The 72,089-nt window shown below is 40.2% G+C and overlaps 1 pseudogene across 1 annotated transcript; it reads right to left on the reverse strand.

Moving 5' to 3' along the window:
* Positions 1-13,194: 13,194 nt before the first annotated feature.
* Positions 13,195-35,998, reverse strand: LOC309826931 (taste receptor type 2 member 39-like; annotated as a pseudogene). The gene is made up of 2 exons: positions 35,956-35,998; positions 13,195-14,147 (listed from the first exon to the last, which is right to left on the reverse strand). The product of its transcript is annotated as a taste receptor type 2 member 39-like (transcript).
* Between the last annotated feature and the right edge of the window lie 36,091 nt (positions 35,999-72,089).

Here is a 72,089-nt window from a genome sequence, read left to right on the forward strand (position 1 = left end):
AGGAATTTCAGGGAGCAAGATTAGAGAAAATGGAGAGGAAGCAATTATTTTTTAAAAATAGAAGAAAATTTCTGAGTGCTGATGAAAGACATGGTCTTTTGATTGATAAGCCCTGAATTAGTCTTACGTAAGTTTCATCAAATGGAACATTTGAGACTACCTACCTAAGCCATGATCATTCTCCCCTCTTTCGCATTATAAGTACCTGCTTTTCTTAAGAGTACAAGCACACACGATGAAAAATAATTTCCTCTGCAGATTTCCTTGCAGGGGTGTCCCTATACCCAGTTTTGCACGTGATGTAGAGGTGATACCTCAGTGTGTCACAGCCATCCTTGTGGCCATGAACAGGAGGTTCAGAAACATGATAAGTGGATTGCATAAGAAGCTAGAAGGATCCAAGCTCTTTAATAACTTCCTGGAGCATTTTGTCCAGCCTCTAGACTTTAAATTACATTAAAAATATTAGGCATGGGCTTCCCTGGTGGCGCAGTGGTTGAGAGTCCGCCTGCCAATGCAGGGGACACGGGTTCGTGCCTTGGTCCAGGAAGATCCCACATGCCGCGGAGCGGCTGGGCCCGTGAGCCAGGGCCGCTGAGCCTGTGCGTCCGGAGCCTGTGCTCCGTAATGGGAGAGGCCACAACAGTGAGAGGCCCGCATACCGAAAAAAAAAAAAAATTAGGCATTATATGGTTACTGTAGTTACATCCAGATGAAGTGTAATGCTGTGAGCCACTAAGGACAAAAAGAAGATCCTGAAACCTAGAGAAAGAAAATACAAAAACCAACAAAGGACAGAGGTTCATGTTGCATTCTGATTTCTGATTAGTAACAATGAATGCTCAAAGATAATGAAATTTCTTCGAAGTACTTAAGGGAAATAATTTTAGACCTAGAATTAACCAAACTACCAATCAAGAGTGAGGGCAAGAAAGAAACAACAAACAAACCCCAAATCCTTTCCATACATTCAAGGACTGAGAGAATTTACTTTTTTATGGTAACCTTTCTGAGCAAGTGACTTGAGAATATATTCTAATAAGAAAGGTAGGAAATAAGAAAAGGTTAAAATAGTGGCTACCAGGAGATTGGGGGTTGGGGGGATTGAACAGATGTTGTTTAAGGGTACAGACGTATAAGGGGTCGTAAATAAATCCTAGCGATCTAATGCATAGTGTAGTGAATATAGACAACAGTACTGTATCATAATCATTAATCTTGCAAAGAGACTAGAACTTAATGATTCCAACCACTAAAAAAGGGATAATTCTGTAACATGATAGAGGTGCTAATTATCACTACAATAGCAATCATATTACAATATATAAATGTATTAAGTTAACAGCTATATCTTCACTTTACACAATATGTCAAATATATTTCAATTAAAAAAAGAGTAAGACATGAGATCTAGGAAACAGTTGATGGATATAACCGAGACATTCAGTGAAGGAATTTCCAGTGGGACATGCAGTGAAGGAATTTCCAGTAGTGATGAATATGAGTCAGGGTTAGGAGCTATTTGTCAAGAATGGAATAGGAGGATGAAGGGCTTTGAGAAAGCTGCTTCTGGGGAAAAAAAGTGGATTACATCTAACTGATAGTAACATGGTCAAAAATCTGAATTCCTTTGAGGAAATGGTAAAGTGTATACTTATCATTTTTTGGAGTATGTATGATCTAAACAACATAAAGGAAGACAATTGAGCAGAATTACAAACCCAAACTAGACTTTGCCTGCTGTTGAGTCAATGATGAAGTGTAAGAAAATAAAATGCATTCGATTTTTATGTTGGAAACAATCTCCTTTTATCTGGGTCTATTGACTGTGTCACTGAACTTAACGGAAAGCTCTTTTTGGTCCTAAGTCCAATAATACTTTTAATAACGACATTAGCAATGCTGCTTGTTGGTTTTCCACATTTAAAATAAATTCATAGATAAAGCATAGAAGACTGAACTATAGTTACAGAACAGCATATTCCAGTGCAAAAGGAGCATGTTGCTTTCAGAAGTTAGAAAGTAGAAAATGGGAGAAGTCATTGGAAGTCAAGGGGAGCTAATATAGTCTTTTTGTATCATGTGGAGTTGATAGTCATTAACTATAAATAGTAGAACAAGAAATTGCAACTTAAAATCATTCAATAATTTTGAGGCAACAAGAATAAGGAATACAAGTAGTAATATAACTCTTAAAATTTGGGAGGAGGAGAGGGGGAATTTGAGGGCAACGGAAGTGATGTTTCAGTCCTCATCTTTTACGGTGATGGGTCAATGGATATTGTTTACAGATGGATAAAGCAATGTATGTGTGCATGTATTGGGTACATGCACTTGGACCTATGACAGTAACCACCCCAAAACTAAAGCCAGAAATCAACAAAAACATAGCTTCTGGGAGGTGGAAATTGAGGTGAGGAGGGAGACTGACTGATGGTTTTCACAAAACACCTTTTCAGCATTTGATTTTTTTTTTGACCAAAAGCTGGTATTACTTTGATAATAATAATTTTTAAAAAGTGAAACAACTTTAATTTCATTTCTGTAATTTTTGGGGGGGAGATTTATAAATGAGGAACATTGTTATGTTTTTATAAGTATTGGTAATCTAATTAAAAAAAAGCCATACCTGAGAATTTGAGTTATGAGGCTTTTAATAGCTTTCTAGCAATCAGGCTATTTCACAAGAAAGTAAAACCTCACAATATTACCAGAAAACAGTGACAAACAATCGTGACATGTGACATGTACTTCCCCAATCATCTATTACTTGCTTTGGGGAGCTGCTTGATGAAGAATCTAATTGTTTCCATAAATATTTTCTCACAGGTGATGGCTTTTTTTTTTTTTTTTTTGGCCGTGCTGTGAGGCATGTGGGATCTTAGCTCCCCGGCCAGAGATGGAACCCGTGCCCCCTGCAGTGGAAGCCCGGAGTCTCAACCACTGTACCGCCAGGGAAGTCCCTCACCTATTTCCAGCTGCCCATAGCTATGTTTTGATATTTATTGACTTAATGTCTTCATTAAGACATTAAGAATAATAAGATGGGAAAAGGTGTTGACAAAATTGGCCTACCAGTTTTCTCGGCATCCAGTATGTTATTCAGAATTCATTTGCTAAGGTGAAAAAATACCATGCCATCATTTTGGATATCAAGTACTTAAAAAAAATAACAGAATCTTTAGGAGGGATCAAATCACAAATAAAGATGAGATGTTTCACACCTGAAACAGTAATGTTCCTTCCTGGACAGCTTTCATGGTGTCAACAAAAAGTCATATTATTTGTTGGTAGTTTTTAAGGACGGTACATGAGGAATGCTGTCTAGTGCAGCTAAGTCTTTGGCCCAGTGAGGACTCCACCCAAGGTGTCCATGTTTATCCATTGTCCTATAGACTGGTTATGAAATGGGGAAGGGCAGTTCACCCTTTTTTTGTCTCAGGACGGTGGCCCTTTCCACTCCAGGTCATGAGCAATGACTCCATCTAAAGTCCAGACCTGCTCTGAATAGATTCAAGTGATCTATAGGATCTCTTTAACGCTTGAGAGTTTCAAGGTCTTTATTGATTTTGCTCTTTGCCTATATTTTTCCCTTCTTACAAGTCCATGGACGTTGAAGTTCAGAAAATGGGACCTTTAGGACAAGCTTCTGCTTCTTCCTGATAAGAAAAAGAAATAGTGCTTCAATTTCAGAAGGAATTTAACCTAATTCTTTGCAGATAGGAAGAGAAGGAGGAATAAGTTTTATTTGGTGAATTTATTATAGATTAAGCTCTGGAGATTGGTGATTCAACTTTAGTTGCTACCCTTATATGGCTTCATAAAAAAAATAACGAAATGGCCATCTTGTATCATTCATTTACCACGTATAAATTATCTTAACTATTGTTCTGGACTCCCTTGTGACATCAGCATTATTACCCCTCTCACTTTTAGATGATGAAGTTAAAATTTGGAAAGTGTAGTTGTTTGCTCAAGGATAAACAGGTTATTCTTACCATTCCTTGCACTTCCCACACTTGTGGTTATTTTGTTGTCATTGTTGCTACTATTGTTGTTAAATAATTCCGTTTTTTAAAAGATTCAGCCCAGTTTTCTTCTCTGAGCCTTCCCGTAACTACTGGTTCCTCAGATTTTGTTTTCAGTTGATTTTTAGTCTCTAGTTCTTTACATCTCTTTCTGGCCTTCTCAAGTTGACTGTAGGTAACGTTACCCTTGCTCTAGGGCTGAGTGAGTGAAAGAAATTCTTTCGTTAAAAAAGTCAGCAGATGATATGGGGGATGCTCCTTTATCACTAATGTACTAGAACTTAGAGAGGCGGCTTTCTAGGGCTTGTCATACCAATAGTGATGGTAAATTAGAAACAATTTTTTCGTGTATAGAAAATAAAGGACTCAATTGGAGAGATGTTTTACATTTTAGATTTATACATGTTGACCGAAAAACATGCACAACCTAAAAGTTGAGAGTTATGTTCTATTCGGCAGACAAAACTGAGGCCTTAAGCCCGGGGCGCAGCATCTCAGCTAACTCTGAGAGACTGCTCCGAATAGGTAAAGGGGGTGGGGGGAAGCCAGGATATAGGAGTTTTTGCAACAAAGACCACCTAGTCGGAACATCAAAAGATTACTATCAATTAAAGCAAACCAGATATCTCAAGTTAAGGAATTTAGCACTTTTCTATGTATGGGAAGATGCAAGAATCTGGGCTCACTGAAGTCATTCCTTTGATGTGCACTGCAGCTGTTGGGGTCAGTAGCCTGTGCTTTCTCATCCTGGGTTTCCTCAGACTGCACCGTCAGGGGGTGCCTGCAGTATCTGATGGTTTGATGGCGGGCATTCTGTTTCCATCCTGAATTCCCTCAGGGCTCCCCATCTGGGTGGCTGTAATGCGATGGCTCGATGGCTGCAACATCCTTTGTTTACTGATGACGGCAGGTAATATTTTTTATTCACGTAAGCAAACACTATTAAGCAGACAAAGATTTTACGTTGGTAGAAATCTCACTGAACATTCTTCAGTATGAAAAAAATTTATTTCTAGTTTAAGAAAAGGAAGGAAATCTAAAAAAAACCAATTCAACAAAGCAGACTTAAACCACTTTATAAATGTAAGCATAATGAAGAAAGCATAGGAGATCGGAAAGCTCAAAAGGGAGGGATGTCAATAACAAAATTGATTTATACATCTAGCGACGAACAATCCCGTTCAAAACGCACAAAATAGGAACTCATTCTAAAACTTCCAAATGGAGGTTCTCAGTGCATCTTGGCAAATTAAAGGCTCTGAGGAGAGCTGTGGTGATAAGCCTGTTTGCTATGGTTAATACAGCATTTCTTAAATTTATTGGACCAGAGACACATGCCCTCATAACCCAAGTTGACACACATTGAGAATATTCCTGGCCTTCAGGGAATGGCCATCACGTATCATATGCTAGTTCTGGATAACTTGAGAAAAAAGTCTTTTTTGCCACTTGTGACTGAAACAGACCAAAGATGGGGAAACACACGAGTGGCAGTGGCCTTTATAGTAAGCATTTTTTTTTGCGGTACGCGGGCCTCTCACTGCTGTGGCCTCTCCTGTTGCGGAGCACAGGCTCCAGATGCGCAGGCTCAGCGGCCATGGCTCACGGGCCCAGCCGCTCCACGGCATGTGGGATCCTCCTGGACCGGGGCATGAACCCGTGTCCCCTGCATCGGCAGGCGGACTCTCAACCACTGCGCCACCAGGGAAGCCCTATAGTAAACATTTTATAGGAAGCCTGGTGTGCGTTATACAGTAAGCATGACTTCATTCTCAACATTTAGTAACACATATCACAAAACACCTCTGATTTTATTTTTATTCATTTCTTGAATAGATTATATGTTTATACCGTTGAAAATTCAGAAGATACAAAGATGTATACAGCAAAAAATTCCCCTTCTCCTCTTGTCTCCTAGCCACACAATTAACTTCTTTGAAAGAAAATAATGTTATTAATTTCTTATTAAATCTTCCAGAGAGAATTTATATAGGAAAGCAAACATACGCTCAAGTATTTTTAAAAAACCCTTTTAAATACAAATGATAGTATAGTAAAGGCACTGCTTTTTATTTTTTAAATTTATTTTTATATATTTTTTTGCGGTACGCGGGCCTCTCACTGTTGTGGCCTCTCCCGTTGCGGAGCACAGGCTCCGGACGTGCAGGCTCAGCAGCCATGGCTCACGGGCCCAGCCGCTCCGCGGCATGTGGGATCCTCCCGGACCGGGGCACGAACCCGTGTCCCCTGCATCGGCAGGCGGACTCTCTCTCAACCACTGCGCCACCAGGGAAGCCCAAGGCACTGCTTTTTAAACTTGTTTTTTGGCCCTAATGATACATTTGGAAGCTGTTCCCTATCCACATATAAGCACATTTGTGTCTTTCTTTCTTTTCTCTTCTCCTCCTTGCCCTCTATTCTTTCTCCTTTGTATGGATGGCTGTTAATGGATGTTTTGATTTTACTGTTTTTTCTATTATAAAGAATATTGCAACAAATGTCACTTTTTGTGTATTCAAGTATATTTGTAAAATAAATCCCCCAAATAAAATTGCTAAGTAAATGTATGTACCTCCATAATTTTTTTAGCATTTCCTTTTTCTTTTTGTAAATTGAAGTATATTTGCCATATAGTGTAAATTTAAGGTGTGCAACATGTTTATTTGAAACATTTATAAACTGTGATATGATTGCCATTGCAGCAATAATTAATACCTTTGTCACATTACATAATGATCCTTTCTCTTTAGTGGTTGCAATCATTAACTTCTAGTCTTTTAGCAAGTTTGATGATTACAATACAGAATTGTTAGCTATCTTCACTACTGTGCATTAGATCTCTAGAGCTTACTTACTACTCCTTGCAAATTTGTATCCTAAACAATTTCTGTCTTAACCTCCTACCCCGCATCCTCTGGTAACTACCATTTTACTCTCTGTTTTTACAAGTTTAGCTTTTTTTTGATTCCATATACAAGTGATATCATAACAGTACTTCTCTTTCTCTGCCTGACTCATCTCTCTTAATGTAATGTCTTCAGGGTCCATCCATGTCGTTGCAAATGGCAGGATGTCTTTCTTTCTCATGACTGATATACCTTCATAATTTTCATAGGTCTTACTAAACTGCATTTGAGGAAGTAGCAATTAACACTCCATCAGTTTGTGAGATTGCGTGGTCCCTGTAATCGCCAGCACAGTGTGTGACCAAACTTTTTGATCTTTGCTAATCTGATGACTGAAAATTAGAGTAGTCTTAATTTTTCACTTGTTATAAGTTATGCTTATGGCTGAACATTTTTAACTTTTTTTGTTTTTTAGGTTTTGGAAAGCAATTTCATAAAATTGGAAATAAACATCAAGATGTTAAGTAAAAACAAAATGTCACAGAAATTTATATTCAGAGCCCAATTTTCTTCAACCACACATACGCACATTTAAAAAATATTAGCAAAAGCTGTCTCTGGGTTGAAGGATAATGGGTGATTTACAATTTTTATTTCTGTATACCTTTTTGCATTTTGTAAGCTTTTAATTTTAAAAAGCCATCTTCATTTTCTGTAACTTCCAGATCATATTCTTTGCCAATGTTTAAATTTAGTAATTGGTCTTATTGATTTATATGAGCCCTTTATATATTAGCAAAATTAGGGAGTCCCCTGGTTGCCTAGTGGTTAGGGTTTCGGGCTTTCACTGCTGTAGTCCAGGTTCAATCCCTGGTCGGGGAAGTGAGATCCTGCAAGCCCCATGGCGTGGCCAAAAAACCCGAAAAACAACGCCCCCAAAAAACTAAGGATCCTTAATAAAAAAAAAAAATTAGCAAAATTAGCCTCTATCCAGGATGTGAGCAACAGATACTATTTCTCAGTTTTTTATTTGTCTTTGCTTGTGGTAGTTTTTGCCATATGGAATCTTTATTTTATGTAATCAGGTTTAATAAACTTTTATGTTTTTTTCTTGTTTTATTTTTAGAAAGGTCTTCCCCAACTCCAAAGATAATTTTGAAGTCTCCAAGTTTTCTTCTAGCATTTAATTTTTGTAACATTAAGTCTTTGATCCATTTGGAATTTATCCTGGTATAAGATGTGGGAGATGCATTCCAATTTGTCTTTTTCCAGAAGGCTGTCTAACTGTTCTAGCACCATTTATTTGAATAGTCCATCATTTCCTTACTGTTTTGCTATACTACTTTTATCATATACTAAATTCTCATATTTCTGGACTTTCTACTTGGTTTCATTGGCTGTTTATTGTCCTGTATCACACTAGTTTGATTATGTTAGCTTCATAACATGTTTATCTCATGGGATTAATCCTCCCTCATTTTTTTTGATTTGTATTCAGAATGTTTCTAGATATGCTTACTTTATTTTTCCACATGATGTTTGTAATCAGTTGGTATAGAAAAATTTTGGCATTTGTGTATATCACACTGAATTTTGATTCATTTATGGAAATGTTACATTTAATGACATTGATTCTTTCCACTCAATGACATGGTAGCTGTTCTGCTTCTTCAAATTTCCTGTTGTGTACCTCTGGGGCATTTTATAGTAGTCTTCATGTAGATCTTGCTTATTTTTTGTTAACTTTATTGCTAATATTTTATCTTTTTTTTGCTCTTATAAGGGTTTTTTTTCCCTTTCATATTTCATGCTATTATTATTTGTAATAATTTTTTCAGTTGTTTGAGTTTTTATTTATACCATTATATATTCTACATATAATACTTCAGTCTTTTCCCTTCTAATTTTTAAAAATCCTTTCAAATTATTTCTCTTTTATAATTGCATTGGGTAGTATCTTGGGACAACATTAATTAATAGGGTGAAAGTGAACATCTTTGTCTTTTTCCTGAATTTAATATAAATAATAGTGTTCCCTCCTTAATGATGCTAACTGTCAGGTTAGGGTAGATATATTTTATCATATTAAGAAATTATCCATCTATTATTTTATTAATATTTTAAAAATAGGAATTGATGTTGAATTTTGCTCGTTTTTAAAGTATTTATAAAAATTATGATTTTTCTCCTAAGTGTTAATACGTTAAATTGCATTGACACATTTTCTAATATTAAACCATCTTACTTTTATGGAATAAACTTGTATATTGGATCTCTTTGAGTTTTATTTAGCATTTTTGCCTAAATATTGGTAAGTGAGGTTAGTTTGTAGTTTTCTGGGAGACAGTTTTTTTTGTGTTTTGATATCAAAATTATATTGATTTTATAAAACAAATTTGGAAGCTTCTCTTAATTTTTATTCTGTGAAAGAATTTACATAGGCTTGAAATTATCTGCTTTTAAAAAGTCCTTGTAGGGCTTATCTGGTGGCGCAGTGGTTGAGAGTCCGCCTGCCGATGCAGGGGACACGGGTTCGTGCCCTGGTCCGGGAGGATCCCACATGCCGTGGAGCGGCTGGGCCCGTGAGCCATGGCCGCTGAGCCTGCGCGTCCGGAGCCTGTGCTCCGCAGCGGGAGAGGCCACAGCAGTGAGAGGCCCGCGTATCGAAAAGAAAAAAAAAAAAAAAAGTCCTTGTAATTCCCTTGTGAAGACATTTATTCTTAGCACTTTGGGGGTGTGGTTCTTGACAACTTTCTCTAGTTCAACTACAATGACTAATTCTGTTGGAGTCAATTTTAGTAAACTACATCTTTTCTAGAAACATATATCTTATCTTGGTTTTCAAACTCTTATTATAGTTCAACAAAATAGATTCTTAAGAATATTGTAATTTTTCCAGTTTGTGGTAAGTTTTCCTTTTTCAAAAATTTTGTGTATTCCTTTGTCTTTCTTTCTCAATTATATAAGTTAACACTACTAATTTTGTCTTTTTGCAATGAACCAATTCTTATATTCATTTTTAATTCTCTACCTTTTGATATTTCATGAAATGAATATTTAATGAATTATGTTTATAAATCGTGTTTTCCTTATGATTTCCTTAGATTTATTTTGTAATTATTTTTCTAAATTCTTGATTTGCGTTTATCATATTTAAAATTATTTCTTTTTTTTTTTTGCGGTACGCGGGCCTCTCACTGTTGTGGCCTCTCCCGTTGCGGAGCACAGGCTCCGGACGCGCAGGCTCAGCGGCCATGGCTCACGGGCCCAGCCGCTCCGCGGCATGTGGGATCTTCCCGGACCGGGGCACGAACCGGTGTCCCCTGCATTGGCAGGCGGACTCTCAACCACTGCGCCACCAGGGAAGCCCTGTTTAGGATTTTTAAAACCTTTTAATTGAAGTATTTATACACAAATACATATATACATGTATAGCCACTTAATTTTTTAAACTCTTCATTGAAGTTATATAACTCATCAATTTTCACAAACTAAAAATAAGTAACTTGCATCCAGATCATGAAACAAAATATTACCATGGTACCAGTGCCCCAGAAGTCCCCCTTTGCTCCTTTCTAGACAGTAGTCACCCCACATATCCTGTCTTAAAATTGCAGAGAGCAGTTTCGGTAATGCTTATATTAAAAATGGTACCGTAATATCCATCCTCTCTTATATCCGTGTTTATGAGATTTCATTTTTGTGATTTATCTGAATCTGTTCTAGTACTATGTAGTATTTCACTGTGTATGAAAATACAGTGAACTTTATTGGAAAGCAGTTTGGGAGCATCTATAAAAGCTGAAGATACACACATTCTGTAACTGTGAAATCCCGCTACTAATTATATATTGACCAGAAATGTACACGTGTTCAACATGTATATCTTGAAATTGGACATTGAAAAATAGCTCTTAGAATTTTGAGTAACACATTCAAATTCACGATTATGATCTGTTTGTAATATCTCCTTTTGCCTAGATTTATTTATTTAAAAATTTTAAATTTTATTTGAACTTAAAAATAAAACCAGTCTACCTATTTTTCTCATCCCTCTCACCCCCACCTCTTACAACCACCAATTTGTTCTCTGTATCTATGTTCATAGAAGGGCACTCTTTCTATTGAAACATTAGAAATGTAGGAGAAAATTAGTGGTTTTATAGATTCGCTAATGGGAAGGTGAAGGAATGACCTCCTAATGACTTCCTTCTATCAAAAAAGAAAATGTAAGGGCAACTTCATCAGTTGAAAATAAGGCAGAGAGATGATAGACTGGAGGTTTAGGACTGAGGAAGAGATATGAGATAGTCATCATGGGTAGTTAATGAATGACTTCTTTAGGGAAATACAGTATAGAAATGCCCAGTGATGTTACTCATTTGGGGCTGAAGAGCATGAATCTCTAGGAACATAACTTCAGTTGTGAAAGATCTCAAGCAACACCAGGCTGCTTAGAAATAAATGTGGGGGGCTTCCCTGGTGGCGCAGGGGTTGAGAGTCCGCCTGCCGATGCAGGGGACACGGGTTCGTGCCCCGGTCCGGGAAGATCCCACATGCCGCGGAGCGGCTGGGCCCGTGAGCCATGGCCGCTGAGCCTGCGCGTCCGGAGCCTGTGCTCCGCAACGGGAGAGGCCACAACAGTGAGAGGCCCGCGTACCGCCAAAAAAAATTTTTTTTTAAAAAGAAATAAATGTGGGGTGTTAAATAGTTGGGTTCATCTAGATGTGCAGTTATTCCACATGATGGGGATGATGGGAAACAGGGACCAGGAAATGAAAGTGTTTTATAATTCATTTATATAAAAAATATATTAGGGAAAATTTCAAACATACCCTGAAATAGACTAGTATAAAGAACCGCCATGTACCTGAGACCTTGTTTGAAAAAAATCATCAACATGAGACTCATCAAAACCTCTCTACCCCTTTGCCCTGCTGAATTATCTCAACGCAAATCTCAGACATCATCTCACTTCATCTGTATATGCTGAAAACCTTTTTAAGGGTGTGGGTATGATTAACCAGTATTCCAAACTGCTATGAAGGAAAGTGAAGAGGGGTTGATAGAGGGACAGAGAATCTAGACATGTCAGTGGATTGAAAGCTGGCGATTTTCCACGGCAGCCCTTGAGCTAATAAAATGAAAAATACAAGGTAGTGATAGAAGTGGAAATGTTTAACTTAGGATTTTGAAGGTTTGCATTTTCATAAAAAGCGATGGTTTCAATCAACTCATTAAGATACACGGTTCTTTCCCTCAAACGTTGCTCACTTACCTAGTTTTCTTTGTAATTAAAAAAAACTATAAATGTTTTAAAATTTTGAAATTAGTGCATACATGTTCTAAATGGTTCAAACGCAAAAAGCTATAAAATTAAGTGTAAATGTTTCATTTATCCCCAGAGACCTGATGCCACTATTCAGAAGTCCTATATTAAATCATTTTTGGTACATCCTTCTAGAAACATTATATATACATATATATACACAAGAAGCATTTATATTGCATTAAAAACATAAATGGAATCACAGAATATCTGCTTGCATTTTGTACTTAACAACATATTGGCGATCTTTTCATTTCAGGACACATGCATCCGTCTCACTTTAAAAATGTTTGCATAAGTTTCCATTTCAGATATGAGTTCCCTCATTAATGAATAGTCCTGCAGTGAACATCGTCATGCCCATATTTTTTTCTATATATATATATATATAAACCATATCTTATCTATGGGAAAAGTTCTTAGTAATTTTTAGGTTGAAAGATATTTTATGTACTGTTAATTTTGATAAATATTCCAAATTATTCAGATTATGTCTTTGGAGGATGGAGATAAAATGCATTTCCAGCTGTTACTCAGAAAGCTTCCCGAATAATCTGAATCTGTTTAAAAGACATGTGGATGGGGAAAGAGAGGAGTTGCCAGAAGTTCAAGTTGCAAAGCCTTCCTTTATTTTGGTGGCTACATCAACTCTGGCTACACATCAGGATCACCTTGAGAACTGAACAAATTATCCAAGTTCAAACACCAGAAATCCTGGCTTCACTGATCTGGGGTCAGGCCTGGACATGGGTGTTTTTTAAAAAAAATTTCCCCTAGAGATTCTAATGTATAGCCAGCGTCCAGAACCACTGCTTTAGATAGAGAAAGGGGAGGTAGAAATGGAAAACTCAGGTGAAGCATATGTCAAGCATCACTAAGATTGTGCCCATGAAGCAAAAGGGGAATGAAGGTCCAATTCCAGTACAAAAAACACATCGAGTGAAAGGATCAGATCAGGTTTGGGGAAGAAAGGAGGCAGGAAGAGAGAGATCTAGGTGAGGGAAAGGCAGAGCTGGTTGGGGTAGGTGCTTTGGGTGTGGATCATAGAGTCCACTCTTAAGTAGAGGTGAACTCCGCTTCCAGGCTGAAGCCGCTTCCAGGCTCTTCTCAACCCAGGGTTGTCCTGTATCAGTAGAATGGGGTGACCAGCAGGATAGGCAGCCATGATGATTTTGCACAAAGTATTCTAGGAACTATTGATATCAAAGATGTCGGACATGGAAAGAAATAGAGCATCTGCATTGAAAATTTAGAAAATGAGAAAATAGCTGATAGCTTTGAGGGTCCCCACATGAGCCTCCATGCTGGGGTCCCTGGAACCAGTGGCATTGCTTTCCATGTGCAGGGTGTGTCTCTTTAGAGAGATGATCAGCAGGGTGGCAGGCAGGATGAACGTGATCAGAGGAACGAAGATTCCCATGTTAAAGAAAAGAACCAGGCTGATCACGTTGGTCTCAGTGAAGTAATTTTTCTTAGTGGAGTTGAAGGAGGGGCTAGAAAAAGGATGGTTGCAATGCATAGTGTAGATGTTTTTGAGGAAGAACACACTGTGGCCCAAGGAAACAAACACTGATGGTCACAGAAACCAGGGCATCCATCCAGAAATTCTCTACTTCAGCTTGAGGACAAGGGGGTAGGAGAAATCCGCCGTCTTCACGAAGTGGACGAATCTAAGCCAGGCAGCAAACCAGAGGCTACAGTCATTTAAGACCATGAAACTTCTTTGAACGCATCATATACGAGGAATGTCGTGATCATACACGTGCGGGGATGTTGAACTGAAGGTGAGTTCTAGCATCTTGAAGCTTTGTAGCACTCTTCCGGATACGCTCAGGAGAAGCAGGATCTTGCCACTTGTGGAAACTGCCTTGTTGTGACTCCATCCTGCTGTATTTATAGCCACAATGAACCCATTTGCAGTGATACCAGGGACGCATTCGGTGCCTGTAACGATTCACATCAAAATGATGCGAGATGGTGACAGTTGATTTTCTGGGGGATTGCAGGTTTCAGTCATCCTGAGTTGTTGCTTCTCTTTGGTGTCTGGAGGAAAATGTCTCCCTAGCATGTGATGGGCAGATCTCCCACTATTCACGACAAAAGAAGAAGCAGTGGATGCCTCGTTTCCAAATCTACTCCATTTGTTTATTTTAGGACTCTTAGTTCTAAATCTGGAGATGCAAATGATGGAAGGAGTTGTTTTCTAATCCTCTCCCGTGTGTCCTTTGGACGCACTTGTGTGTGAGTTCAATCCTGGGGCCCAGGGAGGAACTTGAGTAGACGCTCCTTTATAAATCACTAACATAGTGTTGAGAGCTGTGTTCTTTAATAGCTCTAGTTAAGTCAGCCATCTGTCCACTAAGTCACCATATAACTGCGTTTCATGTGTGACCTCAGGGAACTGATTGAAAGTAATAATAACTTCAGATATTTATAGCTATGGGCTAGGCCCTGTCCAAACACTTTATACCTATCATGAAATTTAAGCCTTACAACAACCCTCTGAAGAAGGTACTTTTATTATCTCCATTTTGCAGGGGAGGAAACTGAGGCTAAATAACTTGTCCAAAGTCAAAGAGGGAGAGGGAGACGGAGAAGGAGAGAGAGAGAGCTGGGATTCAAACCTGAGTCCCATGGTCCCAGAGTCCTTGTTCTACCCACTATGTTACACTACTTACCCCTGTGGATCCTGTTGTGTGCACCAAAGACTGAAGGCAGGGTTGGCTTAACTGTAACTTTTTATCCTGATGGTCTTTTGCGATGCCCTCAGGGCTTAAGGGAAGAATAATTGAGTTGGAAAAAAAACCCACCTGTGAGATTTTTTTTTTCACTGCTCACACAGAACACTTTCCTTTGGATACTTCTGGTCATTAAACACGTGTGGTTTTTTTTCCCCACAGCAAGCAATTCTGCAACGCTGTCTCGGTGCCCTACAATTGAACTCAATTCTGATACTATCTACCTGGAGATGACATCAGATCCACAGGTTAAGGGCTCAGTCCCGCCAGACTGCCCTCCATTTCAGATGCCAGTCCCAAGTCTAGGTTGTCACCTAGACTTATTGGCTATAAGTTAGAGTTATGACCCTCTTTTTGGTTTCAGTTAATTTGCTGGAGTGGCTCACAGAACTGAAGAAAACAGCTTATTTACATTTACCGATTTATTATAATAGGTTATGATCATAGATGAACACCCAGACGGAAGAGATGCATAGAGCAAGGTTGTGGGAAGGGACATGGAGCTTCCACGCCCCCTTTGGGGTGCCACACCCGGAGCACCTCATGTGTTCACCAGTCTGAAAGCTCTTTGGACCCAGTCCTTTTGGGTTTTAATGGAGGCTTTGTTAAATGGGTGCAGTTGATAAAATCATTGGCCATTGGTTATTGTTTGAACCTCCAGCCTCTCCCCACTTCCTGGAAACCTGGGGGTGGGACTGAAAGTTCCAACCTTGTATTCACAGTTGGTTTTCCTGGCAATCAGTCCCCCTCCTTAGGTGTGTTCCAAAAGTCACCTTGTTAACATAACAAAGGCATTTTTGTTGATCTCACTGAGGAAATTCCAAGGGTTTTAGGAGCTCTGTGCCAGAAAAGGGGGCAAAGACCAAATGTATTTCTTATTATAAATCACAATATCACAATAGTAAAGCAAGAAGACAGTGATTTTCTGAGACAAGCCTCTTTTACAAAACAAATTGAGAGATAATAAATCTCTATATAAAAATGATTGTACACACACACACTTGTGGGCACACAAACACACATTTACCATTCATTTTAAACAAATCACTGGGAAAATAAGGGTTGAAGGAAAAGTTCCTTGTTCCTTTACAAGGTAGGCAAATCAACATAGGGTAAAAATAATACCCCAAGTCACCTAGTCTATTTTGGAATATTAAAACCAAAAGAGATGAAGAATCAGTTTTATCTTGGGGAAGTTGTTTCTGATTTTAAAATGTAAGCACAATACACATGATGATAAAATGGACTTCTCAACTCAGAGTAAAGTAACTTTTATGAGTGAACATAACTCTAAAGTAATGATAATGAAGTAATTCTAATAAAGGGAAGGTTGGTGTGTGAGATGTCTCCAAAATGTTTCATAATATTTGGTTTTCCCTTTACTTAGGACTTCTTTTAAACAAGGTGAAAACTTAAGGTTTTCTGGCCTGTTTTGGACAAGTTGTTATGATATTTACCATCTCATCTTTAAATCTCTATTCTTGAACTCCAAATGTTTCCCTCGAATACAGTGTACAATAATAAACAACTGCTCCTCTCTGCTTGTTCCCACCCACTTGTACAAGTCAGTCTGTAGTGTTTCAGGACCTCTGATTTGGTTTTCAAGAGGCTTTTCCTTGCCACTGGCTCTCTTCCATTTCTGCTGACCCAGGCTTCCAAGAGTGTGAGGGATCATGGGATACACTCTCTGAAGAGTTCGATGCCTCTGTTTTTCTTTGTTTTGCTCATCACTGTATTAAAAAAATACAATTCTAACTGAGTAAATTTGAAGATCGCATTGGCTTTATTCAATGATTTATGAATTGGACAGCATCCCATCGAGGAAGTAGAAAGGAGCTCGGAGGAGCTGTAAAAAATGGAAGAACTTTACAGGCAGGAGGGGGCAGAAAAGGGAAGTTTCTTCCTAAGAGTGGATTGTTTCAGGCAGGGTCACCTTCCTTTTGGGGGGGGAAGGTGGGGGTCACCCCTCTAGTGCTGACCAGGTAATTCCAGATCTGTTGGTTAAAGGTCACATTCCTGAGAGAGGCTGAAACTGCAATTAGGTTAGATATTAAGTCTTGGTTTGCTGATGTGGGACTTAGCACAAGTGACTCCGTTTGGGGTTTGTTGTTTCTTTATTAACAACTGTAGCTCATTCCTAGCTCTTAACCCCAGTACCTAGATACTTGCTGGTGAATGAATGACCAGACCAGTGAATTCAAAATTTCAGAGAAGTTCTTTATAATGAGAGACAGGCAGAGAAATGGCAGTTCCACCACCCAGTAAGTGTTGAACTCTTGCAGGTCTGATGCCCAAATCAAGTGTGGGAACGTGAACAGTGAGACTGCATGAAAACACAGCAGTTCTTTGTGTTTCTGTTAGAGAAACACTGGTGGGAGACAGAGGACAAAGGAAGGAGACACAGGACTGGAGTAACCTCAGCTGGGGGCCGGGTTTCACAGCATTGGTTGCTGCAGAGAGGTAGTCAGCAGGAGCACGGGCTGTGTACATCATCAAAGGCATCTTTTTAATTTTATTTTTTTTATTGACGTATAGTTGATTTACAATCCTGTGCCAATCTGCTGTATGGCAAAGTGACTCAGTTATACACATATAGACATTCTTTTTTTATGTTCTTTTCCATTACAGTTTATCACAGGATATTGCCTATAGTTCCCTCTGCTATAGAGTAGGACCTTGTTGTTTATCCCTCCTATATATAATAGTTTACATCTGCTAATGCCTTACTCCCAGCCCTTCCCTCTCGCACCCCCTTCCTCCTTGGCAACCACAAGTCTGTTCTCTATGTCTGTGAGTCTGTTTCTGTTTCATAGATAGGTTCATTTGTGCCATACTTTAGATTCCACATGTAAGTGGTATCACATGGTATTTGTCTTTCTCTTTCTGACTTACTTCACTTAGTATGATAATCTCTAGTTGCATCCATGTTGCTGCAATCATCAAAGGCATTTTAGAAGAGGCTGTGCTTGCCATAGCTGCTGGCAGTGTTGCTTCCTGCAATGGAAAGAAGAATGTTGTTGATGGGAATTCCCAAAGTTAGGCTAAAGTGGGGGGGAAGTAACGTTTCTAGGCGAAGAGGTGATCTTTTAAAGTAAAACTGGTGGACCAATACCTAAATGGCATATCCAGTTTGCTAAATATATCCTGATGTATTCAAGTGTATTTCTAACCAAGGAAAACTCATGAAGAAAGCTGTACCGTTAAGGACAGAAAGAATGGCTTTAAAAAGTCCAGTTTATTTGGTTATATTTTTAACTTATGATTTTGAAGTTGTTTTTGACGCAGAGATGCGTTGTAAAGACAGTACAGAGAATTCCCATATACCCTTCTCCCAGCTTCCGCATATGCTCACATCTTACGTAAATAACTATGGGACAATGATCAAAGCTAATAAATTAGCCTAGTTACAATACTCTTAGTGAAACTGTAGGCTTGATCTGGATCTTCCAGTTTTCAACTAGTGTCCTCTTCCAAGATCTAAATTAAATTGTCAGTGTTTTCTTTGTTTTTAAGTCATTTTAAAAAATGTATAGTGGTATTTCATTGTGATTTTAAGTGGCGTTTCCCTAATGACTAGTGATGTTGAACATCTGTTCATATGCCAGTTGGACATAAGTATATCTTCTTTGGTCAAGTGTTTACAGATTTTTGCCTGTTTTTTAAAAATTGAGTTGCTTGCTTATTGTTGAATTTTTAAAATTCTTTATATATTCTAGTTATAAGATCTTTAACACCTTGTGCTTTGCAAATGTTCAAACCTGAGTCCATGGTTTAGCTTTTCATTCTCTTAATAATGTGTTTCACAGAATGAAAGTTTTCAATTTTGATAAGTTTCAATTTATTAATTTTTATACCATGAATTATGCTTTTGGTGTTATATTGAAAAACTCTTTGCCAGTCCCAAGGCAACAAAAAGTTTTCCCCTTGGTTATCTTTGAGAAGTTTTATAATTTACCTTTTATGTTTAGGTTGATGATCCATTTTGACTTAACTTTTGTATAGAGTGTGAGGAATGTGTGGAGGGTTTTGTTCTGTCTTGTTTTTTTGTTTTGTTTTGTTTTGTTTTTGCGGTACGCAGGCCTCTCACTGTGGTGGCCTCTCCCGTTGCGGAGCACAGGCTCCGGACACGCAGGCTCAGTAGCCATGGCTCACGGGCCCAGCCGCTCCACGGCATGTGGGATCTTCCCAGACCGGGGCACGAACCCATGTCCCCTGCATCAGCAGGCGGACTCTCAACCACTGCGCCACCAGGGAAGCCCTCTGTCTTGTTTTTGTTTTGCTTTTTGCACATGGATAGCCAACTGTTCCAGAACCATTTGTTGACAAAAGTATTCTTTTTTCATTGAGTTGCCTTGGCACCCTTGTCAAAAATCAGTTGTTTACTGAGATTTTAGAGTTAATGTATTGCCATAGTGTGACCAAAACTGTATTGACTAATACAATGATTATTTATTAAATCTCACATCAGTGAGAAAGAAGAAACTAGGTAAGGAAAAGAAAGTGTTGAAAAATTTAGAGTAAAATGGAGTTAGCCTTCCTTCATATAATACAAAAATAAACTCCTGATGAAATTGTTAAAATAAAAACAACTCAGTTGTCTATATTTGTGTGGGTCTGCTTCTCAACTATTTGTTCTGTTGATCTATGTGCTTATCCTTTTGTAAATAACACACTATTATAATAAGTTTTATAACTTTATGATAAGTTTTGAAATTGGATAGTGTGAATCTTCCAAATTTATTCAAGCTTTGCAGAGTGATTTTGCTGTGAGTAGCGGCTCTGGAAAAAAAGTTTGAGCAGATTCTTTTCAGCAGTAAAACCACCATAGCATTTCAGAGGAGCATTTTCTTCCTGTGGTTTCTGTTTCCTGCCACAGAAACTGCCACATCTTTCAGCCGTCTTTTGTACTGAAGTAAAAAGCAGAGGGACATTCTCTTCTTTCTTTCTTTCTATTTTTATCATACTAGATACAGAGGCAAGTGGTAATCTAGACTGATTATTACAAGATCATCAGGATTTACATTTCAAATTTATTACACTCTAGAGATCCCCATGGTTGATTTTGTTAAGATTTTTGTTTCCTTCATGTCACCATGACCATTTCATCATGTAATAAGCTCTGTGTTTCTTTTCCCCCCAGTGTGCATGCTATAACTCTGCTTACTTGAGATTCCATGAAAATATACTATGTGGTCAATTATAGTTTTTATATTAATAATGATTTTTATATGAAAAATATAGAACATTTTAAATAAAAAGGACTCATAATTCCATGACTCAGCAATGACCACTGTACTCAGTATTTTTATATATCTAATTTCTACATATGTTGTTTTAAAATTTTTTGTAAAAGCAAAGAAGGAATCGTAAACATTTTGCACCAAATAAAAGCCCTTTAGTTGTATTTTATAATTGGTTCAGATATGCTATTAAAGAAAACCTTTTTTGACATTTTACAGTTCTTAATGGTAATTATCTAAAGTCATTGGTTACATAATAACAATGACAGCAATAACAAGCAGTGCTTAAACAAGATAGAGCTTTAGTCTCTATTATATTAAAGTCTGGTCCGCGATGATGAAGTGGTCCATGATGACGGTAACTTTGCTTCACCAAGTCCTCAGGGACAATGCTTCTTTCAGGTCATTGCTCCTCCATCTCTAGGGTGTGGCCTTCAGCCTCAGATTCAAGACGGTGGCATCTGCAGTCAGGGTGGTAGTGTAGAAGAAGGGCAAAGAAGAAGAGACGAGAGAGGTTGACATGACCCTGAAGTAAGACTCCCATACGCTACAGAGTAGCAGTTCTTGCATACCACTGGCTGGCTTTAGTCATATTGCAACATTTGTCTGCAAAGGAGGCTTAGACATGCAATCTGTTTGTAGGTAGTTATGTGTCTGGTTGAAACTTCTTTTACATTGGATAGAGGAAAGTGAATATTGAGGAAAAACTAGCAGTGTTTGCTAGAATCATAATATATTAAAAATATACTGATGAATTCAATTCATTAATATTCTATTTAAATTCTTGCATCTACTACCTCAAATTTATTTTTAACTTTGTTTTCTTGTACTGCCATTGTTTAGGACATAATTATTTCATAAAATGAGTTGGGTAGCTTTCTCTCTTAGTCTCTGAAACTATTTATTTATTTAATAATGTTTATTTATTTTTACTTGTTGACAGTTTTGCTTTATTTATTTATTTATGGCTGTGTTGGGTCTTCGTTTCTGTGCGAGGGCTTTCTCCAGTTGTGGCAAGCAGGGGCCACTCTTCATCGCAGTGCGCGGGCCTCTCAATATCGCGACCTCTCTTGTTGTGGAGCACGGGCTCCAGACACGCAGGCTCAGTAATTGTGGCTCACGGGCCCAGCCGCTCCGCGGCATGTGGGATCCTCCCAGACCAGGGCTCGAACCCGTGTCCTCTGCATCGGCAGGCAGACTCTCAACCACTGCGCCACCAGGGAAGCCCTGAAACTATTTATTTAAAGTAAGGATTATCTTTTCCTTGAAGATTTGGAAACCTCACCTAGTAAATCTCTGCTGTACTATAGTTATTCCATCCTTTTTTTTTTCTCATATTGTCTGTGTCTTTTCTTGTTGCTTTCTGTGTAGAGGTTTGCTTGTTTAAGTAGATATACGACCCTTATCCTGAACATTCAGTTTTGGGTTTTGCATATCATCCATTGTTTCCTTGATTCCTGTTGCATTAATTTCTTCAATATCTTTTTTTAAAATTAATTTATTTTATTTATTTATTTTTGGCTTCACTGGGTCTTCGTTGCTGTGCACGGGCTTTCTCTAGTTGCGGTGAGCAGGAGCTACTCTTTGTTGTGGTGCGCGGGCTTCTCATTGCGGTGGCTTCTCTTGTTGCGGAGCACGTGCTCTAGGTGCGTGGGCTTCAGTAGTTGTAGCACATGGGCTCAGTAGTTGTGGCTCGCGGGCTCTAGAGCGCAGGCTCAGTAGGTGTGGCGCATGGGCTTAGTTGCTCGGCAGCATGTGGGATCTTCCTGGACCAGGGCTCGAACCCGTGTCACCTGCATTGGCAGGCGGGTTCTTAACCACTGCGCCACCCTTCTTCAATTATCTTTAATATAATTTTCCATCTTCCTTTAGTTTTATTTTGTCACCTCTTTAAAGTTTCTTGAATTGAACACCTAACAAACTGATTTTCAGTTTTTCTTATTTTTTTCAACAAAGAAGTGTATCATTTACTGCTAAGTACCATGTTACATGAACCCTGTATAATTTGATGTGTAGTACATTGTCACGTGATTCTAAATATTTTGTAACTTTATGATTTCCTCTTTGAGAATGTTTTTGCGTAGGTAGAATACGCACACATTGATACATTTTTGGGCGCGTGCTGTATTCCAGGCACGTGGGATACAGAAATGAAACACAGGGGCCCTACCTTCGAGAAGATCAGTGTTTATAGCTATCACAGGCATAAAAGGTGTTTCCTCTTAATGGCATGGTATGTTTTTTCATGTTAAGTAGGCCTCTGACTGAGTCAGCCTGTATGTTTACTGATCAAGTTGCCTACAGTGGTTGGGTAGAGGGCCCTGGCCGGATGAGGCCAAGATTAATGTATAGTATGTATGACCATAAATCAGCCTCTCTTTGTTCCTGGTACAGCTAATCTCATTTAGTGATCTTGTAAACAGTTACCTTGACACAGGAAAAAATAATGTAATTAGGTCACGTTTTTTAGTTTAGTTTTTTTTTTTTTTTTTTTTTGCGGTACACGTGCCTCTCACCGCTGCGGCCTCTCCCGTTGTGGAGCACAGGCTCCGGACGCGCAGGCTCAGCGGCCATGGCCCACGGGCCCAGCCGCCCCGCGGCACGGGGGATCTTCCCGGACCGGGGCACGAACCCGTGTCCCCTGCATCGGCAGGCGGACTCTCAACCACTGCGCCACCAGGGAAGCCCTAGTTTAGTTTTTCTCAATGTACACATAGTTTAAAGAATCATATTTCTACATGGTTTTTCATTTACAAAAAACCCCGTTTTCCCTCACCATCTCATTTCCCCTACTCAGAGGAAGCCATTTTCATCTCTTTTATGAATTTTTTAAAAAAACTTATTTATTTATTTTTGGCTGTGTTGGGTCTTCGTTGCTGTGCGCGGGCTTTCTCTAGTTGCAGCGAGTGGGGGCTACTCGTCATTGCGGTGCGCAGGTTTCTCATTGCGGTGGCTTCTCTTGTTGCAGAGCACGTGCTCTAGGTGTGCGGGCTTCAGTAGTTGTGGCACGTGGGCTCAGTAGTTGTGACATGTGGGCTCAGTAGTTGTGGCTTGTGGGCTCTAGAGCGCAGGCTCAGTAGTTGTGGCTCATGGGCTTAGTTTCTCTGTGGCATGTGGGATCTTCCCGGACCAGGGCTCAAATCTGTGTCCCTTGCATTGGCAGGCGGATTCTTAACCACTGCGCCACCAGGGAAGTCCCATCCTTTATTTTATTTGATATTTTTGTCCGTGTCTCTAAATAACTTAGTTATTCTGCTACCTCTTGATTTTTTTCCCCCAGTTTTGGGCATTTTTTTTGACTTCCAGTTTGGAAGTTGAGGATTTATCTCTATTTCATTCTCCACACCCCAGCTTAGTATACACACACACACACACACACACACACTCTCTCTCTCTCTCTCTCTCTCTCTCTCTCTCTCTCTCACAGATACTTCCTAACCTTCATGCTGCCCATACATTTATAACATTGGTTAAAATGATATTCAATTTTTACATTATTATGACAATGCAAATACAGTTTGTAGTTGAGCCATGTGATACCCTGTGATTACTTTTTGTTTCACATGCATATTTTTGTTCTCCTTAGGACAATGAAAAGGGACTTTGTTTCTTAGTTTTTTATGTATTTGTCACCATCTCATTCCAGATTTGACCCTAAACTTCCACATGGTTTTCAATATGCTCAGTTATATCAGGTGTTTTATATTTTGTAGACACATCTCCTTGGTCCTTTCTACCTGCTCCAATCTGGACTGGTTCTCTCTAGGCTTGCTCACACCTGCCGTTTTAGACTCTCCCCTACTCATTATCTTGATTCTCTTTGCCTCTGTCTTACGGTGAATTCTCTTTCCTGGTTCCCATGTTTTCTTCTTTCTTGGTTTACTCCCTTATTTTGGCAGAGCACATACTCCAATAGCTTCCTGAGAAAGGGTTGTAAAAATTAATGAAGAGAAACCTCAATTAAAATAGAGTCAGGAGGCCAGAAGGGGGCGCTCGCATACCCCATGATGATAGCAGAGCCCAACAGGAAGAAGAAAGACTTCCTCTTCTTTCCTGGCAAGAGCTTAGTCAATGAGAGGCAGTCACAACTCAGCCAATGAAAACCCAAGGACTCTCTGTTTACTACAGCCCTCCTAACTTCCTCCCCCCTCCCCCTCCCCCCCCCCCCCCCCCCCGCTATAAAAGAGTTATCCTCTCCATTTTTGTGGGGGGCTTACACGTGGCTCACCATGGTTGTAGACGTTGAATTATAATTCTTTGGTAATCCTGAATACTGTAAATTCATTTTTGCTGGAGAAATAACTGGCTATTTGTATTAGGTCACCAGTTTGCATGGGAGATCCTTTTTTTTTTCTTTTTTCAAATTTGCATGTTAAAAATATCTTTATTCTAACTTCCTGATTAATGGTAGGGCTGTGAATAGGACTCTAAGTTGGGATACGTTTTCCCTTGGAATTTCTTCCAGCTTCCACGGTTACTGTTGAGGAGTCTAACCCCAATCTCGTTCCTTTGTGTTTAATTTACATTTCTTTCTCTGGAATTATGAAATACCTTCTCTTTGTCCATAGTGTCCTGAATTTTCGTTTCATGATATTCTTTGCTGCATGCCTGTTTTACCCACTGGATTGGGATTTTAATCTGGAAAAGTACATCTTCCACTTTGGGCAATCTATTGATCATTTATTTAATGATTCTTTTTACTTTGTTTTCTCTCTCTTCTGAATTCCTAATGTTCAATGTTGGCCTTTAAAATTTTTTTATCTCTCTAGCGTTGTGTTCTCATTTCTGGAGATATCCTTGACTTTGTCTTCCAACCATTCCATTGAGTGTTTTCATTTTCACTATAATATTTTAAAATTCCTTGTGTCGTTTTCTCCCCTCTGAATGCTCCTTTATAGTAATGTCCATCTCTTGCTATATACATGAAGTTACTATTGTCTCTTCGAGTTTCCATCTTCCATACTGTCTATTTCCTGTAAGTTCATGCCTCTCTGATTTGGTGTTTATATGTTTTGGTAAAGATTTTCAGCAGCTATCTATTAATCTTCAGATGACTGTTCCTGCATGAGTAGGGTTCTCTTGGTTTTTGTATGTCTGAATATATTTTTATTTTGCTCTTATTTTAATGAGAATTTGATTAGGTAAAAGAGACACCTGTTTTCCCTTAGCACTTTAAATATTTGGATTTGTCAGTCTCTTGTTTCTGGTATTATTGTTGATGAGAAATACACTGTCATTCATTAGTAGTTATCCTTTTTTATTGTGTCTTTGGTAAGTTTTACGATGATCTCTGTTTCTTTGGTTTACTGAATTTTTTTCTACTATGTGTCTAGTTTGGACTATAATTATTTTTAAAATTTGTCCTGCTTGACATTCAGAAAGGGCTCTAGATATGATATTTTATATATTTTTAAAAACTGGAAAACTTTCAGCAATAATATCTTTAAAACTGTCTCGCAGACTTTTTAAAGAATTAATTAGTTTATATTTTGGCTGCATTGGGTCTTTATTGCTGCGCGCGGGCTTTCTCTAGTTCCAGCGAGTGGGGGCTACTCTTCATTGTGGTGCACGGGCTTCTCGTTGTGGTGGCTCATTGTGTTGCGGAGCACAGGCTCTAGGTGCGCAGGTTTCAGTAGTTGTGGCTCGCGGGCTAAGCGCTCAGGCTCAGTAGTTGTGGCGCACGGGCTTAGTGGCTCCATGGCATGTGGGATCTTCCTGGACCAGGCCTCAAACCCGTGTCCCCTGCCTTGGCAGGCGGATTCTTAAGCACTGTGCCACCAGGGAAGTCCCAAAAAGTGTTTTAAAAAAGTCTTTCTAAAAACTACCTATCCTTGATCTCTAAAGCAAAATAAAAACTACTTCCTTGTATTGATTCACTGAACATTAAAAATAACATAAACAATTTTCCTGTTGTATATTCATGTACTTTAATGAACTTATTAGTCATATATATTTCTAATACTATGTCACTGGTATTTTTCTGAATAATATATATTTCAGTATCTTTTTATCTCTCTTATCTTCATAAAATTGCCTGCAATATTATTTGAAGTTGCATTTTATGGCTAATACATTTGAAATTGTTGACACCTTCAATTGGTTTTCCTCTGAATATTAAGAAAATAGTCTTTATAGATGCTGAGCATTAGCAAATTCTGTTAAAGGGAGGATATTCTCAATTCCAACTTTTTTGGTAGTGAATTATGTAAATATTTTATCTTCCATTCAGAAAGGTTTTCTTCAAAATATTTTATAAGACAAAACTCAAATACTCTTTTTTTCTGTCCATAATTCTTTGAATATTCCACAAAATGCAAATTCTGCATGATTCCATTTCTTAATTTTATTTCACTGAGGGTATTTATTTTATTTCATTGGGTGAATATACATTTACCCAATCAAAAATATTAACTCTATTAAAATATTCTTTTTAGAAGTTGAGATACTCTAAAGAATAATTTTTAAGTTTGGAAATTAAATCTTCTGTACTATTGAGTACACGTGGTTTAGTTTTTAGGTTTTTTCCCTTAGTTTTGTAGGGTTAAATGACAGTGTTTTCGTATTTTTAAGTTGCATTTCAATCATTGTAATTTACTAAAACCTTTATAGGCTGAAACATTTTTTTGCGCCATTTGTTTAATCTTTTGATTATACAGTGTATATTTTCCACAAAAGTAATCAAAATTTACAGAAACTGCTTACCAGAACATTCAGCATAATTGTAGGCAACTTAGGTTCATTTATTAAGTAGTTCATCAAAGATTCAAACATATCGGCGGGGGAGAGCCGGCGGAGGAGGTCCAGCCTCTGACCGACGACGTGTCAGGGGGGAATTTGATTCAATGCATCCTGGAGAGGAGGAGGGAGACGCCAGCAGGGAGGATGGAGAGGAATTCCCCTACGACAGCTTAGATCAGGGAAACGTTAGTTTTGAAGAAGAGGAAGCCAGACAGCCGGAGCTGCTGGATTAAGATGAAGCAAAAGCCTGAGTGGTAGGAGGTTGAGTCTTAAAGATGCTTCTGTTACCAGGCCTCTGCTTCCAGTTCTTTAAAAGTTACCTGGTTGGGGCTTCCCTGGTGGCACAGTGTAAAGAATCCGCCTGCCAATGCAGGGGACATGGGTTTGAGCCCTTGTCCAGGAAGATCCCACATGCTGCCGAGCAACTAAGCCTGTGCACCACAACTACTGAGCCTGCGTGCCACAATTAATGAAGCCCGCGCGCTTAGAGCCCGTGCTCCGCAACGAGAGAAGCCACCAGCCCCTGCTAGCCGCAACTAGAGAAAGGCCGTGTGCAGCAATGAAGACCCAACGCAGCCAAAAAAAAAAAAAAGTGACCAGGTTATTTTGCCATGATTTTTTTAGTGCTGTTTTCTCCTAGGAGAAAGAAAAACATCATATGACTGTTAACTCTGCTGAAGATGGTTAATGGAAATGGATTCTGGCTAAGTTAGCTGAGTGACTAGATAGTGAAGTCCTTCTCTCAAATTACCCTCAAGCGAGCCAGGAAAACACCTAGAAAATAAGAATTCCTGTGTGCAATGCTCATAAAACACAACGTAAAAAAAAAAAAAAAAGATTCAAACATATCTAAAGTATGACTGATGAGAAGGAGCAAAAGGAGAAATTGGGCTTCCCTGGTGGCGCAGTGGTTGAGAGTCCGCCTGCTGATGCAGGGAACATGGGCTCGTGCCCCGGTCTGGGAGGATCGCACATGCCGTGGAGCGGCTGGGCCCGTGAGCCATGGCCGCTGAGCCTGCGCGTCCGGAGCCTGTGCTCCGCAACGGGAGAGGCCACAACAGTGAGAGGCCCGCGTACCACACACACACACACACACACACACACACACACACACACACACACACACACACACACACACACACACACACACACACACAAAGTCAAATAATAAATAAGTACTCATAGATGTATACTGGACAGAAAAATGACACAAGTACCATAGCAGGAGCATTCAGACGCCTCTCTACTTGCTCCATGGCAGAGCTGCTCAGCTTCTGTTTCCTGTACACTTTGCACCTAAGCTATAATTTCTCATTGCCCCCCTACTGTTCTCACCAACTGGTGGCCTGAAGCCCGCTTGCAAATCTCATGCCGCAGCATGAGCCATGCTCTGCCCGGTGGAGATGGCAAGAGCAGCAGCGTTGTTTTCTTTCCTACTGCCACTCAAGGCTGGAAGGAGCCGGTGATCCCAAGCCACTCATTTATGAGTACACTTTGTTTTCGAAGTAAGTTCCCTGGATATTGTCCTTTAAAAAGAGGTATTAGTCCTGCTATTTCTGGAAACTGTAGGGAATAGCCAGCTGGGTTTTCAGTGGAACATCTCACATTCTACTGTGACTTATGCCCAGAAGACCTTGGCAGAAGTCAGAATACAAAGTGAAAGTACTCAGCCCATCCTGGCATGTTTTAATGCAAATAGTCAAAAAATTAAAATATGGGACAAACGCTAAATTGGACAGGGTCCTGGAGCAAAAGGCATAAATTGATACAGAGCTCTTCTGTAGCACTAGATGAATTCTTCAACACTGTCTTTTAATTTACAAATATTTAATTTATTGAGGCAACTTCACAGTTCCTTTGCACTTTGAAAACTTCGGTGAGTACATATATGTATTTGCAAGGTTTCTCATTGGTTATTTTTCCTGTTTAGCACTTATTGTTTCGCTTCCGCCTCTTTAGAAAACTCTGCCTCTTTCAAGATAGTTCTGTTAGTTTAATAATAGGTTGGCATTTGATTTCTTTTTTAAAAAGAATTAATTTTATTGTGGCAAGAATGCTTGAGATGTACCCTCTTAACAAATGTTTACGTGTACAGTGTAGTATCGTTGACTATAGATATAATTTGAACAGGAAGTCTGTAGAGTTTATTCATCTCGCTTAACTGACACTGTATGCCCGATGATGAGGGTTTTTGTTTTGTTTTGTTTTTTGTTTTTATTTTGGCTACACCCTGTGGCTTGCAGGATCTCAGTTCCCCCACCAGGGATTGAACCCAGTGAAAGGGCTGAGTCCTAACCACTAGACCACCAGGGAACTCCCTGATGATTAGTTCCTATATGTGTTTCACAGTTTGGGTTTGGAGTTTCATCTTGATCCCGGGAGTCTCTCCCCCCTCAGTAGTCACCTGTCCCTGTCTAGCAGTTTTATAGCATTTACGTCACTCGTTTCCTGGACCCCTGGCTTCCCGGTCCAGAACTAGAATTCTTGCGTGGTTCTGATATTGTTGGGTGTTGCAGGTATTTCGTTTCTGTGATTTGTGGCCCTTTTCATGTGTACATTTTGGGTAACACTTTGGCTCCAGGTTTTACATCGTTTTTCTTCAAAATGATTTCTCCTCTTAACCCTCACCCCACTTCTGACCCTAATAAATGACTAAACTTTTAGTGTTTTATTTTTGTTTTGTTGTTAGGTCCCATAAAAATGTGACCTTAGCTCCAGCGGCTACACCGAAAGAGTCATGTCAAAATGTTTTGGAACCATTTTATGGCGGAACTGTCTGATGTGATGCAACAGTTTTCTTTCTCTTCCCTTCCTTCCTAGGAGTTGTTGTTGGTCTTCTAGTCATCTGTCCTCATCCATCACTGTTCTTTAACACAGTGAAATGTTTACCTTAGTTTATGTTCCCCCACGGGCGGACTTTGAGATGAAGATTTGAATGGAAGTATTTTTTAGCTTTCTGGAAAATTTAGGGAACATAGGCAAGGGAGTGTGGTTATTAATAGAGTCAGAGGAATGTAATAAAGGGTCATTATGAAGCCAGTTACCACTGTGGAAGACAGACGCTTAATCCTGAGGGCGGGCGCTCATAATTATGACCCCCCAGAGAGGCTTAAGAGCACAGGTGATCTGTGTCAGTTTCCATCGGTCACTGGTTGAAGGTTGCTCCTCGGGGTCGTTAGAGTTCGCATTCCCACCCAGCGCTTCCAGGCTGCCGTGTGTGTGGGCGGAGTGGTCTTCTGTATTTCTGGAAAAAACCTACCAGCACAGAGATACAGATTGTACTGTGGTTTAGAAGAAAAATATATTTGGTCATTTAGATGAAAATGCATTTCTCATATATAATATATTATATAATTATATAATATATTTGGTCCTCCGTGGTTCTTGCCCTTTCAGTCCCACCTGCCATGACCTCTGGAGAGGGGAGAGGGGTTGGAAGTTGAATCAATAGCCAATAGCCAATGATTCAATCAATTGTGCCCGTGTAATGATGCCACCATGAAAACCCACAATGATAGGGTCTGGAGAGCTTTCAGGTGGGTGGTCACTTGAGGTGCTGGGGGAGTGGTCCCTGGAGACGGCTCTGCACCCCTCTCCACATACCTTGCTCTGCACATCTCTTGCATCTGAATGTTCATCTGTATCCTTTATCATATCCTTTTATAATAAACCAGTAAACAAGTAAACTGTTTTCCTAAGTTCTGTGAGCTGCTCTAGCAAATTAATTGAACCTCTGATTGATAGAAGATCAGTCAGAAGCACAGGTGGCAACATGGGCTTGTGATTGGCATCTGAAGTTGGGGTGGGAGAATCTGGTGGAACTGATCCCTTAACCTGTGAGATGGGATTCTATCTCTGAGTAGATGGTGTCAGTATTAAGTTGAATTGTAGGACACCCAGCTGGTGTCACAGAGAATTGCTTGGTGTGGGGAAACCCCCGCATGTTTGGTGACAGAAGCGTTCTGTGTGAGTGTGATAGTAGTGTAAAAATAAAGGAGACACACAGGAGAAAAACAGAGGAGGAAACGTCTGGATTTTTCCCTACACAGGTGAAAAACTGAGTTTCCCCTATGTATACAGATAATGGTGGATGGAATTGTTCAGCACAGTCAGAAATGGTAGGATCCGAGGGATATGGACAAGACACTGGCAGTAACTCTAAGGCTTCTTGCTGCAGATACCTGCAACTTGACCCTTGGAGGATCTCTTGGAATGCAGGGGCACAGTGTGCCTGGGAGTTAATGCTCTGGGAAAATAGCTATCAGCCAACAGTGGAGGGGAGCCAATGGAAAAAGACCCCAACTCTTTGTCCTTCAAGTGGGACAACTTCAATGATTGGAGCATACTTGGGTTCCAGTTGTCCACAGTTGAAACCTATTCATCAGCTCACTCTGTATTTTCTTCCTCCTATTTCATATCTCAGTTCCTCACTTAAGGTGAGATTCCAGAGTTGTATCAATCCACCTGCTATAGGGCAACAAGAACTCCACTGTCAGTATTAAATGAGATGAAGATAGTTCCTGGCCTACTGTAGCATTAAAATATTTGGACTTTAACTTTTGGGAGGTTGGGATGCTGTATAGGCAGTGTTTGAATAATATGTGGATGAGGGTAATTGTAAGGGTGTGGCATTGGATGCCTGTAGTTATTATTTTTTTAAATATTTATTTGGCTGCGTTGGGTCTTAGTTGTGGCACGCGGGGCTCTTCATTGTGGCGCACAGGCTTCTCTCTAGTTGTGGTGCACGGGCTCCAGAGCACGCGGGCTCAGTAGTTGCGGCACACGGGTTCTCTAGTTGTGGCATGCGGGCTCTAGAGAATGTGGGTTTGGTTGCCCCGCGGCATGTGGGATCCTAGTTCCACGACCAGGGATCGAACCTGCGTCCCCTGCATTGGAAGGCATTTTTAACCACTGGACCACCAGGGAAGTCCTGGCCTGTAGTTACTAATCATAGGAACCTAGAGGAAGTGACAGGGTCAAGAAAGTTGATGATTAATTCAGCATATGATTTCAAAGTCAGAAAGTGTTCACAGCAGTTTAAAGAGATCCTCATCTCTTGCAATTTTCAGTACACCTAATGAAAATCAGGTATACTGAAAATCAGGCCCAAGATTTTATTGTCATGGTTGCAGATTTTAAAAGAACTGGATTCACAACCCTAGCAAGATTCCTATGATAAAGTCAGGATACTCACAAGGAGTGAATGGATTCTAAGACTTGGGATGGAGAGATTTGGGTAGATGCAAATGAGAACATTTACCCCAAGATAACCCTGAACCTCTGAACGTTGCTAGAAAAGAGCAGACTCCTTTTGCCTAGAGGCTATGCACCTGAGATGGATGTTTTCGCCTTGTTCCTCTTGAAATCTACCTCTACATCTCTTCATTGCTTTTAGCCAATAACTATAGAGTCAGTATCAGCTTGGCCCAAGCAAAGAAGGACTGTCTCTGTTCTGGGAAGGAAGGATTACTCATCAAAGCGCTGACAGTGTCTATCAGCAGGAATGAGGAGAACATGTGTGGAAATGCTTTTAACTGTCTTGTACCACAGAAGACAGAGTATAAGGTTAGAGTTTGTTGACATAGAGGGTGTGTTATCTATTGCTGCATTACAAATGACCACACATGTCATGGCTTTAAAACACACACACATTTATTATCTCACAGTTTCTGTGGGTCAGGAATCCTGGGCACAGCGTAGGTAGGTCCTCTGCTTTAGGATCTTTCATAGGCTGCAATCAAAGTGTCAGTCAGGACTCAGTTCTCGTCAGAAGGCTCAATTATGGGAATATCTGTTTTCAAGCATGTGTAGTTGATGGCAGGATTCAGTTCCTTGTGAGTTGTTGGACAGAGGGCCTTAGTTCCTTCCAGGCTATTGGTTAGAGGTTATGCTCAGTTCCTTGCCATGTGGGCCTTTCCATAATGGCAGCTTGCTTCGTCAACTCAGCAAGGGAGAGAGTCTATTAGCAAGGTTTAAATCACTATCTTATGTGACCTTTGTTGATAACTGACATCTCATCACCTTTGCTATGTTCTACTAGTTAGAAGCAAGACATAGTTCCTGCCCACTCTCAAGTGAAGGGGATTACACAAAGGCATGAATACCACGAGGCAGGGATCATTGGGGATCTTGGAAGCTGCCTACCATAGAGGCCTTCTGGCAAAGGATACTTGTAAGCAGTTTGAAACTCTGCTGGTATGGTTCCTTGAAGTCTGGAGATGTGGTGACTTAAAGATTATGTGGATACGGTCAAACTGTCTGGCCAGAGTATCTGGGAAGGATTCAGAAGACTCCGGGAGGGGCTTCCCTGGTGGTGCAGTGGTTAAGAATCCGCCTGCCAATGCAGGGGACACGGGTTCGAGCCCTGGTCTGGGCAGATCCCACATGCAGCGGAGCAACTAAGCCCGTGCGCCGCCAACTACTGAGCCTGTGCTCTAGAGCCCGCGAGCCACAACTACTGAGCCCGTGTGCCACAGCTACTGAGCCTGGGCTCTAGAGCCTGTGCTGCGCAACAAGAGAAACCACCCCAATGAGAAACTCGCGCACCGCAACAAAGAGTAGCCCCCGCTCACTGCAACTAGAGAAAGCCCGCGTGCAGCAGTGAAGACCCAATGTGGCCAAAAAAAAAAAAAAAGACTCCGGGAGGTGGACATGTCAGAATGGATATATCATATAAGGCCAGAGAATCAGGAGACATGGTTGCTTGAGAAAGCCCAGAAGACATACCCTTCAGTAAAACAGTTAAAAAAAAAAATGTGCTAGCGGGAAGGTGGCTGCAGGGCAGGAAGAGAGCCCTCACTAGAACCTGGTCATGCCGGCACCCTGATCTCAGACTTCTAGCCTCCAGAACTGTGAGAAAATAAATTTCTGTCGTTTAACCCACTCAGTCTATGGTATTTTGTTATGGCCGCCCGAGCTAATATAAATCCTTTATTTTGGCCATACTGCTTGGTAGAACCTGTGGTGCTAGAGAGATCCGTGGTAGATTAAGGACCCTGAGTGTAGTCTCTGCTAAGCCTGAGGAGGAGAGTTGCAGAGCAGACCGATAGCATTCTGGAGCAAACCTGTACTCTCTGCAGCAGAAAACTAATTATTTGAAAAGCTGCACTTGGGCATTATAGAGACCCAATACCTGATCAGGAAACACCAAGAAACCAGAGTTCCCTCTTGTGACTTAGGCATTGGGAGGCCCACAAATGATATACTTGAGTCGGTACAGCAGCAATCCTTCATACAACGGAAATAGCACAGTTGAAATTGGACCCAACTGGCTCCAGAGGGCTTATGGTACAGAAACACGTGGTTCATACCCCATGTCAACTACTTTGGCTGCACTTAACCCCCCCCCTTCAGATTGGACCTACAGCCTCACGGGTGGGGGAGTTCCTATATCTAGGTTTCGGAGGAAATAAACCCAGGTGTGCTTCACAGATTAGTTGGCTCGGTTTGTTTTTGTGAGCTAAAGGTAGACGGTTGGCACGCCTGAACTTCACTCAGGGGTACTCTAGGAAAACAGCTGGGGGAGAATATTCTCAGTGGGCAAAGCTACAAGCAGTATACCCGGTCATCAATTTTGTATGGAAGGAAAAGTGACTTGAAGTAAAGATACACCATGGGCTCTTGAGCAGTGGTAAATCTCTTGGCTGGTTGGTCCAGGGCCTGGGAGGAACAAGGTTAGAATATCTGACCCAGCAGGTCTGGAGGAGAGCCATCGAAAGAACCAGTGGATGTGAACACAGAATGCTTGGTTCTTGGTGTCTCACGTTAGTGCTTGTAACAAAGGATCTGACACAGAGCAGACGCTGAACAATTAGAGGGTAGGATGACCTGTTCTATGGATGTCAGCCAGCTCCTGTCCTCTGCTGCTCCAGTGCTTGTGTGCTGGCTAATGAGGTGGGGATTTTTACTAAATAAGCACTTCCTATCACTGCCATTGACATTGACATTGACTCATGCCCTGAGATGTTAAAGTATATGCTAAAATCACACAGGGAACTATCCTCAATATTATGTAATAACCTGTAAAGGAAAAGAATCTGAAAAAGAATAGATATAACTGAATCTCTGTGCTGTACACCCGAAACCTACATGATACTGTAAATCAACTATACTTTAATAAAAAATAAAGTATAGGGCTTCCCTGGTGGCGCAGTGGTTGAGAGTCCTCCTGCCGACGCAGGGGACACGGGTTCGTGCCACGGTCCGGGAAGATCCCACATGCCGCGGAGCGGCTGGGCCCGTGAGCCATGGCCGCTGAGCCAGCGCGTCCGGAGCCTGTGCTCCACAACGGGAGAGGCCACAACAGTGAGAGGCCCGCGGACAGAAAAAAAATAAAAATAAAAAAAAAATAAAGTATATGCTAAAATTAAAAAAAATACACTTCCTACCATAAGTGATTTAAATGTTGCAGCTGCCGACCTTTCAAAAGCAGACTGAATACTGAGACCGTTAATTGAGTACCGTCTCTCAAGGAGACCATTTGATAGAATAATGATTACACTGGATCCTTTTGACTCTTGAGCGGGCAGTGTCTTGTGTTTACTGAGAATGATACATATTCTAGATACGGATCTCTTTCCTGCCAGCAGTGTCTTAGCCAGCATCACTGTCTGAGAGCTCACAGAGTATCTGATTTCTAGACCCATCTAATATCTCTTAGATCAATGGAATCAATTTTTAAATGAAAGTTGCCGCAAGGGACACATGATCAAGGTATGTACTGATTTCTCAAATTAATTGCATTATCAGGAAACTACTGGCCCTATGGCATGCCAGGAAAAAAATCTCATAAATGAGCCGCTAAGGAAATGACTTGGCAGTCATATTCTTTAGGGGTATGGTGATGTCCTTCAAGATGTGGCATGTGTTTGGAAACAACGGCCATTCAATGTTACTTTGTCTTTGATAGCTAGAATAGATTGGCCCAGGGATCAAAATGGTCTCTCTTACCATCACTTCTGGTTGTGGAAGTGCTGGGTCAGAAGGTATGTACATAATTAATGTCAGGTGGTTCTCCAGATAGCTGCACCTATTTACGCACTCCCACTAGCAGCGCCGAATGGTCCTCATAACCCCTCATTGCCCGCTAACAATTGGTATCACCTTGCTTTCTGAGTTTTGTCTTATTGTGAGGAAAGAGCATGGGCACAGGGAAGGGACATCATGGTTAGGAGCCTAGCAAACCTGAACTTCTGTGAGTCTTTTCCCTGCCACCAGTTGAAGAGGAATAAGATGTGATAATTTTAGGACTTCAGATGAGTTGAACTTTCAGATAACTGAGAGGGGCAGCAGGATATAACTGGACTGAAACAGGAGGGAAACTTAGAACCGTTGCTCAGTTCTACCCTTAATTTTAGCCCTAGGGACAGTTCTCTCTCTCTGGACATTTCCCCTCCTATGTTAAATGGTGAGAATACTTCCTGTCTTCTCTTTCTCCTCATTTGCTAGGGAGTGAATGCTCATGTGTTATATCTGAGAAGGTTTCTTGAAATTCCAGTGCCTTAGAACCCTGGGGTGTCTAAGCAGATACAGGACTAAGTTTTGGGGAAAGAGCACAGGTAGGACAGTGCGAAGTCAGTAGGAAGTTTATTTTACTGTCCACACACATGCCTACAAACGCAGGGATAGCAGACTTTCCAGATCAGAGTATGATGACAATGCGTGTGACACAAACTTCATAACCAGTGGAGGGGTACGATTCCGCGTCAGAAGGGCATATATTCTCCTTTGACACAACTTGAGCCTTCCCTGGTATGATCGTATTTTCTGGAGAGAAGAAGCAAAGCTATGTCAGGCAACCGGACTCCACTTCTGGTCTTCTCACTTGGGCTCCACCCACAAACCCTCCTATCCTGCCTTTTTTTGGGGTGTGTGTGTGTGTGTGTGTGTGTGTGTGTGTGTGTGTGTGTACAAATGCTTACTTTTCTTTTTAAAGTTAATTTATTTTTGGCTGTGTTGGGTCTTTGTTGCTGTGCGCGGGCTTTCTCTAGTTGCGGCAAGTGGGGGCTACTCTTCATTGCGGTGCGTGGGCTTCTCATTGCGGTGGCTTGTTGCGGAGCACGGGCTCTAGGCAGGTGGGCTTCAGTAGTTGTGGCTCGTGGCCTCTAGAACTCAGGCTCAGTAGTTGTGGCGCAGGGGATTAGTTGCTCCGCGACATGTGGGATCTTCCCAGACCAGGGCTCAAACCCGTGTCCTCTTCATTGGCAGGTGGAATCTTAACCACTGTGCCACCAGGGAAGTCCCTGAATATATCTTTATTCATTGCTCTGCCTGCTTATTCTACCCCTTCATTTCCCTTTTCATTCCTTTGCACCTGACATTATTCATGTCATTCCTCACTTATAACTTCAACTATTATTGTGATCACATGCTTTCTTCTTTGTTTCCTTTCCATGTACTCAAGAACAATGCTTTCATTCCACCTCGCCCTGGTCACAATGGCCCTCCTTCATAAACATTCTCCAGTGTTGTAATTTTCTTTACACCTGCTTCTTCTCTTATTTACTTGAATAATTTTCATCAGAGGGACATGCTAGCTGAGATCAGTGAAGTAAGGCAAAAGAATCTAGGAAGTGTCCATGTGGGAAAATCCAGGAAGAGCTCCTTGCTGCGGTTTAACTCCCTTTGAAGGACTAGCCACATCCTTGAGGACACACCTCTAGCATATTCTCAAGGCAGTGCTCCAAAAGGTGCAGCTGACAATGGGTTGAGAGAATCTATTGAATCTATGTTCTCCCATAGGGCGGCAGGGAACTGCAGTTTTCAGAACCTTCAGTGCACATGACAAATCTTATGTATCGTGCAGGTCACGGCTAATTTGATGAATTATTTTGTATGTCAACTTGGCTAGACCATGGTACCTAGTTTTGGGTTAAGTACCAGTCTAGATGTCACTGTGAGCTATTTTTAAATCAATAGACATTGAGTAAAGCGGATTACCCTCCTTAATGTGGGTGGGTCTCATCCACTCAGGTGAAAGCCTTTAGAGAAACGACTAAGGTCCCCAACGAAGAGGAAATTCTGCCTCCAGAATGCCGTCAGACTTGACCTGCAACACCAGCTCTTCCCTGGGTCTTCAGTGTGCTGGCCTGCCCTGTAGATTTCAAACTGGCCAGTCTCTACAATTACCTGATTCAGTTCCTTAGAAAAATCTCTCTTTTTATATATACACACCCTGTTGGTTTTGTTTCTTTTTTGAGAACCCTAATACAGCTGGTGTTTGGAAAGGGATGATATATGTTGAAAGGGTTGGAATTCATATTGGTGAATTGGTATATTTGAAACCTTGCGTTGAAATCGGTTTCTAAACACATGATGTAGCAGACATTTCACCTGGGAAGGGCTGATGAAGAGTGGAGAAAATATACCACTTAGGCACCTTGGGCTGAATTCTCAGTGCTATTTCTCTGGGCTTCAGGATGTTTCAGTGTTACTTTATGATGCGGTAAAGTCCTGGGATGTAAGACAGATTATTGCCTATTGAGCATAATTTTGAAAGGCACTACATAATGATATTTACCTCTATTTTAGTTTAAAAATTATTATTTTTTAAATGAAACAGTGTAGGGGGAGGGGCTATCATTTTTTTTAAAATTAATTAATTAATTTTTGGCTGCGTTGGGTCTTCGTTTCTGTGCGAGGGCTTTCTTTAGTTGCGGCAAGTGGGGGCCACTCTTCATCACGTTGCGCGGGCCTCTCACTGTCGTGGCCTCTTGTTGCGGAGCACAGGCTCCAGACGCGCAGGCTCAGTAGTTGTGACTCATGGGCCTAGTTGCTCCGCGGCATGTGGGATCTTCCCAGACCAGGGCTCAAACCCATGTCCCCTGCATTGGCAGGCAGATTCTCAACCACTGCGCCACCAGGGAAGCCCTAAAAATTATTATTTTTTTAAAGTGATGGGGTCGCGTATTGGTCAAGGACATCATAGAAATTGATGGTCATGGAATAATGGAACATGGTGAGGATGACTTAAGGACCAGTATGAATGACCATCATTTGTCTTTCATTCCATCACATATGTTTGATTATAGGACTCCTGGGTATGTTAGCCTGATGTGAACGTTTTCAGACATTGGTTAAATAATTCTGATGTAAGCAGCAATGGATATCTGTTCTGGAAAGTGATGTGGTTTGAGAGCCATTAAGCCCATTAATCATTACAGCATAGTTTCCTCAACTGCTACCCAAACTGCATAGAAGATCTGGATGGAGGACTTCCCTGGTGGCACGGTGGTTAAGAATCCACCTGCCAATGCAGGGGACATGGGTCCGAGCCCTGGTCCGGAAAGATCCCACATGCTGCAGAGCAACCAAGCCCATGCACCACAGCTACTGAGCCTGTACTCTAGACCCGTGAGCCACAACTGCTGAAGCCTGCACTCTTAAAGCCTGTGCTCTGCAACAAGAGAAGCCTCCACAACGAGAAGCCCGCACGCCGCAACGAAGAGTAGCCCTCACTCGCCGCAACTAGAGAAAGCCCGCAAGCAGCAACAAAGACCCAACTCCGCCAAAAATAAATAAATAAATAAATGTATATACAAAAAAACTTCCTTTAAAAGAAAAGATCTGGATGGAGATGAAGAATATCAGGTAAACCTTGCAACACCATGTTTTCTTTTACGTTTTCACTGGGTTTAGCTTAAAATCAGGAACTAGGCAAATACATGAGGCAAAAATCTATGTGTCCCAAGTCGGTTCCACAGTTGACACAGAGGTGTCAATATTCATGGGGCTACATATATCTGAAAAGATCAATATTTCAGGGGCAAGATAGAATCTAATTAGCGGCCACAGTTCTGTAGATGGTATGTACGAGTGTTTTCAAAATGTTATGACAAAAGTTTGGGGATACTAAAAATAGAACTACCATACGACCCAGCAATCCCACTACTGGGCATATACCCTGAGAAAACCATAATTCAAAAAGAGTCAAGTACCACAATGTTCATTGCAGCTCTGTTTACAATAGCCAGGACCTGGAAGCAACCTAAGTGTCCATCGACAGATGAATGGATAAAGAAGATGTGGCACATATATACAATGGAATCTTAGCCATAAAAAGAAATGAAATTGAGTCATTTGTAGTGAGGTGGATGGACCTAGAGACTGTCATACAGAGTGAAATTAGTCAGAAAGAGAAAAACAGATACCATATGCTAACACATATATATGAAATCTTAAAAAAAAAAGAAAAAGTTCTGAAGAACCTAATGGCAGGACAGGAATAAAGATGCAGACCTACTAGAGAATGGACTTGAGGACATGGGGAGGGGGAAGGGTAAGCTGGGACGAAGTGAGAGAGCGGCATGGACATATATACACTACCAAATGGAAAATAGATAGTTAGTGGGAAGCAGCCGCATAGCACAGGGAGATCAGCTTGGTACTTTATGACCACCTAGAGGGGTGGGATAGGGAGGGTGAGAGGGAGACGGAAGAGGGAGGAGATATGGGGATGTATGTGTACGTATCGCTGATTCACTTTGTTATAAAGCAGAAACTAACACACCATTGTAAAGCAATTATACTCCAATAAAGATGTTAAAAAAAAAAAGTTTGAGGATAATGCCATCTTCTTCTCCATGTTATTGTTCAGAAAGCCAAGCTAAAAGATGGCTCCTAAAGGGAAAAAAGGAAACCAAAATTGTCATGTCTTTTAAGTAATGAACAAGTATAGTAGTTTAAGAAACCGAATAGAGGCTGATGAAATCAGATTGAAAACCACTCCGGAGGCTCACAGTGAAAATGTGCTCAAGTGCAAGGGGGAGGGATTAAGGATTAGGGACAGGTTTGCCACAGGCTAAATTTGCAAAGAGAAAGGTGATCCTGGACCTGGCAGCGCTGAAAGAAGGAAGAGGAAGTTGAGATGACCAATGAAAGAGGAAGAAAGAGGGCTTCCCTGGTGGCGCAGTGGTTGAGAGTCCGCCTGCCGATGCAGGGGACACGGGTTCGTGCCCCAGTCCAGGAGGATCCCACATGCCGCGGAGCGGCTGGGCCCGTGAGCCATGGCCGCTGAGCCTGCGCGTCCCGCAACGGGAGAGGCCGCAACAGTGAGAGGCCCGCGGACAGAAAAAAAAAAAAAAAAAAAGGAAGTTAAGACCAAAAAAGGGAGTTATAGAAGCCAACAACGCATTCAGCAAGTACTGTGTGCATGACATTGTGCTAAGTATCTCACATATACTAACTCACTTAGTCTTCATAACAACCCCATAAAGTAGGTTTCCAGTTGTATCCCGTTTTACAGGTGGGGAGTGGAGGCACATAGCAGGTAAATATATTGAGCCCAGGTCCCGTAGCCAGTACCTGGTAGAGCCAATTTTGGATCCAGGTTTTGTGGAATCTGGAAGTTTTGTTTTATAGTATCGGGAACCTCTTTCAGAAGCAGAGTACAGGCTTACACATATGAAATACAGATACAGGACCTTGGAAGAGGCTGTAAGCGAGGGGCCCTGAGTCTTCACATCATTAACTTTACTGTGAATACATCTTTTGATGGAGCCAGAATTTGAACACAGGCCTTCTGGTTCTAGAACCTGAGCTTTTAGTGATTCCACTGCCTACTGGTAAGGACAGGGCCCCAGTGAGCCCTCCCAAACGGAGTGTCCCAGAGCGGGTAGATACAAGGCCCACTCTAAGCACACGTTTTCCCTTCCATGGCCAACCATTCTAGGGTGTTTCCCCATAAAGTTGATGTGAACAATCTCAGCATTTATCCTTTCTTCTATCTATCCGTCTCTCCACCCATCATCGTCCCAATCCCTTCAGATAATCCATTCTACAAATATTGGTTAAGTACCTATCATTACAGAGAGGCTTTAGATGATGGGCATGCAGAGATGAATATGGCAAAGTGTAGTGGGGGAGAAGAGTCAAAATAACAAATTTAGTAGGTCATGATCAGCACTAATAATAGTTTCTGTTTATTGAGGACTACTAAGTCTTTTGCAGGGTTAACCTAAATGGAACTGACAGCCTTGGAACCTGTTTCTATATGTCTATATATATATATATAATTTTTTTTTTTTTTGCGGTACGCGGGCCTCTCACTATTGTGGCCTCTCCCGTTGCGGAGCACAGGCTCCGGACACGCAGGCCCAGCAGCCGTGGCTCACGGGCCCAGCCACTCCGCAGCACGTGGGATCCTCCCGGACCGGGGCACGAACCTGTGTCCCCTGCATCGGCAGGCGGACTCTCAACCACCGCACCACCAGGGAAGCCCTATATGTCCATATATTTTAAAAAGCATCCAAACAAGCATACCTAAAAACAATAAAATACCAGTGTGATCACAAGTTTGGAATAATATCATAGATTTTTCTTTTAGGGGAGATGGAGAAATTTTACACGTTATATTCCACAGACACCTTTCTTAAGGTCTTCCCTGATCCCAACATTTCTCTCTTAATGGTAGCTGCTGGACATTTCCCCTTGTCTCTCTCACCTATGTAGTGTGGCCACCGCCATGGTGCTTCCCCACTTTTATCACCTTTTTATACACTGAGTACTTTTGATGTATGACCCTCCCTCCCAGTGCGAGAGACCTCAGAAGTAGAGTTCAGTTCCTTTTGTCTCCTTTTCTCATGAGAATCACACACCCTGGAATTGCCATGAATAGCTTCTATAAACACCAAAAATAACAGCAAGAACAAATGCTTACAGAGCGCTTACTATACGTCAGACTCTGTTCTAAGTGCTTAACATATTAATTCACCTATTCCTTAAACAATTGTGTAATTTAAGTATTTTCCCATTTTATGGATGAGGAAATTGAGGCCTAGAGGGATAAAGTAACTGGCTCCAGTTGGCAAAATTAGTAACGGACAGAGTTGGGGTTCAAAACTAAGTTATCTGATACCAGATCCTAAGTCCTTAAGTACATTAACTGTGTCTTAATGTGACAACATTATAGCTGAGGAAAGGAAACTCAGCAGAGATTTAATAACTTGTACAAGTCATACAGACAACAAATAAAAAAGATGATATTCACATATGATATCACTTTTATATGGAATCTAAAAAGTGATACAAATGAACTTATTTACAAAACAGAAATAGGCCCACTGACATAGAAAACAAACTTGTGGTTACCAAAGGGGACAGGAGTGGGAGAGGGATAAATTAGGAATTTGGGATTAAAAGATACACACTACTATGTTTAAAATAGATAACCAACAAGGCCCTACTGTATAGCACAGGGAATTGTATTCAATATCTTGTAATAACCTATAGCAGAAAACAATCTGAAAAAGAATATACGTGTGTGTGTGTTTATATATATATATATATATATATCTGAATCACTTTGCTATATACCTGAAACATTGTAAGTAATCTCTACTTCAATAAAAAATAAAAATTAAAATAAAAAGGTGATATTCAAACCCAGATAGAAGCAGATCTAGAGTTGGTACTCATAATGACTATCTTAAATTGCCTCCTAATTAATAAAAGCATGAGTGCTATAAAAATTGCACAGAGGGTATTTAACTCATACTGAGGATGTAATGAATTTCCAGAGGAAGCTGCAACCAAGTTGAGTTTTGAAGTGTTGCAATGTGAGTCCTAACCAGCCTGAGATAAGCATAAGCGTGTGCGTGTGTGTGTGTGTGCACGCGTGTGTGTATCAGCAACTGTAGTGCTAGCTGCCTTAGAACCTATCAGAGGTGAGAGAGGGCAGGGGTGTGACTCTGTTATTAAACACTCTGTCATTTTAATGTCATTTCTAAGGTCATCTTGGCATTAATATCTAGCTGGTAAAAGGTGAGAGAGAGAATTGAGGATTGAGGGTTATGGAGGATTATTTTTTATGGGCCAGATTTGGAAGTAGTTTACGTCATTCATCCTATATCCCCATGGTCACAACTTAGTCATATGGCCACACCACACTGCAAGGGAGATGGGAAATGTAGACCACCTGTGTGCCTAGGAGGAAAAGGACATGGTTTTGGTGAAACTGCTGTGTTACTATATACATATGGTGTGTGTATCTTCATTACTAGTAGATAATACCAAAATGTTTTCCAAAGTTGTACCAATATGCACACCAGCAGGGTGTAAGAATTCCCATCTCATTACAACCTCAGCGATATTTGATATTGTCAGTCCTTGGCTATTCTGGTGGGTGTAGTGGAGCTCATACAAATTTTACTTTGACTTTTGTAATTATCGTATGTTTTCTGGGTATTGTATATTCCGTTTTTTAGGTGCCTGTTCCAAGGTTCTTCTCCATTTTTCAACTGGGTTGCTTGTCTTTCCTTATTGATTGCAGGATTTCTGTATATATTGCCTTTTGCTCTTTTAATAATGTCTTTTGATGAACAGATATTCTTAATTTTAATTTGTACATGCATCAATCTTTTGCTTTATGGTTAATGTTTTCTCTACTCCAAGTTCATGAAAATACTCATTTAAATTATCTTCTAGAAGGTTATTGTTTTGTTTCTTTAGACATTTAGATCTACTATTCACTAGATGGCTTTTGTGTTTGATGTGAAAAGGGACCAAGATAAATATATTTCCATATTTTCAATTATCTCTCTACTGTTGTTGAAAATTTTATTTTCTCATGGCTTTGCAATGCCAACCTCTTTGCATATCAAATGTCCATGTTCTATCATTGTTCTATTTGTTTTCTTTATACCAGTTTTACTCTTTTAATGATGATAATGTTAAGACAAAAATTACTTATATCACCTGCTCCAGTAATTCTTTCAGACCAGCTCTTCTTCAAGATTTTATCTTGTCCTTATTCTTGACCATTTACATTTCATGCGTATTTAAAAATCAGCTTGTATAATTCTGCAAATAAAAAGTTGGTATTTTGATTGGGAATACATTGATTCCATAGATCAGTGTTGGGGGATTAATATTTTCACAGTATTGAGTTTAGAGTCTATGAAGATAGTATATCTTTTCATTTATTTAGGCCTTCTTTAATTTCTCTCAGTAATATTTCCCGTGGAAAATCTTTTGTTAGATTTTTTTTCTTGGGTACTTGACATTTTATGCCACTGTAGATGGTATGGTTTAAAAATGTTCATATTCCAATAGTTTGTTATTGGTATATAGAAATACACTTGTTTTTTAAATTGATCATGTGTCCAGAAATCTTGCAATCACTTAGTAATTCTCATAATTTCTCATTAATTCTTTTGAGTCTTCAAGAGCCACAAATACATCACTTACAAATATAACAAGTTTTTTATTCTTACTGTATACTTTGATATCTTTTCCTGACTTATTAGACCACTCAGAATTTCCGGTCCAGTGTTCCATAGGAGTAACTATAAAGGATGCCCAGTGGTGTTTCTGGTTGCAAAGTGAAAGCTGCTAATAGTTCAATGTGAAATTTTAATACGTGGTGTGGTTTTTTGTAGGTATTCTTTGTAAGATTAGAGAATTTCCCTTTCATACTAGTTGTGGTAGGCAGAATAGTGCCTCCACCCCGCAAAGGTGTCCAAGTCCTCCCCCGCAGAACCTGGGAATGTGTTACACAGCAAAGGGACCTGGCAGATGGGATTAATGTTAAAGATCTTGAGATGGGGAGATTAGCCTGGATCTTGCAGGTGGGCCGAATATAATCTTGTGAATTGTTAAAATCAGAGAATATTTCTTGGGTCAGTTAGAAAGATGTGAAGATGGAAGAAAAGTCAGGGAGACGTAACATGGCTGGCTTTGAAAATGGAGAAAGGGAACCGTGAGCCAAGGCATCAGGACAGCCTCAGCTGGAAAAGGGAAAGAAATGGATTCTCCCTTCATGCCTCCAGGAAATAATGCAGGCTTTGGATACCTTGATTTTAACCCAGTGAGACCTGTTTGGGACTTCTAACCTACAACAGTCAAAGATAATACATTTGATTGTTTAAACCACTAACGTTGTGGCAGTTTTTCTGTGGTAGCAATAGAAAACTAATTCACTAATAAGAGTTTTAAAAAATCAGAGAGAATAAATTTTATCAAATATTTTTGTTTCAGTTGAGATCATTATATGATTGGCACCTTAATATGAAGCATTACATTGCTTTTTGAATGTTAAAACAACCTTTCATTGCAGACAAAAACTCAGACACAATATGTTTTATATATAATATATATGCACATATATAGATATGTAAACATATATAGATACATGTAGGTGGATATAGATATATAGATAGGTAGATAAATAGATGGATTTAGTTCGATCGAATTTTCTTGGTATCTTTGCTTATCTGTCCATGAGTGATATTGACCTGTAATTTTACTTTCTCATAATTTATTTGTCAGAATTTGTTATGTGGGTTAGGCTGGTCTCATAAATTGAGTTGGGAAGTATGGTTCTTCTATTCTCTGAAATAATCGTGTATAGTTGTTATTTGTTCCTAAAATACTTGGTGGAAGTGGTTGGTGAAGATAACAGGGCTTGGTGTTCTCTTTCTGGAAATATTTTATAGTTTCAGTGCTTTTATAATTAAGTATTGGATTATTCAGACTATTCTTCACTTTTTAAAGCTATGTTTTATTAAGCTGTGTTGACAAAAAGAAATTGTCTATGTCATATTATTTTTAAGATTTATTGGCATAAAGTTGTACATATATTCTATTTTTAATGTCAGCAGGATCTTTAATTATATCCCTCACATGTGTATTTTTTGTCCTTTTAAAAATTAGTCTCACCAGGTATTTATTAATTTTATTAGCCTTAAAGAAACTCTTGACATTGTAAATTTTTTTTAGTTTATGCTTTTTTTCTCTCATTTATTTATTACCACTTTATGTTTAATTTGCTTTCCCCCCGCCCGATTTCTTGGGATGCATGCTTGATTGATTTTCATCTTCTTTTGTTATATATATAACAACAACAACAAATATATATATATATATATATATTTTAAAGCTATAAATTTGTTTCAAAGCATAGCTTTAGCTGCATCCTGTAAGTTTATATGTTGAATTTTAATCATCACTTAGTTTAAAATATTTTCTAATTTTCATTGTGATTTCTTCTTTGATATATGTCTTATTTAGGAGTATGCCTTTCTTACTTTCCACATATAGGGTTTTTCTTAAGGTTTTACTGAGGTAATAGTTGATATACAAAAAATACTGCACATATTTAATTATACAGTTTTATGAGTTTGGACATATGCATATACCTGTGAAACTATCACCACAATCAAGGTACTAGATATAGAATTTTTTATTTTTGACTTTAGCTTATTTATATTGAATTTGAAGGGTATACAGTAAGTGGCAGAAAGAATAATGGCACCCCCAGTTGTCCATGTCCTAATCTCTGGAACCTGTATGTTACCTTGTATGGCAAAAAGGACTTTCTAAATATCATTAAATTAAGGGCCTTGAGATGGGGAGATTATCCTAGGTTACCTTGCTGGGCTTATTGTGATCACAAAAATACTTATAAGGGAAAGAATGAGGCAGGAGTGTTAGAGTGAGAGCAGATAGGATGAGAGAAGCAGAGGTCAGAGCGATACAAGGAAGGGGCCACAAGCCAAGGGATGTATGTGGCTTCTATTGACAGAATCTGGAAAAGGAAATATTACATTCTCCAGGAGAGTCTTCAGAAGGAACACAGGCCTGCTGACACCTTAATTTAGGACTTATAAGTTCCAGACCTATAAGATAATAAATTTGTGTTGTTTTAATCCACTAAATTTATGGTAACTTGTTACAGCAACATTGGGAAACTAATATATGCTGCATAATTTCCATCATTTTATCCATATTGAAATTTTTTTTTTAGTTTCTATGATGTTATTTGTGTGCTTGAAAAGAATGTGTATTTTTGAGTATCATGTTTTTTCTGTATCTAATAGGTCAAGTTTTAGAAAATTGTCATCATCAAATAGTCTACTTGCTTACTAAATTTATATTAATTTTTTCTATAAATTACTAATAGTGGTGTGCTGGAATCTTTTTACAGTCAAAGATTTTAATTTTTCATTTCTTTTTATTCTATAAAAGTTTGCTTTATGCATTTTGAGCCTGTGTTATTACGTATATATACATTCAAGATAGTTGTATTTTCCTGTTGAACTAAACTTTTGTCAATAAAATTTTATTTTTTTACTTTAGTAATTTTTTGGCTGTAAGTTCTGTCTATCTCATATTAACATAGTGATATAAGCTATATTTGGTTAGTTATTGTCTGTTAAGTCCTCTTATATACTTTCATTTTCAGTATTTTCATACTCATATTTGAGATGTCTTTAATAAGCAGTATGTCATTGAGTTTTGGAATGCTTATACAGTCTGAAAATATTAGTGTTCTAATTTAGGCATTTAATTAATTTACACCTGGCATAATAATTGATATATTTGGGTTTTAACTAGTATCAAACTATATAATTTATATTTTTCTATCTCCTCTATGTTCCCTTTTCCATTCTTTTTTGTTTTCTTTAGAATTGATAACACTTCTTATTATTCAATATCTCTTCTGTATTAGCTTTCATGTTATATAGGCTATTACTGTTTTTGTGGTTATGCTAGAAATTTTAACATGCATATGTAACAAGACAGAGTCTAATATTAATTACATCAACTTTCTCTGAACAGTACAAAGCCTTAGATAATTTTAATTCCTTTACCTGTACCTGCAACTTTGTATGCCGTTGTTGTGGTGTATTTTAATTCTCTTTATATATTTTTGAATACAGTTTTCCTGTAAACGTTTTTATTGAGGTATAACATATATAAAATGCCCAGATTTCAAGTAGAGCTTAATGAATTTTTTACAAAGGAATACCCCTCTGAAACCACCATCCAAATTAAGATATAGTTTATTCCTTGTACACTAGAAACCTCATTTGTGCCCCCTTCAAGTCAATAGCCCCAACGTTAAACCAAAATTCCTATTTCTATCACCTAAGACCTTTTTTTTCTTTTCCTGAGCTTCATATAAATAGAATCTATCTATCTATCTATCTATCTATCTATCTATCTATCTATCTATATCAGTCTCCACTTGTTGGCTTCTGGGCTTCTTTCTGTCAACATAACTTCTGTAAATTATTGCACTTAGCAGTAATTAAATCTTTTCCATTCTTGTTTAATATTACATTATATAAACGTACCATTATTTTTCATTCTACTCTTGAGGCGCAATTGAGATTTTTTCCCCATTTTTTCTGTTTTGAAGAAAACTGTTATTTTTTTTCATACATGGTTTTAGTACACACCAGAAACTAGCTGCAACACTTACAGATCCCTGTGGCCCTGCCCAGGTCCAGCTCAGAGCTCTGCCCCAGACACAACTCACTACCACAGATCCATTCATTTATCTTGACTATATACAGTCAGAGCTACTATACTGTGACACATGGATTCCTAAAAATTACTACGCTATGCAAAATGTCACAACAAAACCCTTAAGACTTACGAGAAAAATGGGAGTAAGGGCGTAACACTCAAAAACATTGTCAGTAATACATAAAGGGAGGAACCTAATAAAAGAATGGTATAATATTACATATGTCAGATGGTTAAGAAATATAAATATAAACACGACAGTAAATATGACACAACCTTAAAAAAAGACGTGATGTTTGCTTGTGGAAGTAGATATCAGAGGGTGGCAGCTTGTGAGTTATTGTGAAATCATGGGAGGAGGATTATCTGAAATCAGACAGAAAGTTGTAACACTGGATGTGGGTGGGTAGGTATGATTCATTTTCCTTGCTTTGGTATTGGCTCCTGATCTTTTAAAACCCTTAAATCCTTGAGCATTTTTTTTTTGCCTTTGGATTATAGGTCTTTTAAGGTTTATAATGGATGCCTGTTTCATCAAAATTGCAATTTTTGATCCACTATGTAGCCTCCTTCTTCAATTAACTTTAGTGTCACTGCTGGAAAGTGACACTTGCTTTTTGTGGCTTTTTTTAATCTGCATTCATGGTTTCACCTGAGAGCTGAAGGCTTTGGAAATTGTAGTGATATATGAAGTCATCAAACTAGCAACTAGTAGCACTAAAAGGAGCCACTTCTGCAGAATTTGTTAATTTCTGTTTAAAGTTCTCAGATATAAATAGTGTTGTCTTTTTTTAGTTTGCATCGCTTGGCATTTTGAGCCAGGTCACTTAGATATGTTTGGGATGTTGAGTGTATATTTATTTATATAGAAAAGTTTGTGAATACAAAGGCATAATAGAATACAACCTTGTAAGATAACACACCCAGTGAACTGGGGTAGCTGGTAGACCTTTGAGGTATGTGAGTGTGTTTTGTGTATTCCTATGTGGATTGGTTCACCTGGGTGCAGTTTCTACTTCATCTCGTGGTTCTTGCTGGTGAAACTGTCTGCAAGGAAATGTGAAATTCTCATTATGCCCAAATTGTTTTCCAATAAGTCAATCAAACAAAAAATTCAAGTTTTTGAAACAAGTGTTACAGCATAATTGACTGTATTTGAGAATGGAATAGACCGGTCATGAAGCATCCAGTATTCCAAGGGTATCCAGTTGTTCAACTTTAGCTATTGCCAAAGAAGTTTTCTAGTATTCATCCCAACAGCAATGTGTTCTGTGGCTCTACGTCCTCATCAGCAATATTTTGTCACTTTTTTTTCCCCCTTAGCTATTCTGTAATGTGTGCAATGAAATCTGATGGTAGTTTTTATTTGTATTTACCCAGGGACCAATAGTAATGAGGCCATTATCATAAGATTATTGCCCATTTGTACACACTCAATTGTGGAATACCTATATAAGTCTTTTCCGTGCTGTTATATATTCTTATTCATTTGGGACCAGGCAGAGTAGCAGAGTAGTCAAGAACACAGGTCTTGAAATCAGACAGACTTGAGTTTAAAGCCTTGTTCTGCCTCTAACTGGTAGTGTGATTCTGTACTAATTTCTTTACCTTTCATATTAAGTACTCAAAAATGTTACTTATCCCTATTTTTAATGGAAGCTCATAGTTTCATTACATGGATGTACCATAATTTTCATGAGGAAATTATATCAAGGGATTTATCTCAGGTTGGAACCAGAATAGTTATTATGGCACAAGGTCTTTTGGAACCTTTCTCAGATTTGAGTGTGTGGTCAAATATTTAATAGTGGTTAGAGGATTCCGACTGTGGAAGAGTTTGTAGGCCTGAATAATGCAGAGCTGTCCCTAGGTAGCAAAATCATAGTACTTCCTTATTTGTAGAAGTTTGTGCTTCTATGAATGTTTTGTTAGAATTTGCAAGATTTCTTCTTGTACAGTAGATTTCCTAGAAGAAGATAGGCCATCATTCTCAACGCGACCTAACCCACAGAGATTTATTTATTCCATACAGCTGTTGACTAAGTCCAGGAACTGTTTGGCTTCAGGGACTTATATTTTCCTGAGTGTGACATTGACATTTCAGGACACTACATATTTGGTGTTGTGTGAGAGTAAGGTACCATCCCACCCCACAGATTGAGTATGTCACCCGTTCCCTCTTCAGTTATTAGGAAGCAATTTAAACTGTCAAACATTGCCTTTCGATTTGAGATGATTTTAAGTGTTTTTGATCTTTCCTTGGAATGATGATAGCTCCCATTCAGATGATGTTCCTGTTGGGTTAGTGATGCAAGAGTCAGAAGGATTTAATGTAAGTCCTAGTTGCTCCTTGCCAGAGATGCCGTATTCTTTGATTGGCTGACACTGTCCTCTCTTTGGGCCGTTATACTTATGTATATCATTTGGCAATCTTCAAATTCCTCTCGAATTATTATTTTTTCATCATCTCGAAGAGATATAGTACCTCAAAGTTGATGTTACTAGACATGCTTATATAGTCACATTAAAAAAAATTTATTTATTTGGCTGTGTTGGGTCTTCGTTGCTGTGTGTGGGCTTCTCTCTAGTTGTGATGGGCGAATGGGGGCTACTCTTCGTTGCGGTGCGCAGGCTTCTCACCGCGGTGGCTTCTCTTGTTGCAGAGCGCGGGCTCTAGGTGCGCGGGCTTCAGTAGTGTGGTGTGGGGGCTGTAGGGCGCGCCGGCTTCAGTAGTTGTGGTGCACGGGCTTAGCTGCTCCGCATGTGGGATCTTCCCTGACCAGGACTTGAACTCGTGTCTCCTGCATTGGCAGGCGGATTCTTAACCACTGTGCCACCAGGGAAGTCCCTGTAGTCACATTTTTTTTTTATTTTTTTTTATTGATAGTTCAATTTTATTTATTTATTTATTTATATTTTTGGCTGTGTTGGGTCTTCGTTTCTGTGCGAGGGCTTTCTCTAGTTGCGGCGAGTGGGGGCTACTCTTCATTGCGGTGCGCGGGCCTCTCACTGTCGTGGCCTCTCTTGTTGCGGAGCACAGGCTCCAGACACGCAGGCTCAGTAGTCGTGGCTCACGGGCCCAGTTGCTCCGTGGCATGTGGGATCTTCCCAGAACAGGGCTCGAACCCAGGTCGTCTGCATTGGCAGGCAGATTCTCAACCACTGCGCCACCAGGGAAGCCCTGTAGTCACATTTTTAATCAACCAGAGATTTTAGTGCCTGAGGTTGAGAAAACTGTATTCTTCATGTTGAGTTATACAAGGTACCATGTTCATGGAAGAATGAAAACTTCAGAATGAAGTGAATGAAATAATGAAGAAAACTACATTCTCTATGGGGATGGGAGCCTGGAAAGTACCTAGTTGGTTGAATCTGGAGAAGAAGGTTAAGGTATAAATGGGTCATGGAGAGGTGGGCAGAGGTCAAATTAGAAGGATTCGGGGTTCAGAAGGGGAGAAGTCTGAATGGCTCAGGTCCCGAAGAACCTGTTTGGCAGACTCTGCGCCCAGAGTAGAAGCTGTTTAATACTATGGCCAGTAGGCAAGTGTTGTGCTGGTTGTATCTTTAAACATAAAACAGATTCCTGGACTCCATACACATTGATTTTGATTCGGGAGTTCGGTAAAATGACGTAGGAATTTGGTATTTTGATAAAAACCTCTAGGAGATTCTGATGTGCTACCAATGATATAGAAAACCTAAAATACATAGATTAGGGTGGGGGGTCATATTCTTAGGGAGCAGCAATTTGAGGGAAACCTGAAAGCTAAAAAGATAGCCAGGAAGATGGACATCTCCCAGCGTGGTCTAAAACAAGCCTAAAGATATTATAGCCCTGCCCTGAGGTTCAATCCCTTCTCCCCTGATGATGTTTTTAAGGAGTTTTTAGTTACGAATTTAGCCTGAAGCTCTAATGAAGTTGGAGCATTAGAATTTAATAAACCATAGGTTCTCAAATCCCCATGTGAGTAAGAATTGAGTGAGCAGTTAAAAAAAAAAAAACATTGAGGCCCATCTTAGAGATCTGAATCAAAATCTCTGGGTATGCAGGGCTTTGGCATTTTAAAATTTAGACTAATGTACTTACGTTTCAAATACATATATTGTTTGTTAAGGAAATAGTTTGACATGATTATTCCATGATTTTATTGACCTTGGAGGAAGCCATGTGGAAGCAAGACTGAGAGATGTAGGGAGGGAGATGAGGGAAGTATTTTTGTGTGCTTCTCCTACTGCCCAACACCGTCACACACAGGGACCCCACCTTCAGGCAAACAGCCTTGGATGTTATCAACAGGATGTGCACGTGCCATAGACGGAATCTGTGTTCCAAACAAACCGAGCTTCTGAATGTCCTGAATGTGGTTTGGAGCCATCACTGATGGTGCTTTTTCTCTTGTAACCCACATTCAATCGACCAGCAAATCCTGTGGTTTCTGCCTTAAAAGTACCTAGAATGCCGTCACATTTCCCATCTCTGATGCTACCCCGTCTGTCAAGCCCTAAGCCCCCGTCACCCGGGCAGCATTTGCTAACAGTTCTCCTTGCTTCCACTTTTGCCCTCATATATTCTGTTCTATGGGTAGGAGCCAGAGTGTGATCCTTTAAAAAAAATAAGTCAGATTGTGTACTACCCCCTCAAAACAACAACAAGACCCTTTCCTGATGGCTTTCCATTATATGTAGAGTAAATGTCAATTCCCCTCCCCTGTCATGGCCTAGGAAGCCCTAGGAGATCTGGTCACTACAAAATTTTCCAATCTCAACACCTATTGCTGTTCCTCTTCCTTACTCTGCTTCGTTTGCCTTGGCCTCTTGCTCTTTGTTAAACAATCCAAAAGCAAACGGTTGCTTCGGGGCCTCCGTCCTACATGTCAACCTCTCCCTTAGGTGTGTGAATGGCTGGCTCACTCTGCTCAAATGTTTCACTTTCTGGGAGCTCTTCCATCATAACCTTTTTAAAATGGTCACTTGCAGACTCTTCACCCTTTGCCTTACTTTATTTTTCTCCGTCGTGCTTATTTATTTTATTTATTTATTTATGGCTGCGTTGGGTCTTCGTTGCTGTGCGCAGGCTTTCTCATCACCATGGCAACTGCCAACTCCTGGAAGTAGAGGGATGAAAGAGATGCCCTCTGGCAAGTAAAGGGATATGAGGAGAAGGCTGAAAGAGAGAGGTGTATTGAATTAGGATTCTCAGCCCTCCACCGTGGCCAATGTTTCTGTAGTGGCAGGGATAAGAATTTGAGAAAGAAAACTTTCTTTTCATCAAAATGTCTGAGCCCTACTTCCTGCCTTCACCGTGTGGGTTCACTCTTGGGCTTCTCCTATGCCAGGAGGGGAGCTCCCCTTCTTCCCCTAGGTAGAGAGAAGAGCAATGGGACTGACTAGGTCATCTCCTAAAGGAATTACACTTCCTTCTCCATAGGCAAAGACCTCACATCCCTGGATGTGTAGGATAATAGCTAAGGAGGTGAGACAGGAGGAGAAGTAGACAGCTTTAGTTGCTCACCATATCCTCCTCTGACACACATCTGTGCAAGTGTTGATCATGAGTCATGGCATGGGGGGTAGGGAATGATATTCTAGTACGTGTGTGTGTGACTTCACGTGTTAGCTGAGTGTGGGTGATGACAGTCTGATGTGCCTGTGCATGGACCTGTGTATTGATGTTTCTAATGGAAGTCAGTGTCTTTCTGCACATGGGTCTGTGAGTTCTGTATATGCCTCTGCGCCCCCAGAGCTGTCTTTCTGCTGCTTTGCCTCCCTTCCATATGTTGACCCTGGAAGTCCAAGACCAGAATAGATATCCGGATGCTGGGCCAAGCCAGGAAACATTGGGCTAAATCACTTAGGACATTGGGTTAATCCTACAGTGTTGTTTTTGGGTGATTCGGGAGAGATGAATCTTTGGGACAGAAAATTAACCTTGTGATTGCTCGTCCTGGAATAGCCTGGACAGGACTGAGTCACCCCAGTAGCTACTGAAGGAGGAACTGTTTCTCAGACTCCTGAGAGGGGCATCCCAGGGAACATACCCACCCCCTGTAGTATTCTTCAACCAGGCAGATAATCTATACGGAGAGATGACTGTTTCTCTAATTTAATGACTATGTTAGGGGCTGGGGAAGAGGGAGATAAAAAGATGTCCCTCACTGAGCCTTGAAGGAACTGTTTCTGCACCAAAGAGGGAGAAATACTGAGGGAGGTGAGGTCATAGGGAGGAAGGGTGCTGCCTGTCAAGCTCAGCTGCCCCGGGATCACTGCGTAAGCCATATACATAGCTAATGTCACCACCGGTTAATAGAGTACAGGAAATCCACTGAGAATTTAACCTATCACACACTGTCCTGTCTTCTGCATTCGCTTATTCCCTATTCTATAATCTGCCATGACTGCGTTTCTGAAGGGAGAGATATAAGTATGAGGGAATAAGCTGCTTCCTTCCCTCGAGGTAATACTGTCTGGTTTTGGCAATTCTGTGCCTAAGGGATGATCAGCTGGAAGTTGTCAAAGAGGATCTGGGTACGGGGCTGATGACGATGACCAAAGTTGTAAGGACTTCATTAGTCGCTAACCCAGGAAGCTGATCGTCTCCTTTCCCACGGTGCACTAAGGTTCTGGTTCTTGATGTGAGTACACAATAGAGTCACCTGGGGAGCCTCACTCCATGACCAATTAATGACATCAGAATTTCTGGGGATAGCGCCTTGGCATCAGTATTTTAAAATACAACTTAGAACTGGTTGTATCATGTAGCCAGGCTTGCAAAACACTGAAATTATGCTACCCCTCCGTATGGAAACATGAACCTAAAAGAATCAACCAGGCACCTCAATATTGAAGGAGGGATAGAAAGGGAGACTATGTCTCCTTTATCCATATGAGATGCTGGGTGAACTGTCCACCATGTTCAGTGGACATGTCTGAAAACAGAGTGGACCAATTAGATTTTCTGTCTCAGCAGTTTTAAGTCATCCAGTGGTGGATGACTGACCTGAAAGTTAGGATAAGTTGGGGCGTGGTGGTCTTTATACAAGTTTATGGTCATGAAGATTTATCAGGTAGAGAGACTCAGAGGAAGTTGGTCAGGAAAGGGAAGAGGGTGAAAGAGTAGCTGGAGGAGCAAAAGAGTGACATGGGGGATGTAGGGAGGGAAGGATGGCTAGCCCTCAGAGATGCCTGATTTCTCACCTTGCTGAGATCTTTTCCTAGATTGCATTGCAACCAGAAGAACCGTAACTAGGACTCTGATTTAGAACCTGAAGTGGGAAAGATGCCATTTCCTGTCATGTCTTCAAGCCTGGCATATACCTGTCCTCTATCTCAAATGCACTTCCTTTCCCTCTCTGTACTCACACTTACTTCTTTTTAAAGAACAGTTTGAACATCACTTCTGCCGGGCTCCCTCAGAACAAGTTACGACCCACTCTTTGCTCACTTTTGCTCACCCAGGATTTTGCTCATATCTTATTCCTTTCCACATTAAATTATGATTTTCTGTTTACTTGTCTTCTCGATTTTGAGCTCTTCAAGGATAGAGGTTAGGTCTGATTTATATTTTTCACCAGTATCTAATGTAGTTCTTGGCATATAGAGTTGCTGAATAGAAGCTTGCTAATTGAATACATTCTTAAAGATCAAATGGGCCTGAGTTTGTTAAACTTTGTTTCCTCATAAACGCGGAAAAGGATTGATCAACCTAAAGTCTTCCCGGAATTCCAGATCTGAAGCTTGCGAGTGAATTTCCCCATAGTTTCTTATTTAAAATATCTACTAAAAACCCTTAGCAGAAAATGGTCCTCATCTGTCTTTAAACATAATGCTTTCACAGAAAATTTAAAAGAGAACGAAGACATAAAAATAATAAGATTAGTTTTTAATCAACAAGGTCCTACTATATAGCACAGGGAACTATGTTTACTATCCTATGATAAACCATAATGAAAAAGAATATAAAAAAGAATGTATATATATGTATAACTGAATTACTTTGCTGTAGAGCAGAAATTAACACAACATTGTAAAACAACTATATACTTCAATAAAAAATTTAAAAAAATAATATTTATTAGGCTGAACCTGTTTTGTTCTTTAATGGCAGTATGCCTTTACAAATTAATTATCCAAACAATTAAAATGAGCCAGTTAACATCCTGCCCCAAACATGGGAAACTTGCCAACTTAATGGTTTCTATAGTGACACAGTGACTCGAATTACATCAGTGGTTGTGTAAATACTTGACACCTGGAACCAAAATGGAACAGTATTTTGCATACCTATCTGAGCCAACTGTGTGATACCTATGAGTATATCTGGAACTCTGCGGATGGCGTATAAACCTCATAGAAGTATATTTTTTTGGCTGTGACCCTTCATTTATGACTTTGGATGCATTCAATAAAGAGTTATAGGTCTTGTGTTATGGTCCACTACTGGCAAGTCAGCCTCTAATGAGCTGAACCAACTGAATTGAACCAACTGAATATGAACCAACTGAATATGAACCAACTAATGAGCTCCAACTGAATTAAGAGTATTTTTTTAAATTTAAAACGTTTTCACCTGTTAACAAAGTATATCCTTTACCCTCATTTCTCATTCCCATTTTCCTCACCTTTCCTACCAGCAAGCAATTTAATCTGCTCAGTTTCTATTTTCTATGTGTGTTCTTGGAAAACATATAATCATGCTTTGTGTGCAGATGTTTTTATTTATTCTTAAAAATTTTTTATTTTGAAATAACAGTAGATTCACAAGAATTTATAAGAAATAGTACAGAAGGATCCCATCTACTCTTAACCCAGTTTCGCCCAATGGTAACATCTTAAAAAACCATACAGTAACCGCCCCCCCAACCCCTGCGTACAGTTTTGCTTTCTATGATTTGTTACCCATGGCCTATTTGGTTGACATGTTGGTCTAAAATATTAAGTGGAAAATTCCAGAAATAAACAATTTATAAGTTTTAAATTATGCATTGTTCTGAGTAGGGTGAGCAAATTTTGCTCCATCTGACAAGATGTGAATCATCCCTTTGTCCAACACATCACGCCTGTTAGTCATTTAGTAGGTGACCTGGTTATCAGATCAACTGTTGTGGTATTACAGTGCTTGTGTTCAACCCTTATAATGTAACCCTTGTGCTGTAACCCTTATTTTATTCAATAATGGCTATAGCTTTTTACCTTCCCACCAGCAATGTATGGGTGATCCAGTTTCACCACATCCTCACCAGCATATAGTGTTGTCACTATTTTTATTTTAGGTATTCTGATAAGTAAATGTATGATGGGTTATATCTGATTGTGCTTCCATTTTCCCAGTGGCTAATGATGTTGAACATCTTTTCATGTGCTTTTTGTTCTATCTTTATATCCTTTTTGATTAAATGCCTTTTCTTGTTTTTTGCTCGCTCTCTAATTGGATTTTTTGTATTTCTAATGTTGGGTTTGAGAGCTCTTTATATATTCTAGATATAGCCTTTTTTTGATGTTTAGTTTGCAAATATTTTTTCTAGTCTAGAGTTTGACTTTTCATCCTCTTAACAGATTAGTTTCCAGAGTAAAATTATAAATTTCGATGAAGTCCAATTTATCCAATTTTCTCTTTATGGATTTTGCTTTCCATGTCAAGTTTGAGGCCTCTTTATGCCTAGCCCTAGCTCCTGAAAAAATTTTCTCCTATACTTTTTTTCTATGAGTTTTATAGTTTTATGTTTTATATTTGTCTATGATCCATTTTGAGTAAATTTTTGTACAAGGTATGGGACTTGGGTCAGGGTTCTAAAGGTTTTTTGTTTTTGTTTTTTTTAAATCTATGAATGTCCAATTTCTCCAGCACTATTAGTTGAAAAAGCTATCTTTCCTTCATTAAATTGCTTTTGCACCTTTGTGAAAAATCGGTTGGACATATTTGTATGGATCTATTTCTGGGTTATCTGTTCTGTTCCATTTATCTGTGTGTCTACCTGAATGCCAATACCACATAGTCTTGATTATTGTAACTATATAACAAGTCTTGAAATTGGGTAGAACATTTCCTGCCACTTTATTCTTTTCCAGAATTGTTGGCGCTTTTCTAATTCCTTTGCATTTCCATGTAAATTTTAGAATAATCTTGTTGATATCTATAAAAAATCTTGCTGGAAATTTGATAAGAGTTGTGCTAAATCTGTATACCAATTTGAGAAGAATTGACATGTTTACGATGCTGAGACTTCCCATCCACTCACATGCCTGTCTTTCTATTTGTTTAGATCTCTTGATTCTTTTCATCAGTATTATGTAGTTTTCAGCATACAATTCCTATACGTATTTTGTTAGATTTACACCTATGTATTTTACTTTTTTAAGAAATTGTACATGGTATTAGATTTTAAATTTCAGTATCTTCTATGTGTTCACTGCTAGCATATAAAATATAATTGATATTTGCATATTTATCTTGTATCCTGCAACCTCTGAACTCACTTTTTAGTTCTAGGTAGGCTTTGGGGGAAGATTTCTTAAGAGTTGTACATAGACAAATATGTCATTTGCAAGTAAGAGCATTTTAATTTATTCATTTATGACATAAATGCCTTTTATTGCCTTTTTGTATTGGTTAGAACTTGTATTTGGTGCTATGTTGAATAAGAGTAATGAGAGCAGACATCTGTGCCTTATTCCCAGTCTTAAGGGCAAAGCATTCAGTCTTTCACCATTAAACACAATGTTAGCTACAGGTTTTTTTCCTGCAGATGCACTTCATCAGGTTGAGGTAGTTTCCCCTCTGTTTCTATTTTTTTGAGAGTTCTTATTATAAATGAGTGTTGAATTTGTCAAATGCTTTTTTCTGCACTGGTTGATGTCATTTTTCTTTTTTAGCTTGTTAATGCGGTAGGTTACATTGATTTTTGAATATTGAATCTCTCTGATATCACTGGAATAATTCCCCACTTGGTCATTTTGATAATTCTTTTTACATATTGCTCAATTCTCTTTGCTAATATTTTGTTAGGGATTTTTGAGTATATGTTCATGAAGGATATTAGTTTATGGTTTTCTTGCACTGTCTTTACCTGGTTTTAGTATTAGGGTAATATTAGCTTCCTAGAGTGCATTGAGACATATCCCCTTTCCATCTACTTTCTGAATGAGGCTGTATAGAACTGATATTAATTCTTCTCTAAATTTTTGGTAGAATTATCCAGTTAAACCATCTGGGCCTGAAAGTTTCTTTTTGGAGAGTTTTAAAATTATGACTTCAACTTCCTTAATAGTAATTGGGTATTCAGAATTCACACCTATTTTGTATTGTGTGAGTTGTGCTAGTTTGGAAGAGGTCTATCTTGTATAAATTGTCAAATTTATGTGTGTAGAGTTGTTCGTAGTATTTTCTTATTATCCTTGTAAGTCTTCAGTGTCCATAGTGATATCTGTTGCTTCGTTCCTAATACTGGTAATTATGTCTTCTCTTTTTATTGTCTGCATTTTTAGAAATTTGCCAATTTTATTGATGTTTTCAAAGAACCAGATCTTCTTTTCATTGATGTTCTCTACTGCTTTTCTGTTTTCAATTTTATTTATTTATGCTTTTGGTTTATTATTTCATTTCTTCTTTTGCTTTGGGTTTATTTTACTTTTCTTTTTCTAGGTTCTTTTTTTGTTTTTTCCATCATGCTACTCAGAACCACACACAATATAAAACTTAGGAGTCTATTCAAGTCGTGTGCTCATTTTTTTTTTTTTACTTCTTTATTAGAGTATAATTGCTTTACAATGGTGTGTTAGTTTCTGCTTTATAAGAAAGTGAATCAGTTATACATATACATATGTTCCCGTATCTCTTCCCTCTTGCGTCTCCCTCCCTCCCATCCTCCCTATCCCACCCCTCCAGGCGGTCACAAAGCACGGAGCTGATCTCCCTGTGCTCATTTTTAATTGTCCTGTCTATTTGTTGTTGAGTTTTAGGAGTTCTTTATTCTGGAAATGAAACTTTTAGTTTTTTCTTTTTTTTTTCAAAAAACATTTTTCTTTTAATTGGGGTATAGTTGTTTTACAATGTTGTGCTAGTTTCTACTGTGCAGCGAAGTGAAGTGGCGTTCCCTGTGCTATACAGCAGGTTCTTTTTTTATGTTCTTAAGGTGGGAGCTTAGATGATTGATTTAGGACTTTTTCTCTTTTCTGGTGTATACATTTTAGTATAAATTTCCCTTAGGTATAAATTTCCCTTTCAGCACTGCTTTATCTGTGTCCACAGCTCTGTTCATTTTTTTTCTGTCCATTTTCTTTTTTGTTCTGTTTTCCAGTTCACTGCTTCGTTCCTCTGTTGCCTCCATTCTGCTGATGAGCTCATCTGCTGAGCTTTTTATTTTGGTTTCTTTATTTTTTTATGTCTAAAAAAACCTAATTGTTAAATAAATACTAATTAAATGAACAAATTGTTAATTTTAATGAAATAAATGCAATATCTATACATATTAAATTATTTCAGCAATATTAAAATAATAAGTAGAAATAAATACTGTTTTATTTAGAAATTAAAATATTTTTTTTCTAAAATAGTAAATTTCTAATATGTCCATTGAGTTCTTCTGTAGTGTTTTCCAGGTTGATTTTTTTGGTCAGGGAGCTAGCATCAGTTCTCGTTCTTTTTCATAGAAAAAGGAAGCTAAATCAGAAACATAATCATAATAGAACAATATTCTGTAACAGTGCCCTGTTTCTACTAGCATCTTTGCTAGTAGAAACAGGAGGACTTTAAGAAAGATAAGATTATATTTAGAGATGCAGTTGCAACACCGTAGCTATCAGCAAAAGATTCTTCTGATAGCTGTCCTCTACTATTCATGCTAAAGTATTAACATAGGGCTACTTCCCAAAAGGATAGAGGAGCTTTCAGAGAAGGCAAAGTTCAAAGGTATATTACGTAATAGGCTAGATGATGCTCTAGTAACAAACGTAATAGAAATAGGAGTGGATTAACACACCCAGAGTCTCTCACTATGCAAAATCTACCATGAGTCCAGGGCAGCTATCTTCTGTACGGATATGGCTCAAGATTCTAGGTGCCTTTCTTGTGCATCTCAATACAATTACATGTTTCCTTAGTTAATGTGGTAGGGGGATAGAACATGGAGTCTCTTAAACGTGTGCACCATGATTGAGTCACGACATTTCTATTCATATGTGCCTGGTCCAAGCAAGTCGCAAGACCACGCTCAAATTCAGGAGTGTGAGAAGAGAGAGAGGGAAACAGAGAAAAAGAGACAGAGAAAGAAAACCCTACTGTATGTAATGCACCTTGTTAGGTAATTGTATACATATTACAGTGCAAATTACTTTTAATGTATGCAACATTCTTGTGGTGTGTTTATTTTCTCCACTTCTACAGAGAAGGGAAGGGAGGCTCAAAGAGGTTGCCTAAATTGTGAAGTCAGGATTTGACTTTGTAAAGCCACCCAGGGCTCTCCGACTTTAACACTCATGCTTTTTAACATTTACAGTGATAAATAACCTATAATGCTCAATCCAACATTCTCTCTGCTAATTCTAATTAGGTTGAGCATCATGGAATAGGCGAGGCGTGAACATTAATCACACTAGATGGAGGCAGTACAGTATAGTAGAAGAGTTCGATTTAACAAATTTTTAGTCAGCGCCTTCTGTGTACGAGTTACCAGGAAAGATCATAATTAAGAGAGATGTAACCTAATGGACACCACTTGGCGTATAATACAGTAGAAATTTTCACAGAGTGCCATGCAGACATTCAAAGATTCATTTAGTGCAATAAGTGGAGGTGGAGTCGGTGCTTTCTTCTTGGAAAAGATGATGTCTGAGTTTAGTCTTTTAAATTTGATTATCTCTGCTACTTTGGGGCTAATTTCATTCATTATATTCTCCTTTATCACTCCTCCCTGTAACCTGTTGCTCTCCCAGACATCAGCGAAGACTTTGGCTTCTGGCTGGGAATTATCTTTCTCACCCCCTGTTATGCCATCATTCCAGGTAATGAGTATGTCTGTGGATAATCCATTCAACACCTTGGCCTCTAGTGATCTTCTCAACCCCATTGACTTCTTCCTGAACTCCACTCCAATGACTTTCTTTCATCGTTGTCATTAAGAACTCAGAACTGTGGGTATTTAAGTTACAGATCAAGTCTATAAATTATAATTCTATCAGTTAGCTGGGCCATTCAGATTGTGTCCTCTTCCACCATTCTCTAACTCCACAATTCATTATTTCTAACCAGGCACCTGAAAGGTAGAGGGACTACAGGGTTTTGTGAGGCAGGCTGAAGCTTGGGGGTATGGCCCCTACAGATGCATCATTTTATTTAGAGGTAGCAGCAAGAAAGATGAGGAAGTTGATAAGAAATTTAGTCTATAATCTGTAGTAGCTGTGGCAGAGTTTCAACGCTACTTCTTTACCGTAACATCTTCTGAGTTGCTTTCCTAGTCCAACCAAAAATGGTTCTCGATCTGGCTAGGTGAACTGTCAAAAGAATACGAAATAAATTATCAAAGAATGAGGAATAATAAACAGGCATTCCAAATTTCATGAAAGGAAAAAATTTGCTAAAAAAGTGTGTACGTTTCTTCTTTAATTTATACCACACCTCCCCAGAGAAGAATGGGATGAAGTTTCCAACAAAAGTCTTAGGGCTAAATAAGCTTAAAACTGAACTGAAAACATATTCTGTTTTTGAATACAACACTTGTAATGAAGCAAAACTGAAGAACAATAAATTGAACCTAGAAAAAAGAGTGTCCTATGTTGAAAGTTGGAAAAAATAGATTAATAAACAGAGAATGAGGACAGAGATGGGAAATTTCCTGGTTCTCTGAAGAGCTCTTCTATGCATGCGTACAGGGCTGTGGGATGATTTCTCAGACCTGGCATTTTGAATTTGGTTCAAAAGCTATGATTTTCCAAAATGGTGACTCTCATTTTCTTTGGGTAGATGGATAACAGGCAATTTTTATTTCTATCTTTTGGTAATCAGAAGAAAAAAGCACAAATTATTTCTAAAAGAAACTGTTTTTCTTTTCTCTTGTTAGACACCATAACTACCATTACTCTTATGCATCTTGGTCTTGACTTGGGTAGTTTGGACACATAGAAAGGAGGTAGAGAAAAGGAGTGCTATCTGAGCTCAGAAATTGGGACAAAAGAAGACCTGTTGTGATGTGAGCATGAGAAAGAATGCCTGAGGACTGTAAGAGGTGAAAGGCAAGGTGAGGAAGTGGGAAATTCCTAAGTTAAAAAAAGTCACTGCTGGGCTTCCCTGGTGGCGCAGTGGTTGGGAGTCCGCCTGCCAATGCAGGGGACGCGGGTTCGTGCCCCGGTCCGGGAAGATGCCACGTGCCGCGGAGCGGCTGGGCCCGTGAGCCACGCCGCTGAGCCTGCGCTTCCGGAGCCTGTGCTCCGCAATGGGAGGAGCCACAACAGTGAGAGGCCCGCGTACCGCAAAAAAAAAAAAAAAAAAAAAAAAAAATCACTGCTATATTTAAAAAGGATAACAAACAAGGACCTACTGTATAGCGCAGGGAACTATGCTCAATGTTATGTGGCAGCCTGGATGGGAGGGGAGTCTGGGGGAGAACGTATACATGTATATGTATGGCTGAGTCGTTGCTTTGCTGTGCCCCTGAAACTATCACAACATTGTTAATCGGCTATACTCCAATATAAAATAAAAAGTTAAAAAAAAAAGGTGTGTTCCATCTCAGAGGAGATCATTGCTTCCACTTACTTCTTTAGATTCTAAGTCCGCACAAAGTGAGAGTAATTAGTCTCGTGAGAGACAGAGCATAGATATTGTACCCATTTATGGGCCCATCTCCACCATCCCCCAAGCCCCCCAGATTCCTAAGGGAATTCTCAACCATACACTTGTTACTGGACGAGTTTCATTTGCTCGATGTGCAGCAAGTCAAATGCTGAGACACCGAGGTTTGCAGCAGAGAAAGGGTTTATTCACGAGGTAGCCAAGTGAGAAGACAGGAGAACAAATCTCAAATCTTCCTCCCCGAAGGTGAGGGGCTCGTGATATTTATGGGCTAGAGCTGAGGCATGGAGAATGTGGGGAAGAGTGATTAGAAATAAGAAAAATTTGAGATAATGGAAACCGAGCTAAGGGCTCACGTGCCCGTGGCACAGAGAGCTGCAGTCTTGACAGCAGGAGTTTGCAGCAAAGTAAGGATTTTATTGCAGGGCGCCAAGTGAGGGAGTGGGAGGCTCAGATCCACTCCGTTCTGGTCTTTGTGTCAAGGGTTTTAAAGGGGAAGAACAAAAAAGCTAGTGATCAGTCATCTTCTTGTGCTATTTCTTCATCTGTTACGTGTTTTTGGTCTACTGGTCCATGACCTGAGGTCTGACCCTACGTAATCTGTGCAGGTAACCTGACTCTGAAAGATAACTCAGAACAGCACATAAACAGGGATGCTTATCAGAAAGCTGTGTCTCAAGACACCTGACATTCATTACTCCTTACGGATTAGGCAAACGTGATCAAACAGGCACGGGCTAGGACAAAAGGGAACAAAAGAGGAACGACAGGAACAAGAGTATAAATCCAAGCATTGGCTTTAATTATAAACTAGTCCTAGGACTCAGTTTCATAATGGTCGTTCTGTGCAGGTGCAACTAAGCTACAGGATTCTTCACGGTGTGCATGTTTAGAAAATGGTGGCATTAGCATGTTCTGAGTGTGGAATTGTTGGCCCTCTAAAGTCAAAAGGTCACCGAGACGGGCACCCACGCATGCCCAGTTGGAGGCTCAGTGGTTCCAACCAGCTTCAACCGGCCAAACTTGAACTGGACGCAGCTGACTCCAAGTTCCTGGAAAACAACTTGGACAAACAGCTTATTGTTTAGGCTACATGATGCTTGAAGGACATGCAAGGCTTTTGTAGCAGCAGTTAAAGCGAGCTTGATCAGTGAAGGCAGGTTCCAGCTCATTATTTATTAAGCAAGTTACAGTTTAATGGATCTGATAACTACCCTTTGGTTTCACATTCACCCACCTACCAAGTATTCCCCTCCAAGGAGGCCAGAAAGTGACCAAACTCTCCTTGAGTGGGCCCAAATTCAAGATTCTCTTCCAGGCAGAGTTTTCACCCCATCAGCTTTGGGACATTTTTCTATTGCCTATACAGTAGGAAGGGGGATGACATCAGAGGGTGATATTCTTTTTCTAAAACAAATATCCTGTAATTCCTGACTGTCTCCGTTTCTCTTATTTACGGTTTATCTAACCATCCACCAACCCCCAGGAAGTGCAACAAGCTCAGAATCTGCTCGCAGGTAAAACAGCTTAAGGCAAATGTAAGCAGAGATTACATACAGTTGAGATTAATTACAGGCGCCTTGTCTTTACTAAGTGTAAGCTTGAAGAGGCAGACAATCACTGGTGGACTCCCTGATTTCATTCTTCCTTTAGCATGGTTTGGGGTCATTTTTTTAAGTCAGGAAATCACTCACACTCAGGAAGAGCTTGTTTACCTGTTAATGTTATTTCTCTCTCTGTTGCTTTCACTCTCTTTTTTTCTAGCCTTCTCCTCCTCCTCCCAAATCTATGAGAAAAATACGTTTTTCCTGCTGGAGCTGCAAATCCATCCATAAGCTTTGCCCTCAGACTTTTCCTTGGATTTTTTTTTTTTTTTTTTTTTTTTGCGGTACGCGGGCCTCTCACTGTTGCGGCCTCTCCCATTGCGGAGCACAGGCTCCGGACGCGCAGGCTCAGCGGCCATGGCTCACGGGCCCAGCCGCTCCGCGGCATGTGGGATCTTCCCGGACCGGGGCACGAACCCGTGTCCCCTGCATCGGCAGGCGGACTCTCAACCACTGCGCCACCAGGGAAGCCCTTTTCCTTGGATTTTTGAGCAGCATCTCTTCAGAATCTGGGCACTCAGAACAGTTACTTACATTTGATTTGCCAAATGTCTTGCCTTAGCATGAAGCAGAATCTCTTTGGTAGTATTTCTTCATCTATCCTCTTGTTCTATCTTTGATATTTTTCTTGTGGGATGATTATCGCAGCACCTCCACTTTTTTCAGCTCTTCTTGTGTTCCTTGTGATGACTTTCTAAACCCAGTTTCTTTAAACATTCCCCACTCCCGCAATTTCTCCACCTCACCTCATTCTCTCTCTACCACCATTTCTTTAGCCTCAGATGGATCACTCACAGCTTCTAGATACAAGCAAAATATGTTACAAAATTGCTTATAAATGATTTGGGGGGGGAGGGGGAAGGGTAAGCTGGGATGAAGTGAGAGAGTGGCATGGACATATATACACTACCAAATGTAAAACAGATAGCTAGTGGGAAGCAGCCGCATAGCACAGGGAGATCAGCTCGGTGCTTTGTATCCACCTAGAGGGGTGGGGTAGGGAGGGTGGGAGAGAGACGCAAGAGGGAGGAGATATGGGGATATATGTATATGTATAGCTGATTCACTTTGTTATAAAGCAGAAACTAACACACCATTGTAAAGCAATTATGCTCCAATAAAGATGTTAAAAAATATAAAGAAAAAAATGATTTGGGGCTTCAAAACCCTCTCCATTTTTGTTACACTTTATCATTTGAACATTAAAGTGATGATAGTTGTGCCCATGACCATATTTAAGTGCTCATGAACTTAATGAGGTATTTGCAGCTCCAGCATGAAAAACGTATTTTTCCCATAGGTTGGGCAAAAGGATGAGAATTGTAGAAAACGACAGATATCTCACAGAAGCATGGCTGTCATATTTCCTTTAAATTCTGCCTTCAGATCTTATCTTCCAGAGCTTAGACAAATGTTCATGGGACTGTATCCTGGAATCAGCCTTTGAGATAGATGTACTGTGTTTTTCCCCCCCCAGAATTCTTATGTAAATTTATTATGAAAGTAGATGTTCACCAAGCTTGGACTGTTTCTCCCACAGATCTATGGGGAACGTACTCTGTAAACCAGATCTTTGGATGGGTAGAGCTATTCTATGTCAGGTTATGGGGAGTTAAAGAGCAAAAAGGGTGATTAGGGGACCAAGAGAAGATAAGCCAAATGGAAACAGAAGGTTTTTTTTGTTTTTTTGTTTTTTTTTTGCGATACGCGGGCCTCTCACAGCTGCAGCGTCCCCCGTCGTGGAGCCCAGGCTCCAGACGCACAGGCCCAGCGGCCGTGGCTCACGGGCCCAGCCGCTCCGCGGCATGCGGGACCCTCCCGGACCGGGGCACGAACCCGCGTCCCCCTCATCGGCAGGCAGACTCTCAACCACTGTACCACCAGGGAAGCCCCAACAGAAGAGTTTTGAATAGAGGATGGAGAATGAAGAATAAAAGGCAAGAGTGGGAAGTCTTGCCTGGAATTCTAATTCTCAACAGTGGACTCCAAAGTACGATTCCAAATGAGAAATCAACAATTTCATCATTACCTGCAACTCAGAGCTGTCTCATTTGAGGCATAGGATGGGATATTAGGGGTAACCAAACAGTATCTTCTGGATATATGTAAAAACCTAATAGTGGAAAAACAGGAGGTTCCTTTTTGGTTCTTCCAGGAAAGTCCAAGGAATCCTGGAATAAGAGAAGTGTATCACCAGGGATGTAATTGAGGAAAGTTGGAGAAAGAAAATAAGTCCAGTGCAAGTTAAGTACCAGGATTGAAAACTACCCTGATTTTGTGATGAAATGGAATAGGAAATCCTAAACGACTTCTCAGTAGCTCTTCCCATATATGAGGGTGGGGCTGAGGGTGGTCTCCAGTCTTTGGTTGCAGGGTAGCAAACACAGAGAAGCCTTCCCGTGGGCATGACTCATGATCTCGCCTTCACTCTGCACCATGTGTTATCTTTCCATCGTGGCCTTAACAGCCATCATATCTACCCATTTCCCTTCATAAAATGCTGTTAGACACCCCCCCACACTTGGTTGCCTGGTCTCAGGGAAGTGTAATCCTGCTTCTCCTTAGCTATGCTTCTGATTTCTAACACTTGGGAAGTTAGGGAGTAGGTGGTGTGTTCTTTTCACAATGTGCAATCTTAGGCGCCTGTTCCTTCTTACTGGGCTCCACCTGCATAGCAATTAGCCCAAGTAATAGAAGTTAACACACTGCTCGGGTGACAGAAGGACTTTAGCTTCGTGTGAGGAGACTTGGTGACAGAGTAAGCTTAGCTTAGTTACTGAATCCAATGAGACACGTTTCTGGCCTTTCCTGTGTTCATCTCATCACATCTTTAGTGTGATGTTTTCTTCCCTTTCTACCTCTACTGATGAATTCCACCAAAAAAGACACCCCTACTCTCAAACTATTTCTGGCTGATCTATCAGCTGATGTATCTGGTTACATTATGCATTCCAGGATTTTTTTAATGTTATTTAATTTTGTTCTTTCTTCTTTGAACATAGAGTCAAGCAGCTTTGGATGGAAGCCAAAAATGCTCCACCCTTACTATGCCCAATGTTTCTCAACATGGCTTTACTTGATTACATTTATGAGATGTATACTTTTTTTTAATCACAGGCATCATCACTTTTCAGTTTTCCATGTTCTCCTTTTATTATCTTCCCATTAAAATACTTAAATAATTGCACAGACAAAACTGAACTGTTACGTGGCACGGGATGCTGTATGAGATAACTTGAAATGTTCATAGATCTGCAGATCTATGAACTTGGCAATGTTAAAGGTGAGTTAGGTATGAGTGTGGGCAAGGTCATGTCTACAAAAGTCTAAAGTACACAAATCAAAGATCACTTGTTCTCTGCTCTTTGGGGTTCAAACCCAGGTGCTACCACCTAGATGCATCCTAGAGTAACGGCTTCCTTTGTACCATCAGCGAGGAAATGAAGACGCCAATAACAGCTGCTTCACGGGGTTGTTTAGTGACTCAGATGAGACAGTGCCTGTGGGAAGCACATGATAAAGGTGTTATTGCTGTGAGAGAGATCAGGAACAAGGAAGAAGAAGTATGTAATTCCCCGGATCCTTAAGCAGTAGAGGTGATGCGTGTCCTTGGGTTGGTGAAGTCAGGGAAGCTGGTCTTGCTGATAAAGAAGTACAAGATGCCTTTGGTTTGGGTTTTCACAAGGATGGAATTCTACCTCTATTAAAATGTGTCTTTGCAATATTTTTTCATTTCTTCATAAACTTATGTGATATACAAAATTATAAATAGTACATGTGTGCATGTATAATTACTATTTCATAATTGTAAGCACGTCCTCAATGTCTCACTCTGGTTTCAGTTGATACCTTTTCTCTGCTAAGCATGACCATGATCCCTTCATCATGGATTCCTCTCCTCCCGGTACCAACTCAGACACGTGCATTTAGGACTCATGCCCCCTGCTTAAGTGGGCAAACTGAAGCCCTGGGAGAAGATGCTCCGAAGGTCGTTCTTGGCAGGAGAGTAAACCTCCCCGATATCTTGATGCTCAGGTCCTGGTGATTCCTTTTATTCTAAAAGAGATGTTTTTAGTACTTCAGCATCTCTCTCATTCCCAGTTTATAAGAAAAGAAGACAGTTGGATCCAGTTTTTCCCTCTGGGTTGACCAGAGATGAAGAGATTTCTTAGCTCATTGTCTTCGCTCCTGAGTTGTCTGTGTCTAAAGCAACTGGTGCCCATTGCTTTGCCCCCTCCTCCCTCTCTGCCTCGCCCCAGAGCCCAGATCGCAGGGCTGTTGGGCTGCTCTGAGTCCCGTGCCCAGAGGGGACAGCAGAGGGAGAGAGAGCGGTCACAGCTCCCCGGGAGGCCCCTGTGGCCTCGCAGTTGCCTGCCTGCACCCTGGAGCTCACATCTCTCAAACTGAGGATGCTCCCAAGTCCCCAGGGGAGGCAGCTGCTCCTTCAGACCTGCTGTCGTGCTGTATTCAAGCCTGCTGGAGCACAGCGTCAGCACTGAGGAGAGCTGGAAGCTTCCACTTTTCCCAGTGCGTTTTGGGTTCAGATCTTCCAGCCAGGAGTGCCTGGATAGCAGGACGAAGGGAGTACAGAGAAAGGGGCCCGAGCAGGGTGAGTTGTCTCCACCCTGGTGTTGTGTTGATTCTGTCTACTCTGGTCTGCCCCACAGGTCCCGGGTTTGGCAACTGCACCCGCAGGAAGCGTGAGAGGGACCTCTTTGCTCCTTTCAACCTACTGCACTTGCGCTGTTGTCCACCGGGTGCGACTGCCACGGCCGAATCCTGCATCTGGACTTGGGCGGCGGATGGGACCTTACATGGGTGAGTCCCTTGCCTTCCCCCCAGTCTCTGTCATGCCCCTTTCATTGCCTTCATAGCACTTGGTCATAGTTTGTCATTTTAAAACTTCTCTATTGTCTGTTTTCCCAATTTGCCTGTAAGTTCTGGGTCTGTTTTGTTCACCACTGTATTCCTAGAGCGCTGGTAGTACCAAACACTGTCAGCCATATTTTCCTGAATGAATGAGTGAAGCGTGAATACGATGAATGATTCGAGTTGTCTTTGTCTTCTTGCCACCTGTGCTATTGCTGATTTGGGGGCAGCCGTGAAGCTCATGGCGACAAGACTCCATTCCCTGCATTGGTTTCATCTTGCCCCCCCCTCTTGGGGAGGAGCTAAAGGTCTTTGTGCCATCCCACCCCACCTGCTCCTTCCTTAGAGACCTGGGTTCAGGGCACGCTCAGCCTAGATTCCTTCCTGATGCGTCTCTGGCCTCTCTTCAAGTCTTCGCAGACCTTTCGCTGCCTGACACGTCGTCCTCTTGCATCATTCTTCGCTCCAGTTCTTGCTGCCGGCCGGTCTGCTTGCCCCAGTTTGCTGTTTCCCTCTGTGTCCTCCCTCTGTCACCGCCCCTTGTAAAGGCCAGTGAACCATAAGGGAATATTCAGGTCCATACTCTGTCCATCCCTCTGTCCCATTCTTCATCCCCACTTTTTCATTCTCTTGAGAAGCTTGACATGTCCCAAGACACTGATGATCAG

This window comes from Grampus griseus (assembly GCF_964374135.1).
Source record: "Grampus griseus genome assembly, chromosome: 9".
Classification (NCBI taxonomy): domain Eukaryota; kingdom Metazoa; phylum Chordata; class Mammalia; order Artiodactyla; family Delphinidae; genus Grampus; species Grampus griseus.